Source organism: Nicotiana tabacum, chromosome 17, assembly GCF_000715075.1.
Source record: "Nicotiana tabacum cultivar K326 chromosome 17, ASM71507v2, whole genome shotgun sequence".
NCBI lineage: Eukaryota > Viridiplantae > Streptophyta > Magnoliopsida > Solanales > Solanaceae > Nicotiana > Nicotiana tabacum.
The window spans coordinates 45,608,656-45,680,744 of NC_134096.1; the positions used below are offsets into that span (position 1 = coordinate 45,608,656).

General features: G+C 39.9%; 1 protein-coding gene and 1 pseudogene across 1 annotated transcript; one reads left to right on the forward strand and one right to left on the reverse strand.

The window, feature by feature from the left end:
• Nucleotides 1-2,870: 2,870 nt before the first annotated feature.
• LOC142171535 (FACT complex subunit SPT16-like) lies at nucleotides 2,871-4,181 on the forward strand. The gene is made up of 2 exons (XM_075234243.1): nucleotides 2,871-3,858; nucleotides 3,961-4,181. Exons 1-2 carry the CDS (start codon nucleotides 2,979-2,981, stop codon nucleotides 4,056-4,058), a joined length of 978 nt encoding a protein of 325 aa, XP_075090344.1. The 5' UTR covers nucleotides 2,871-2,978; the 3' UTR covers nucleotides 4,059-4,181.
• A 15,815-nt stretch (nucleotides 4,182-19,996) lies between these two features.
• LOC107793775 (uncharacterized) lies at nucleotides 19,997-53,904 on the reverse strand (annotated as a pseudogene).
• Between the last annotated feature and the right edge of the window lie 18,185 nt (nucleotides 53,905-72,089).

The window sequence follows — 72,089 nt, forward strand, 5'->3', positions numbered from 1 at the left end:
TTACTGTTTCCTCGTTAAAAACCTTTCCATAAAAACCACTTCGGGAAAAAATAGATCCAAGAGTAAAAGAGTGCAACACGTACTTTCATACCTAATCCTTAGATTTGACTCTGACTGAGTACCTGCATGGGTTAGTTCAAAGCATAATAAACCACAAAGAAGATTGTATTCATACCTTAGAAGTAGTACTGCTTTAAGTGTGCCACATTCTAATTGTTGAGTAGTTGTACACCATTTGTGAACTCGAGCTGGTACGAGCCTTTCTCGGTTATATCAGTGACTCTATACGGTCCTTCCCAGTTCGGACCTAATTTCCCTTTATTGGGTTCTTTGTATGCAGTGTATCTTTCCTTAGTATCAAGTTCCCGACTTGGAATTGTCAAAGGTTTGCCCTTCAGTTGTAATATCGCCCAATTCGTTGTTTTTGGGACGCTAACCGGACTAGGGCGGCTTCTCGCCTTTCGCCTACTAAATTTAAGCTCGTGGCCATGGCCTCGTCCTTTGTCGCTTCCTTAGCATATTGGAATCTTAGGCTCGGTTTTGCAACCTCTACTGGTATCAAAGCTTCTGCGCCGTAGACTAAAGAGAACGGTGTTTTACTGGTAATTGACTTCGATGTTCTTCGATATGCCCATAGGACCTCGGGCAAAATTTCTTTCCATTTTCGTTTTGAGTCGGTCAATCTCTTCTTCAGGTTCTGCAGTATAGTTTTGTTTGTTGAATCCTCTTGACCGTTCCCATTTGGGTGGTAGGGTGTTGATAAAATCTTTTTGATCTTCAAAATCTTTATTAATCTTGCCGCCAATGAACTGTCTCCTGTTGTCACATGTGATCTCGGCAGGTACCTCGAACCGGCATATTATATGATCCTAGATGAAGTCGATGACCACCTTTTCCCTAACTTTCTCGAACGCATGTGCTTCGGCCCACTTGGAGAAGTAATTAATCATAAGTAAGATATACTGGGCTTTGCCGGGTACCGACGGCAAGGGGCCGACGATGTCCATTTCCCGTTTCATGAACGACCAAGGGGAAAGGACCGGGTGAAGCATCTCACCCGGTTGGTAGATCATTGGGGAGTGCCTCTAACATTAGTTACACTTTTGAACAAAGTCTTTCGCATCCTTTTCTATCTCGTTCCAGTAATAATCGGCTCTGATCAATTTTCGAACCAAGGATTCTTCTCCCGAATGGTTTTCACAAGTACCCTCGTGTACTTCCCTCATCACGTAGTCGGTCTCCCTGGGACCCAAACACCTTGCTAACCATCCAAAAAATGATCTTCAGTTTAATTTTCCTCCGACTAAGCTAAACTTGGCAGCCTTAGTTCGTAAGGCCCTCAATTCTTTTGGATCCGGTGGCAATTTCCCTTTTCTAAAGGTAGTCTATGTATTTGTTTCTCCAATCCCAAGTCAAGCTTGTTCAGTTTACCTCGGCGTGACCTTCCTCTATCGCCGAGTTTATTAATTGCACCACCGCTCCAGAATTGAATTCATCAAAATCGACTGACAACCCTAGATTAGCCAACACATCGGCCTTGTTAGTTTGATTGTTGAACTCGTTCAATACTCGTATAGCCGCCACGATTCGGTCTAATAATCCCAGTTGTTCCACGACTCTCCATCGGATGATGTTTGCCGAGCTACCCGGATCAATTAACACACACTTTACTCGAGATTTATTAATAAGTACGGATATTACCAATGCATCATTGTGCGGTTGAATGATGTCCTCAGCGTCCTCGTTGGTGAACAAGATAGACCCTTTCGGAACGCAGTCCCGAGTGTATTTTTCCCTTGTGATAGAAACTTTAGTGCGCTTTATCATTGACCCTTGTGGGACATCTACTCCCCCAATGATCTTGTTGATCACGTGTTGAGGCTCTTCCTGCTCAAATTTGTTTGTTGGGGTCCCTATTTTTGAAATAATTTTTTGCTCGGTCACTTAGGAATTCCTGAAGATGCCCATTGTTGAATAGACGGGCCACTTCTTTCGTTAGCTGTCGACAATCTTCGGTCCCGTGACCGTGAGTATCGTGGTATTTACATATCAAGTCGTGATCCCTGTGTGCGGGATCGGACTGAAGTGGCATTGGCCATTTTGTCACCTTGACGCGGCCAATGGCCGACACTATACTCGTTGTTTGTTGATATTATTGTGATTTGTCCGTCCTAATGAGAGACTATCCAGTTCACCAATTATTTTTACTCGAAGGCAAAGTGTGACTGTGTTGCGTATATAGTAAGACGACGAATTCGAAAGTTGACGGATCAATCAGAACAAAATACTTGAGGCTTAAGAGATTTTCAAGTGATTGGTATCTGGTGGTAATACTTGAACTCTCCTCTAGCATTATTGAGACCAAAGGATCCCTTTCCAGTTATGTTGTTGCAAAGACATCTTATATTATTAAACTTTTTTATTAGGACTCACTCATCTGTTTTTCCTACCTATCTGCTTTATTATCTTTTGACTTGTGGACATCTGTTGTTAGAAGAGAGTATGAAAAACGAAGGAATTATAATAAATTTTTTTGAAGTAAGAAACGGTAACTGTGTCATCTTGGACAATAGGCGTTTGGATAATATTTGGTTGAAGAAAAAAATAGTATTTGAAGTTAAAATAAATGAATAAAAAATAGCAGATACTAGAATATCATTTATCAGTCACTCAAATTATAAAAGAAAAGAAACTTCAATTCTAATTGGCCCTAATTAGTCTTATCCTATATTTTGATAAAGGCAATTGGAAAGTTGAAACTATGACTATTTCCTTCTACTTCGAGACTAAGAAATTAGTAGCTACATGGACTATGCCATGAAATTTCCAACCATATTCATGGGAATCCACTATCTCCTACACTAATTAAATAAAGACTTGTACCTACTTGTTTTCTGTCTTCATTCTCATTTGTCAGTTCATATACTATCTCCTACACTCCTTCTCTAGCAATTCCAATTACCAATTAAAGAGAAAAGATGATCACAGAGCTGTTCCAGAAGAGGCTTAATGCCTTTTACATATATTGGATTCAACACAAGAAACAACTATGGGGAAATTCTGATGTTGTGGTCATTCACACCCCACCAAAATTAGCTAAGTTCTCCAATCCAAAATCATCCTCCTTCTTTTTATGGCTATTAGGTTATGACTTTACTGATACAACTGTAATCTTCACTCCTTATGGAATTTACTTCCTCTGCACCCATATAAACTTTTCCAAGCTCCGTGAATTTTGTTCTTGTGACACGGGGACACAGAAAATCCCAACTTCAGTTCAACTGAAAGACAAGACCGATGATGGATTCTTGATCATTGATGCTATGATACGTGACGCTAGAAATATTCGTAACGACAAGGCCTTTGTTGATATTGATAAGGAGTATCCCTTTGTGGTTGGTTACGTAGAAGGCGAGTACCCAAAATCGAAGCTTTTCTTGAATTGTATTAATAAATTAGAACCAACTAAGTATCAGGCTGCCGCTGTGAATTTTGGTGTTGATGCGATGTTTAGCGTGGTTGATAAGCAAAATGTTGGACCCTCCGCGTGTTTGGATGAGAAATTGGTGTCCATATCAGCAAATAAATCAGTGCTGCAGGAAAACAAAGCTAACGGCCAGTCACGTAAATCTGAAGAAAAGAATATATTGCCGGAGTCTTGTTCACTTATGGACAGTGATTTGGAGCATAAATTGCAATTTGATGCAGTCAATTTGTCAAGCAAACTAGAAGGAAACAAGATATTGCTTGAGAAGGAAGTTGTAGTTATGGATCATGACGATGATGGAGATTGGATGCTAATTGAAGGAAGGAAGAAGTTCAAGAAACAAACGTGGCTAATAAACTTAGCTGGAAAAGGTATTGCTATTCAGAATGTGTCCATCTTTATTGGAGTATTCTGTATTTCATATATTCTGCTGTAGGCTCTAACTTTTATCTCATTGTTTACTGTTTTATTAGGTGGATCATGGATAAAACATCAAAATCATTTGGTATTAGGGATAAAACAAAGATTAAGGCTTCCTCCCACTAATGTGCATGCGGTCTCTTCTCATTAGTTGCTAGCATCAGTTTGTGCATGACAGTGCTCTTGCTTCTTCGTCAATATTTGTAGTTTTGTTGTTGTTGTTGTACAATTTGTGATATTGAAGTTAAAAATAAACAGGAAGGAAAGAGTCCCACATTGAAGTGTGATTAGCAAAGTCATCTTATCTTTTACCGTTAATATAACTGGTAACAGGCTTGTTATATCCCATAATCGGTAATGCCTCAAGCTTACCTTTTTCTATTCCTTTTTTTTTTATGTTCTATCGTCCTTTATCAAATTTCTATTGTAACATTTTTTACCTTCAGAAAGTTAAGTTTGTTCATAGTTTCTTGTTCACCTATTTCTCAGATGTGGCTTCTCCGGTTCTCATATACTTTGATGACCTTCCATTGATATACTTCCTAACTGGGAATCAGGAAGCAACTCCCTCGCTGAAATTAGTTTTGCATTTGAAAGAAGTTGTGATTGATTATGTTAATTTTGTATTGGACGAATACTTTGGCGCGAGAATGTTTACACAAATAACCTTTACGGCTCTCGTAGTCCCACCTGACTACAAGCCAGCCTTCTTTTATCCCAGGGTTTCTAGCACGATTTTGTGCCTATGTCGAAGCTTGCCTCAAAGGCTTAGATTCTCCTGTGCTGCCCGTTTTATGCCAAGGCTTCAGCCTTGTCTGTGGCTGGATCTTGTCCTTGCGCACTCTCGAGGTTTGGCTACGGATATGCCAGTCCCTCCTCTGGCATCAAGCATAACTCTCGAGCGCACAATCCAATCCTCAAGCATGACACTTGCCTTGTGCCTTGGCACATGGCTGTGCTTTGCCGAGTAGGTCAACCTTCAATCCTTGGCCTTTGTCATGTGCGTCTTTCATAAGATGCCTATGGTTATCATATGGAATTGCCAAACATAGCCCTCTCAACATACTTCCATCCCGCATAGTGCGGCATCCTCCCATGACTGCACGTTTAGGGCAACGAACCCTTGTTTCAAGGTTGAACCTAAGCCATGTTCACAAGTCAACAGACGAGGCTCTTAAGAGTGGTGACTTGAGTGTCTAAACGGCAGAGATATTTATCCTTCCCTATGGTAGCCTCCAGGGCCTAGTCGTTCCATACATCAAGCCTCTAACACTAGTTGTGCGCCCAACGCTCACTACTAGAAATCCGCTAAAAACCGACCAAAAATTTCTGACCAACGTTGGTCGGTCAAAAAAAGCGATCAAAAACCGTCCAGCTTGGACGGAAACTAGAAAAAAAATATTTTATATATTTTTTAAAATAAATACCGACCAAAGTTGGTCGGTAATCTGGACCCAATTTTTTAAATTTTAATAATTATTTTATTATTTAAAATATTTTATAAAATTTAAGAATTTATATTTAAAATTACCGACCAACGTTGGTCGGTAATTTATTTCCTAGAAAATAACCGATCAAAGTTGGTCGATTATTAGGTCAAACATGGTCAAACTTTTGAATCACTTTTATATTTACTATCTAAATAATATAAATGTAATCCGTTAACACTTTTGTAATACAAATAATGAATACACTAACATATACTATAACATGTTATATATGTAGTTAAAGTAGTATAACAAAGCGTGTTATATATACTTTATTTTGTAATACAAATGATAAATACACTAACATATGCTATAACAAGCTATATATAGTTAAAGTATTACAATGAAGAGTGTGTGTGTGTGTGTGTGTGTGTGTGTGTGTGTGTATATAAATTATAATACTTAAAGAAAAGTGAAAGCTTACATATGCAGTCGAGGCCCGGTCCTCGACCCACCAACTTTGGTCGAGTTCTTTTAGGGATAGACTTGTGAAGATCCTAATTAGTATATATAATTTATCATCAAATATATCTATTTGTAAATTGATTCATCGACTTATAACTTACTTAGATGCATCGATGAATATTAAAAACAAAACGTTTGACCTATATCGACTAATAGTAAAAATAAAACGTCTCGACCTATATCGATTAATCTATGTCATGCATTATTAGTGATGAATGAATGAAAAATAGAAGAATTAATACTGAACATCTTTGACATGTATATATATATATATATGGATCACAAATTAAAGAAACGAAAGAAGTTATTAGTATTAAGTAAACGAGTTAAATTAATAGGTCAAACATGGTCAAACTTTTAATTTGAATCACATTAATATTTACTATCTAAATAATATAAATATAATCCGATAACACTTTTGTAATACAAATAATGAATACACTAACATATACTATAACATGCTATATATGTAGTTAAAGTAGTACAACGAAGCGTGTGTGTTATATATATAAACACACTAACATATACTATAACAAGCTATATATATAGTTAAAGTATTACAATAAAGTGTGTGTGTGTGTGTATATGTATATATATATATATATATATATATATATATATAGGTATAGCCGTATATATATAAGAACACGAAGCGTTAGGACCACGGGGTCAGGTTCTTTAATTTATGGCATAGACTTGTGAAGATCCTAATTAGTATATATAATTTATCATCAAATATATCTATTTTTAATTGATTCATCGACTTATAACTTACTTAGATGCATCGATGAATATTAAAAACAAAACGTTTGACCTATATCGACTAATAGTAAAAACAAAACGTCTCGACCTATATCGATTAATCTATGTCATGCATTATTAGTGATGAACGAATGAAAAAAGAAGTTATTAGCATCAATTACAATATAGTGTATGTGTGTGTGAGAGAGAAGTTACTCATATACTTAATTATAACTTAGAAAATTTACTTAGATAAATGCTATTATAATTTATTAAAAGTAAATAGTTAATATAATTATTTATAAAAATTATGCTTATAGTTTATAATTATTTATAATAATTTTATAATATTTTAATAAAAAAAACACAAAAAAAAAAAACAAATTAGTTTTTTTTTAAAAACAACCGACCAAAGCTGGTCGGTTTTTGGTCAAACAGTCAACACTTAATGTACCGACCAAATTTACCGACCAACTTTGGTCGATAATTCTGAAATCAGAATTAAAATACGGGATTTCCCTCATTTCTCTTACCTTTCTTCTCCAAATTTCCCCTAACTCCTCACTCAATACCTTCCCCTCTCCTTCTCTATTTCCCTCACACAAATCCCATTCCCCACCCCACGTCACCACCGCCCAGTTGCCGTCGTCGCCGCGTCGTTCTCGCTGCCACTGCCACTGCCGCGCTGCCTCCTTCTCCACCTCCTAAAAATTCAAGGTTTGAATTACAACTTATTTCTTTGTTAATTCTAGGTTTTGTTAATTAGTTATGAATTAGTTTCAATTGATTAGTGTTTCAATTGATTATTTAACAGTGTATTTTATTGAAATCTAGGGTTTAAGTCTTATTTTAATTAGTTTTATTAATTAATTAGTTTTGTTAATTAGTTATGAATTAGTTTCAATTGATGAGTATTTCAATTTTGAGTTTGTATTGTCTTGAATAGTTTATTTAGAATTGAATTATTAACTTTATATTGTCTTGAATAGTTTAGTTAGACTCTAGGGTTTAGGATTTGTTCTTGTGAATCGAACTTTTAGGGTATTGTCACGACCCAAAACTAACCCCTGTCGTGATGGCGCCTATCGTGGAACTAGGAAAGCCGACTCATTTCCAAAACAAACCGATATTTTTATTTTAAAGAAAATTTCAAGGTTATTTAACATAAACATTCATTTAAAGAGTTCAAATCAAAGAAAAATAGAAGTGCGAAAAAGAAAAGCCCGACATCGGGGTGTCACTAGTCATGAGCATATACTATAATCTGTCTAACAATATCAAGGCTAACTCAGCCCAGAAGAGTAGGAGTTGCGATCGCCAAACAGCTACCTTGCTATCTCCAAAACAATCTTCAACCAGAACACTCAATAATCGCTACCGTGTCCAGCTACACCTGGATCTGCACACAAGGTGCAGGGAGTAACGTGAGTACGCCAATTCAGTGAGTAACAACAATAAATAAAGACTGAGCAGTAGTGACGAACAATAAAGCATATAACGTTCATATCAGGAAATCTCAGTAAAATACCACATGCTCTTAAAAATTAGGATTTGAATCAAACATCTCGTTTAAACCCAGTTCCAGTAAAAAAAAAATCATTTAAAGACATTTTTCCATCAGTTTTTCAAACAAAGGCTCAATGGAAAGGTGAGAAAAAATGATGAAATCATAAACAGCCCCTCGGGCAAAACATCACTCATATACAGCCCCTCGGAAAAACCTCACATTCACTCATGCCACTCGGGAATACCTCACAATCACTGTTGCCATTCGGTCATACCTCACAATCACTCTTTCCACTCGGGCATACCTCACAATCACTCATGCCTCCCAGTCACTTAGCACTCGGCACTCGCACTAAGTAGGTACCTGCGCTCACTAGGGGTGTGTACAGACTCCGGAGGGGCTCCTTCAGCCCAAGCGCTATAATCTGCACGGACAACTCACGTGCGATAATAATAAAGTATGTTGTAGGCGGGCAGCCCCGATCCACACTCATCCTCACAAATCAGGCTCTCGACCTCACTTAGTCATAAAGTATGATGCAGGCAGGCACCCCGATCCACACTCATCCTCACAAATCAAGCTTTCAGCCTCACTCAGTCATAAAGTATGATGCAGGCGGGCAACCCCGATCCACACTCATCCTCACTAATCAGGCCACTCGAGCATTTCAGTAAAACAGGGCATTCAGCCCAAAATATTTATATGCATCAAAATATAGTCATAAAACTGAGTTATGCGGTAAACAAGTATAAACATGACTGAGTATAGATTTTCAATCGAAAACAGTGAGAGGATGATAAGAAACAGCCCCTAAGGGTCCAAACAGCATTGGCGCAAGGCCCAAACATGGCATTCAGCCCAATTTACAGAAATTCTTTCTAAAACATATAAGTATCAAATGGTTTCAACAAAATATGCAACTTTACAGTTGCTACGGGATGGACCAAGTCACAAATCCCCAACAATGCATGCTCACACGCCCATCACCTAGCATGTGTGTCACTTCAAAATAGTAGAATGATACGAAATTCGGGGTTTTATACCCTCAAGACTATATTTACAATCGTTACTTACCTCAAAACGTGAAACTTTTTACTCTGCTATGCCTTTGCCTCGTAAATCGGCCTCTAAATGCCTCGAATCTAGTCGCAAATAATTTGTTTCAGTCAATAAAATTTATTGGAATTAATTCCACAAGATAATAATGATTTTTCCATAAAAATTCGAAAATTAGCTCAAAAATCGCCCGTGGAGCCCACATATCGGAACTCAAAAAAAGTTACAAAATCCGAAAGCCCATTCAACCACGAGTCTACCCATACCAATTTTACCAAAATCCGACCTCAACTCGACCCTTAAATCTACAAATCTTATTTCCAAATTTCTTAGTTCCAATCTCCAATTTACACCTCAAAATCATGTAATCTAGTCGGATTATTCGATGATAATTCAATATTATGGAGTAGAAATGATCACAAGGGACTTACCTCAAGTTTTTCTTGAAAATATATCAAAAATCGCCTCTTCTCAAGCTCCAATTTGTCAAAAATGGCAAATGGGACGAAGTCCCTATTTTTATAATTCTGCCCAGACATCCTCGGTTCTGCCTCGATCTTGGCCTTCGATCGAGGTCCTCGATCCTGGTCCTCGGTCCTGGCCCTCGATCCTGGTTCTCGATCCTGGCCCTCGATTATGTCTTCGATTCGGCCTTCGACCGTAACCCTCAACCCTGGGCTCGATCATGTCTTCGATCGTGGCCCTCGACTCTAGGCTCGATCATGGCTTCGATCGTGGCCCTCGACCCTGAGCTCGATCATGCCTTCGATCATGGCCCTCGACTCTGGGCTCGATCATAGCTTCGATTGTGGCCCTCGACCCTGAGCTCAATCTGGGCTTACATCTAGGCTCGATTTCTGGGCAGAAGCAATTTGCAATAGAAGGAAATTGCAGCAGCTGTTCTAGTTCAATATTTTTATCCGTTAACCATCTGAAACTCACCCGAGGCCCTCGGGACCTCAACCAAATATACCAACAAGTCCTAAAACATCATACGAACTTAGTCAAATCCTCAAATCACCTCAAACGACGCTAAAATCATGAATTACACCCCAATTCAAGCCTAATGGACTTTGAAATTTCTAATTTCTACAAACAACTCCGGAACCTATCAAATTACGTCCGATTAACCTCAAATTTTGCACACAAGTCCTAAATGTATAACAGAGGTATTCCAATTTTCAGAATCGGATTCCGACCCCGATATCAAAAAGTCAACCTCTGGTCAAACTTCTCAATAATAAAACTTTCGGCATTTCAAGCCTAATTCCTCTACGGACTTCCAAATAATATTCCGGACACGCTCCTAAGCCCAAAATCACCATACAGAGCTATTGGAATCATCAAAATTTAAATTCAAGGTCGTTTACACATAAATCCATATCCGGTCCACTTTTCTAACTCAAATTTTCAATTATGAGACTAAGTGTCTCATTTCACTCCTAGTTCCTTCCGGACTCGAACCCACTAACCCGATATAACATAATATAGCTGAATAACACAAAAAGAAGTATGAATGGGGAAAATGGGGTTATAAATCTCGAAACGACCGACCGGGTCGTTACATCCTCCCCCTCGCAAATCGGCCTCCGAATGCCTCGAATCTAGTCACAAATAATTTTTTCAGTCAATAAAATTCATTGGAATTAATTCCACCTCCACAGGATGACCTCTCCATTGCATCTTTACTGAAGTTTTATCCTTTGACCTCAACCTTCGAACCTGCCAATCAAAAATAGCCACCGGCTCTACATCATAAGTCATATCACCCTCCAACTGAACTGTGCTGAAATCCAAAACATGGGACGGATCTCCAATATACTTCCGTAGCATGGAAACATGCCCCTCTTCTCAAACCTCATAACACCCTTCACGGGCAAGGCAAGGCAAGCTTATAAGCCACCTCTCCTATCCTCTGAAGCACCTCTAAAGGCCCAAAGAACCGGGGGCTCAACTTGCCCCTCTTCTCAAACCTCATAACACCCTTCACGGGTGATACCTTCAGCAAAACCTTCTCCCCAACCATAAAAGACACATCACGGACCTTCCTATCCGTGTAGCTCTTCTGCCTGGACTGCGCCGTGCGAAGCCGCTCCTGAATCAATTTCACCTTATCTAATGCGTCCTCGACCAAGTTTGTACCTAAGAGCCTAGCCTCACCCGGCTCAAACTATCCAACTGGAGATCTACACCTCCTCCCATACAAAGCCTCGTACGGAGCCATCTGAATACTCTACTGATAACTGTTATTATATGCAAACTCCGCGAATGGCAGAAACTGGTCCCATGAACCCCCAAAATTAATGACATAAGCACTCAACATGTCCTCTAATATCTGAATAGTGCGCTCGGACTGCCCGTCCGTCTGAGGGTGAAAAGTTGTGCTGAACTCAACCTGAGTACCCAACTCTTGCTGCATGGCCCTACAAAACTGCGATGTGAACTGAGTACCCTTATCTGAAATGATGGAAACTGGGACACCATGCAGGCGAACGATCTCTCGGATGTAAATTTCAGCCAACCGCTCTGAAGAGTAAGTAGTACCAAATGGAATTAAGTGCGCGGACTTGGTCAGCCGATCCACAATAACCCAAATAACGTCAAACTTCCTCGAAGTCCGTGGGAGTCCAACTACAAAGTTCATAGTGATCCGCTCCCACTTCCACTCTGGGATCTCTAACCTCTAAAGCAAGCCACCCGGTCTCTGATACTCATACTTAACCTGCTGACAGTTTAGACACCGAGCAGTAAACCCAACTATATCCTTCTTCATCCGCCTCCACCAATAGCGTTGCCTCAAATCCTGGTACATCTTCGCGGCACCCAGATGGATGGAATACCGCGAGCTGTGGGCCTCCTCAAGAATCAGCTCTCGAAGCCCATCTATATTAGGCACACATATCCGGCCCTGCATTCTCAGCACCCCGTCATCACCAATAGTCACATCCCTAGCATCACCTCTCCGAACCCTGTACTAATGAACGAGCAAGTGAGGGTCATCATACTGACGCTCCCTGATACGGTCATAAAGAGAAGACCTGGAGACCACACAAGCCAATACCAGACTAGGCTCCGAAATATCCAATCTGACAAGCTAGCCTGCTAAGGTCTGAACATCTAATGCCAAAGATCTCTCTGCTGTTGGAAGATATACTAAACTCCCCAAACTCTCTTCCCGGCGACTCAAAGCATCAGACACCACATTGGCCTTCCCCGGATGGTACAAAATAGTGATATCATAGTCCTTAAGAAGCTCCAACCATCTCCGCTGATGCAAATTAAGATCCTTCTGCTTTAACAGATACTGCAGACTCCGGTGATTAATATAGATCTCAAAATGAACCCCATATAAATAATGACGCCAAATCTTCAAGGCGTGAACAATGGCTGCTAACTCAAGATCATGGATAGGATAGTTCTTATTATGGGTCTTAAACTGGCGCGAGGCATAGACAATCACCCTACCCTCCTGCATCAAAACACAACCAATGCCTATCCTCGAGGCATCACAATACACGGTGTAAGAACCTGAAGCTGATGGCAGAACTAACACTGGAGCTATGGTCAAAGCAGTCTTGAGCTTCTGAAAGATCTCCTCACATTCATCCGACCACCTGAATAGAGCAAAATTTTGGGTCAATTTGGTCAAGGGCGATGCAATAGATGAATATCCCTCCACAAAGCGACAGTAGTAACCCGCCAAACCAAGAAAGCTCCTAATCTCCGTGGCTGAGGATGGTCTGGGCCAACTCTACACCGCCTCTATCTTCTTCGGATCCACCTGAATACCCTCAATGGACACCACGTGCCCCAAGAATGCTATTGAACTGAGCCAAACCTCATATTTAGAGAACTTTGCATAAAGTTTCTCCTCCCTCAATCTCTGCAATACAACCCTCAAATGTTGAGCGTGCTCTTCTTGGCTACGAGAGTACACCAGGATGTCGTCAATGAATACAATGACGAATGAGTCCAAATAGGGCTGGAATACACTGTTCATCAGATGCATGAACGCTATTGGGGTATTGGTCAGCCCAAAAGACATCACCAAGAACTCAAAATGGCCATATCGGGTTCTGAAAGCTGTCTTGAGAATATCTGAATCCCGAATCTTCAGCTGGTGATAACCGGACCTCAAATCAATCTTGGAGAACACCCTCGCTCCCTGAAGCTGTTCGAATAAATCATCAATATGAGGAAAAGGATACTTGTTCTTGACTGTGACCTTGTTCAACTGCCTGTAATCAATATACATTCTCATGGAACCATCCTTATTTTTCACAAATAGAACCGGTGCACCCTAAGGTGACACACTAGGCCGAATAAACCACTTATCAAGGAGTTCCTGAAGTTGTTCTTTCAATTCCTTCAACTCCGCCGGTGCCATACGATACGGTGGAATAGAAATAGGCTGAGTGCCCGGCACCAAAGTCAATATCCCTATCAGGCGGCATGCCCGGTAGGTCTGCAGGAAACACATCCGAAAAATCACGTACCACCGGAACAGAATAAATGACAGGAGTCTCTGCACTAACATCCCTCACAAAATCCAAATAAGATAGGCAACCCTTCTCAATCATGCACTGAGCCTTCAAATATGAAATCACCCTACTTGGTACATAATCTACAGAACCGCTCCACTCAACCCTCGGAATTCTCGGCATAGCGAACATCACCATCTTAGCATGACAATCTAGAACATCATGACATGGAGATAACCAATCCATACCCAATATCACATCAAAGTCAACCATACTGAGCAATAATAAATCTACTCGGGTTTCCAGACCCCCAATAGTCATCGTACATGACCGATATACGCGGTCCACAATAATAGTATCACCCACAGGAGTAAATACATATACAGATGAAACTAAGGACTCACGGGACATATCTAGAAAATTGGCGAAATATGAGAAAACATATGAATACGTGGAACCAGGGTCAAATAATACTGAGGCATCTCTATGGCAAACTGAGACAATACCTGTAATCACAACATCTGAAGCAATAGCATCTGGTCTGGCAGGGAGAGCATAGAAACGGGCCTGACCACCCCCTGATCTGCCTCCCCCTCTAGGGCGACCCCTAGCTGACTGACCTCCACCCCGAGCTGACTGGGCAGGTGGTGAGGTAGCTGGTGCTGTAGTCGGAGGTTGACTTCTCTGCTGAGATAGACCTCCATGATGACGAGGACACTGCCTCCACATATGCCCAAGCTCCCCACACTCAAAACAACTACCTGGTGCTGGCGGCGGAAACTTAAGGGAACCCCTAGCACCGGGATGACTAGAAGAAGAACCTGGCATGAAAAAGCCCTGAACGGTGGGCACGGGACGAACTCTGAACTGGAAGTGCACTAAGTGATGAGTGGCCCTGATGAAAACTGTGAGAACCATGGCCAGATGATGCACCCCGAGGAAATGGCCGAGCTGACTGAGCCTGTCTGAAATGACGACCTCTACCGTGCTGGAACTGACCCCTAAAAGGAGCACCACTGAATCCACCCTGACCACGAGACATCTTGGCCTCTCGCTCAACCCTCTCCTGATCGCGAACCATCTCAATCTGCCGAGCAATGTCGATAACCTCATCAAAGGTAGCACCTGAAACCCGTTCCCTGGTCATGAGCAACTGTAGCTGATAAGTGAGGCCATCAATAAACCTCATGATCCTCTCTCTGTCCGTAAGAACAAACCAGATAGCATGACGGGCCAACTCGAAGAACCGCATCTCATACTGCATCACAGATATATCACCCTGGCGGAGCCACTCAAACTGTCTATGCAGCTCCTCTCTGTGGGATCGAGGCACGAACTTCTCCAATAAGTCTCCCACCATCTGAATGCAGCCCCAGAAAACTGAAATGTAGTGAATGAGACCCCACAAATCTCCAAATACCAGCAGTATGGAGTATCCTCTGACTCCTGTCCAAAACGTCCTGAGCATCCTCTCTCTCTATGACACTGAAAGGTGGTGGTTGAAGTCTCCCAAACCTCTCCAACCTACGTTGATCATCCTCAGGCATAGCAGGAACCACATAATCCTGAGCAACATCAACCGGTTGGGCTGGTGGTGCCTCTGGTGTCTGAAGTCCCTGAATAACCTGCTTGGGTGTGCGAGCAACGGGAGTTTGAGTGCCTCCCCTGGCCTGAGAAGTGGATGCGGCCATTGAAATAGAGACCGTCTGAGCAAGGCCAGTACACACTGTCAGAATCTGAGCTAGGGCCTCTAGAAGGCCTGGAATCACAATAGGCACAGGTGGTGCCTGAGCTGGTGCATCAACAACTAGAACTTGGTACTGATCTGGGATAACCGGTGGATCTGTAGGTACTACCCCAACTGTTGTACGGGCTGCACCTCTGCCCCTACTATGACCTCTGCTGTGGCCTCGACCTCTCGCGGCCATGGCTGGTGGTACTGGTGGCTGGCCCTCCTGACCGGTAGTACGAGTCCTCACCATCTGTGAGAGAATGAAACAACAGATGTTTAATTACTAGAATCAACAAATTCGCACGACAAGAATCCAAGAATGTGAAGTTTCCTAAAGGTTCTGCAGCCTCCTGAAGATAAGCACAGACGTCTCTGTACCGATCCGCAAGACTCTACTAAACCCGCTCATGACTCGTGAGACCTATGTAACTTAGGCTCTGATACCAATCTGTCACGACCCAAAACTAACCCCTGTCGTGATGGCGCCTATCGTGGAACTAGGCAAGACGACTCATTTCTAAAACAAATCGATATTTACATTTTAAAGAAAATTTCAAGGTTATTTAACATAAACCTTCATTTAAAGAGTTCAAATCAAAGAAAAATAGAAGTGCGGAAAAGAAAAGCCCGACATCGGGGTGTCACTAGTCATGAGCATATACTACAATCTGTCTAACAATATCAAGGCTAACTCAGCCCGGAAAATAGCTAAATACAACTAGAGGAAGATAAGAGGGAGAAGAGTAGGGGCTGCGATCGCCAAACAGCTACCTTGCTATCTCCAAGAAAATCTGCAACCAGAACACTCAATAACCGCTACCGTGTCCAGCTACACCTGGATCTGCACACAAGGTGCAGGGAGTAACGTGAGTACGCCAACTCAGTAAGTAACAACAATAAATAAAGACTGAGCAGTAGTGACGAGCAATAAAGCATATAACGTTCATATCAGGAAATCTCAGTAAAATACCACATGCTAAATCAGGATTGGAATCAAACATCTCGTTTAAACCCAGTTCCAGTAAAAACAAAATCATTTAAAGACATTTTTTCGACAATTTTTCAAACAAAGGCTCAATGCAAAGGTGAGCAAAAATGATGAAATCATAAACAGCCCCTCGTACAAAACATCACTCATATACAACCCCTTAGGCAAACCTCACAGTCACTCGTGCCACCCGGGCATACCTCACAATCACTTTTGCCACTCAGGCATACCTCAAAATCACTTGGCATACCTCACAATCACTCATGCCTCCCAGTCACTCAGCACTCAACACTTGCACTCAGCACTCGGCACTAGCATGTCACCTAGCATGTGCGTCACTTCAAAATAGTAGAATGATACGAAATCCGGGGTTTCATACCCTCAGGACTAGATTTACAATCGTTACTTACCTCAAAACGTGAAACGTTTTACTCTGCTATGCCTTTGCCTCGCAAATCGGTCTCCGAATGCCTCGAATCTAGCCATAAATAATTTATTTCAGTCAATAAAATTTATTGGAATTAATTCCACAAGATAATAATGATTTTTCCATAAAAATCCGAATATTAGCTCAAAAATCGCCCGTGGGGCCCACGTCCCGGAACTCAACAAAAGTTACAAAATCCGAAATCCCATTCAACCACGAGTCTACCCATACCAATTTTACCAAAATCCGACCTCAACTCGACCCTCAAATCTAAAAATCTTATTTCCAAATTTCTAAGTTCCAATCTCCAATTTACACCTCAAAATCATGTAATCTAGTCGGATCATTCGATAATAATTCAATATTATGGAGTAGAAATGATCACAAGGGACTTACCTCAAGTTTTTCTTGAAAATATATCAAAAATCGCCTCTCCTCAAGCTTCAATTTGTCAAAAATGGCAAATGGGACGAAGTCCCTGTTTTTATAATTCTGCCCAGACATCCTCGGTTCTGCCTCGATCTTGGCCTTCGATCGAGCTCCTCGATCCTGATTCTCGATCCTGGCCCTCGATTATGTCTTCGGCTCGGCCTTCGACAGTAACCCTCGACCCTGGGCTCGATCATGCCTTCGATCGTGGCCCTCGACTCTAGGCTCGATCATGGTTTCGATCGTGGCCCTCAACCCTGAGCTCGATCATGCCTTCGATCGTGGACCTCGAATATGGGCTCGATCATAGCTTCGATCATGGCCCTCGACCCTGAGCTCGATCTAGGCTTACATCTGGGCTCGATTTCTAGGCAGAAGCATTTTCCAATAGAAGGAAATTGCAGCAGATGTTCTAGTTCAATATTTTTATCCGTTAACTATCCGAAACTCTCCCGAGGCCCTCGGGACCTCAATCAAATATACCAACAAGTCCTAAAATATCATACGAACTTAGTCGAATCCTCAAATCACCTCAAACAATGCTAAAACCATGAATTACACCTCAATTCAAGCCTAATGAACTTTGAAATTTCTAATTTCTACAAATAACTCCGGAACCTATCAAATCACGTCCGATTGACCTCAAATTTTGCACACAAGTCCTAAATGATATTACAGAGTTATTCTAATTTTCATAATCGGATTCTGACACCGATATCAAAAAGTCAACCCCCCGGTTAAACTTCTCATAAATAAAACTTTCGGCATTTCAAGCCTAATTCCTCTACGGACTTCCAAATAATATTCTGGACACGCTCCTAAGCCCAAAATCACCATACAGAGATATTGGAATCATCCAAATTCAAATCCGAGGTCTTTTACACATAGGTCCATATCCGGTCCGCTTTTATAACTCAATTTTTTAATTATCAGACTAAGTGTCTCATTTTACTCCGAGTTCCTTCCAGACTCGAACCCACTAACCCGATATAACATAATATAGCTGAATAACACAAAAAGAAGTAGGAATGGGAAAAATAAGGTTATAACTCTTGAAACGACCGGCCGGGTCGTTACAGGTTTGGGTTGAATTTTTAGGATATAAATTGAACTTTTAGTTTATGTTTAAACTCGTAGGATATGAATTGAACTTTTAGTTTCTAGGATTTGTTCTTGTGAATTGAACTTTTAGGATATGTATTAAACGTTTTTGATATGAATTTAACTTGTAGGATATAAATTGAACCTTTAGGGTATGGGTTGAATTTTTAGGATATAAATTGAACTTTTAGTTTATGTTTAAACTCGTAGGATAAGAATTGAACTTTTAGTTTTTAGGATTTGTTCTTGTGAATTAAACTTTTAGGATATGAATTGAACTTTTTGGATATGAATTGAACTTGTATGATATAAATTGGACCTTTTGGATATGAATTGAACTTTTAGGATATAAATTGAACTTTTAGGATATAAATTGAACCTTTTGGATATGAATTGAACTTTTTAGGATATAAATTGAACTTTTAGTTTATAATTAATTATATTTAATATAATTTAATTTTTGGTGTAATTAGGAAAAATAATTATTTTTAATTAACTAAAAAGATTTAATTAATTTATAATTGTAGAATAAATTAATTTATTCTTGTTTTATTTGTATAGATGGAACATCGTACGTGGATGTACAATAGGAAATTATCCTAATCGGCGAGGATTGTGGGAGGATTTTGTAGAAGGGGTTGATGACTTTATTAGACATGCAATGTCACTTCCACCATACCAAAGTGAAAGAGTAATTAGGTGCCCTTGTGTCAGGTGCAATTGTATGAAGTTTAAAAAACCAAAGGAAGTTAAGCTTCATCTTTTAGGAAGGGGTTTATAGAGAATTACTTTGTGTGGACTAATTATGGAGAGATCGATGGTAGCCATGGGATATTTTATAACATAGTTGTTGGTGAAAGTAGTAGGTCGGTGGTGAATACAAATCTTGATTCTCGAATTCAGGATATGGTTGCAGATGCTTTTGGGATGTACTTCGGGGGTGAGCCCAATGAAAATGTTGAACAAACTCCTAATAATGATGCAAAACATTTTTATGAACAGTTAGAGGAAGCTAGTCGTCCACTACGTGAAGAAAGTCCGCACTCTGAGCTGTCTGTTACAGTTAGATTATTATGCATCAAATCTGATTGGAATATTTCTCAAGCAACCATGGACTCTTTTATTGACCTTATGAGTGAACTAGTTGAACCTAATATCAACTTACCTGGTGATTTCTATAAGGAAAAGAGATTGGTTTCTAAGTTAGGACTTTCGTCAATGAGAATTGATTGTTGTGAAGATGGTTGCATGTTATATTATAAAGATGATGCAACTTTAGACAGTTGTAAATTTTGCGAAAAGCCTCGTTTCAAGAGGCTTTCCAGCGAGAATATGGTCAATGTCAAGGCGATGCATTATTTACCTCTTATAGCTAGGTTAAAGAGGTTATATGCGTCGATGAGTTCTGCTCCTCATATGAGATGTCACTTTGAAAATAGAAGACCACCTGGTGTTATGTGTCATCCTTCAGATGGAGAAGCTTGGAAGCATTTTGATAGGACATATCCAGATTTTGCTAGTGAACCAAGGAATATTTGGTTAGGTCTATGTGCGGATGGCTTCACGCCTTTTTCTATATCTGCGACACCATATTCATGTTGGCCTGTCTTTCTTACACCTTATAATCTACCACCTGAGTTGTGTATGACTAGTCCATATATATTCTTAAATTGTATTATCCCCAGTCCACGTAATCCGAAAAGTTTGATTGATGTATATTTGCAACCTTTGATTGATGAGCTAAAACAGTTGTGATATGATGGTGTTGAAGCATATGACATATCAACCAAGCAGAATTTCAATTTGCATGCTAATTTAATTTGGACTATTAACGATTTTCCTACATATGGAATGTTGTCTGGGAAGCTAGCTTGTCCTTACTACATGGAAAATGGTAAAGCATTCACTTTGAAACATGGCCGAAAGCAATCATGGTTTGATTGTCACCGTCAATTCTTGCCTGATGATCATGAGTTTAGAAGGATGAAAAATGCATTCAAAAAGAATAAAGTGGAATATGATTCCCCACCTCCGATACTTTCAGGTGAGGACATTTGGGAGAGGGTCCAGAACTTCAGTAAAGTTACTAAGGCTCCACCTTATAGATTCTTCGGATATTGTGTTACTCATAATTGGATGAAACAGAGTATAGTTTCGGAGTTGCCTTATTGGAAGGATAATCTTCTCCGACACAACCTTGATGTCATGCAAATTGAGAAGAATTATTTTTGATAATTTGTTCAACACAATGATGGATATTAAAGGTAAGACAAAAGATAACCCGAAGGCTAGAATGGACTTACAAGAACATTGCAGGCGACCTGAATTATACTTGCAGACAACAAACAATGGTAATATGTTCAATCCCAAAGCAAGTTACACATTCACTTTGGAGGAAAGACGACAAATTTGTGATTTGGTTACGAAATTGAAGATGCCTGAGGTTATGCGTCGAATTTTGGAAAAAAAGTAGATATGGAGGTAGGGAAGTTGAGCCATTTGAAAAGTCATGACTATCATGTTTTCATGGAGACCTTAATGCCTATTGCATTTTGTGGTTTGCCTGAAAGAATCTAGAAACCCATCACAGAGATTAGTTTGTTTTTCAAAGACTTGTGTTCTATCACATTAAGAGAATAAAACCTACTTCGGATGGATCAGAACATTCGTGTAACTTCTAGTAAGATGAAAAAAATATTTCAATGTGGTTTCTTTGATGTGATGGAACACCTTCCAATCCACCTTCGAAGCACGACTTGGAGGGCCTGTTTAATGCAGATGGATGTATCCCTTTGAGAGGTAATATTATAAGTTTGATGTAATATTCTATTTTATTTGAATGTTCTTGGCTAACATGACATTATGTAGGATAATTGACAAATGCAAATAATTTGTTAAGCAGAGAAATAGTATTGAAGGATCTATATGCGAAGCAAAGGAAACTGCACATTTTTGTTCTTATTATTTTGAGAGTAACGTGCCATGTTCTAGGAATAGGCACACTTTCGAATGTGTGAACGATCCATTATATCCACCATTGTCTATGTTCAATCAACCAGGCCGGTGTTCTAAGGATGTTAAAAAGAGAAGTTTGAGTGATATGGAGTACAAGTCAGCTACACTTCATGTGTTGCTAAGTTATCCCGAAGTTGTACCATTTCTCAAGTAATTATTGATTTATTAGTTATCAAAATGTAAAATTTACTGTGATTACATATTGATGCAACTACTAAAAATATTTTATGTGTCACAGTCACTTCGTGGGTCAATTTGGCCATGATGCTGTATATACGAGATTTGATACGTTGTTCAAACAGTTTGTAATTTTATCCGGATAATGTTCTTCTGATGTTCCCACTATAAAAATTGATTCATAAGTTGTGCTAACTTATGAATTTTTTTAACACTATATAGGTAAATAATCCAAATAATGGTGTAAATCAATTTTTGAAAGATATATCTTGGGGACCTGGGCTTCATGTCACAACAATGTCTAAGTACGTAGTGAATGGTTATAAGTTTCATACAGAGGATTGCTCTAAATATAAAAATAGCAACAATAGCGGGGTGTGGGTTCAAGGTGGTGATGGCAACCATGTTGGAGATATTGATTATTATGGTGTAGTCAAAGAAATATTACAACTAGAATATACAGGTTGGCCATATAAGAAATTGATACTCTTTAGATGCAAGTGGTTTGACCCAAATCCAACAAGAGGTACAAGAGTACATCACCAATACAACATAATTGAGGTTAATCATACGAGGGAGTATGATCGCTATAATCCTTTCATAATTGCACATAACGTTAGGCAAGTGTATTATGCTCCTTATCCATTGCGGCGGAATAAGTCCAATTGGTGAGTTGTAATAAAAACTAAGCCTGTAGGTAGGGTGGAAGTCGAGAATATGTTAGATATTGCATATCAAAATGATATCTCTAGTGTTCACCAAATAGTGGACAATCAGTTAGAAAATGATTTGGAACATCCTGAATGCATATTGGAAGAAATTGATATAAATGAAGTAACAATTATAGAAAATGAGGACGAAGAATCAACTGATGAAGCTCAAACAAGTGAGGACGAATAATTCTCGGACGAGGAACAATACGTCGATGAGGATTAAAAAGTTGGTTTTTTAAAAGCACTCTCATTTTATAGCTAGTTTCTTATATGTTTCAATCTAAATGTGTATTATATTATGCAGATGGCATGCAAGGATCAAGGTAACAATGACCCTACTAGTTCTCGGGGTCGAGAAAAGGGTAGGAAGGGAAAGAGGGGGTAGATAATAATAGTCCCTCTTGTCCACCCTTTTCAGAGATGCCTATGTCTTATCCTCCACCACACGGCTATACTGAGCTGCCACAATATCACGAGCCGTACACCTTCATCCAGACACCAGGTCTTCCATCACAGGGCCATAGGACTATACGTCCGACATACAGTCTAGCTGCCTCACAACCATCTGCATCGCAGCCATCTACATCACATCCATGTGGATCACATCCCTACATATCACAGCCACATGGATCGCATCCATCCATGTCACAGCCACTCGGGTCACAGCCACTCGAGTCACAGCCATCGGTATCACATCCACTTGGGTCGTATCCAGCTATGTCGCAGTCACAGGGATCGCAACCATCTTCATCATCGACTCCATCTATTGCAGGCCTTCGCCTGCGAGGCATTAGCTCTAACCTGCTTACACCGTCTACACATGCCTCCGATACACATTCAGATGATGATAATAATATAGTGCATTATGATGGATATGGCAGGATCATCATAGTCCCTAAGGGTGATGGGTAAGTGTTATTTGTTATTTTTGCATCTATTGTTTTTAACATTTTTACTAAGATATTAATGTGTTTTTATTATTAAATTGCAGGTTCAGGCCAGGTAATAGACTACGAAGATAATCACCAATACCATCAGAAAGCTTTATGATGGCCCTTATACGACTTGGACTGATTTCCCATTCTCGCTGAAGGAGCAAATTTTCAATCAATTTAAGGTATAAATATTCTTTTAAGCAGTTTAATAATTTATATTTATGATTTTTCCATCTAATATTTAATTTTTGAAGTACAAAGCAAGTGTGTATAGGAAGAACGCTATAGCGCGGAAGTGGCTGCAAATTTTTATCATAAAGCTCGCAAGAGATTGGCGAATGATTTCTCGGATGCTAGAAAGAAAAACAAGAGGCCTGGCTGGTTACTTAAAAATTTGTGGAATGATTTGCAAAGGCAATGGCTTACTGAGGAATTCTTAGAGAAGAGCGAAAAGGGAAAGAAATCTCGCGCATCCGAGAAGGGAGGCTCCTTGCACACTGGAGGTGAGATCAACCTAGGCACAATAAAAAGAAGATTGGTACGTAATTGCTTAAATTATTTTACTTTTCTAAGTATATCTATTATGTTTATTAACTAAATTAATTTATTTTCAGGAAAAGAAGTATGGGCGTCCAATGAGCCATGATGAGCTATTCAAGGAGACGCATATTGTAAAGAAGAAGAAAGAGGGGGATCAAGATAGGTGGGTCGAGGACCGGGCCTCAACTGCATATGTAAGCTTTAAATTTTCTTTAAGTATTATAATTTAGTTTTATAAGAATTTTGAAATACTGATTTAATTTAAAATAATATAGGGTCGCTACCAAAGTAACGTGGAGGAATTCATTCGTAGTCATCCAGCTAGTGAATCGGGCGAGCCAACCCAACCTTCGGACGAGGATGCTCAAAGAATATGGTTGGAGTCTGTTGGCGGTCCAAAATGGGGGACGGTATACGGGCTTCCTACTAAAAAACTTCCATCGCTATAAGTGTGAAATGCAAGGAATAGGGACTTCCTCGCAAGGCGAGCAACTTAATAAGGAGAGCCTCTCCTCTATGCGGGAGACAGTGACAAAGCTCACATCCGAGCTAGAAGCGGCCAAGGAAAGAGAAAGGCTTAGAGATGCTCAATTCCTTGGCATGCAAGCTCAGATCAGAACTCTCCTATCTACTAGAGCTTTTCCGTTTCCCCGGTCTCGTGAGTCATCGCTAGAGGGTCGACCTCCACATGATCGTTCCTCCCGTCCTGCTCGTGATTATTCCTCCCGTCCTTCCCGTGGTCATTCCTCCCGTCCTTCCCGTGGTCATTCCTCCCATCCTCCACAAGACCGTTCTTTATACCATCTTGTAAATGAAAGTTCATCAAACGGTGATAATGATGTTGTAGAAAACACCCCTTGACTTTTATATACTTTGAACTAGACAAATAGAACCAGTTTTGAACTTGTTGTAATTAGTTTTAACTTGGTTTTGGATTGTTATGTTCAATTGAACTTTAATTTGTTAGTTTTAAAGTATATATTGAATGTTTGGTTGTTGTTGTGTTGTTATTGTAATTCAGTTATTAGGGGTATTGGTATGCTGGCAGGTGGTGTAGCTACCAAAACAGATATTTTATGCCAAAATTAAACCCAGAAAACCGACCAAAGTTGGTCGATTTTTAATTAAAAAAATAATAATTACAAATTACCGACCAAAGTTGGTCGGTTAATGAACATTGAATTCCCAGAATTCAACATTACCGGCCAACGTTGGTCGGTATTTTTCCTGCACTGTTGCGATTACCGACCAAAGTTGGTCGGTAATGTTTAATTTTAATTATTTTAAAAATATATATATTTTCAATTACCGACCAAAGTTAGTCGGTTTTTTAAAATTTTAATAATTAATAAAAAAATATAAATTAATTACACCGACCAACTTTGGTCGGTAAAATTAAATTAATAAAATATGTTTCCGACCAAAGTTGGTCGGTAAATAATTTAAATTGTCAGATGGTCGTTTAAAGCTACCGACCAACGTTGGTCGGTAATTTCCGACCAACTTTGGTCGGTAAGTCATTCCGACTATTAAAATATCATCCACACCCAAATGGTCGCGTTTTGGTCAGTAATTGGCCATAAACAACCAACTTTGGTCGGTTTGTTTGGTCAGTTTTTAACGATTTTCTAGTAGTGGCTAGCCATGAGGCGTGGCGCAGTCCATAGAGTTACCCGAACTCGTATGGATACCTTGGACACTCCTTAGAGATGCCTAGACAGGCCCTTGAGGTTCCCCCAAGGTTACTCACTTGGTGCGGCTCAATTGCAGTACGCACGGAGGAGGTTGGCTGAGCGTTCAACACTGCCCCCTTATATATGCTTAAAAAGAAAAAACCCATGTTTCCCAATTTAACATGTTTTGGCGAGAGAATCATCTTTTTCTCTACTCCAACCTCCGAATGAGGCGCCTTTTGTTCTCAATAATTTCTCTTGACTTCCTTCACACTTATAAAGTTTTGTCTCATTCCCATATCCGAGGAAAGAGATATAGCATTCGCTAGATTCAGTTAATTACGACAATGCCACTAAAATTGGCTAAGTCAAGCCCATAGTAGGTAAACAAACTCCAAATGGCGCCTAATTTGGTAAGAATATATAAGGACATACTAGGAACAAGGCCTGCAACCAAAATCCCTAGATTTCACTCATAGCTCGAAAATTTGCGGTGCTGACACTCATGGCACGCACGTGGTCGTCGCCCATAGGCTAGACCCTTGGGCTCCTTCCATGTCCTTGCTATATTTCTTTGGCACTCTCAGGACATGCAATACAACATATCTAGATGGCTGTTGCCTCCCGCAAAGTCCCTTTGCCTGATACTCCTTCTTGAAACCCAACGTCAGTACGTGCCGGCCGCATGGCTGACACTCGCACGGCCTGCTCGAGGCGCGCAGCATTACAGGTGCCAAGAGTCAATAAAGTTAGCCTGTAACAGATCACATGCCCGCGAAACATGTCCATGATCTTGATGACACAGTTGGAGAATGGGTTATTAAATGCTTAATTGCTACAAGTGTTATGAGCTCCAAGAAGAGAATTATTTGGGGCAGGAGCTCAATCTAGTAACTTACATTTTACCTTGAAAGAGGAACTGGAAGAGAAAATGAAAGAAATAACTTTCTGATTTTCACATAAAGTACAACAACAAAGCTAAGAAGAGCTTCAGAACTAAGTAGAAGAAATAAAAAAAATAGATAAGGACAATGCAGCCCTATTACTACTTTGAGACACTACCAGAAATAGCACTTTCAATTCAAATTCCAACTTTGCCAATCCTCAAGTAAACTGGGAAAACTACAGTTTTCTGGCTTTCATCCCCAGCACTATTGAATTTGTCAACAGCATCACCAGTCAAGATCTCAACACTCTTCTCTTTTGCGGTTTGATAAGGTGACAATGACTTCAAGTATGTGAAATAAGAATCCAAATCTATGGCTCTCTCAATCTTGAACTGGAACGGTCCACTGTGACCACAACCATCCACAGGCTCAAATGGGAAATCAACGGTTTTGTACTTTTCATCCACCAACTTTCTTGGAGATTCCCAGTAAGGTCCTGCATCATTATAGTAAAATTGATCAAAACTGCATCCACTGAGCTGTTTACTTGTGGCGTAGTGTAGGACCAGGTGGCGATTACTCCATTTGGTTTCTTGAGCACCCATTTCACTTGTTGGTAGAAAGTTGGGAGATCAAACCAATGCTTTGCTCCTATTTTGCTTTCGACTTCATCCATTGACATCTTGGGAGAGGTACAAACGTATCGAGCATTAGGTAACCTGGTTGCATATTGCAGCTGCTTAGGACTTGTGTCTGTGGCAACTACTCTCTTGTACAGCTTAGCCAACTGAAGAAATTAAACAATAATTTTGGAGAAATTAGAACAACACCAAATGTTTGGAGCAAAAAAAAAAAAAAGATGCTACGACACAAGGGAAATGCTTGTTTTTAACTCGTTCTTCTGTCTGTTACAACGCTTAGCAATTTATCAATAGAACATTTATGTTTAGATATGACAGTATGAGAGAATTGTAGATGCAAACGCTCATCGTGTGTGATTACAGTCTTAATATATATAATGTAACAGAAATATATTAAAACTAGTTTCTTGTCGCGTGCGTTACAAGGGTATGTTAAGCTATAATTTTATAAAATAAATATTAATATTATGAAAATAAAGATTTAAGTAAAATATTTCTCAAAAAATCTTCATCAAAATATTTATTTTCCGTACAAAACTTACCCAAATTAGCAAGATTGGACATTTTAAAATTGAGAATATTAAAATTCTGTGAAAAGTAGTCAAGAACTAATATCTAATAAATCAAAAGTACTAAGCAACATCACACACATCGAAAATATTTGACTTATCAAAGTGTAAGAGGTCGTTTGGTAGGGTGCATAAGATAATGTTGAATAGAGTGTATTAGTAATGATGATATTAGTTATGCTGACATATTTCTTATCTATTGTTTGGTTTGATATATTAAAGTATTGCACAATTTCTAAAAGAATCGTTTGTTTACAAAAATGCCCTCAAAACCAATCCATCACTCTATCTTTTTAAAAGAAATATATGTTGGGAAATATTTTTATATGAAAAAGTTAAAAAAAATATTTGATCTGTCTACCTATATTGTAGTATAGAACTAAATATTTATTTATAAAAAAGGAAATATGCTAAGTATTTATTTATTTATTAGGGACATAATTTTATTTCTCACCATTTGGATTATTTTAAACTTGCATTAATATAATAGCATATTTTAATCAAGCATAAATTGTGAAGGACAATTTTGTCTTTAACTAAGCTAATGTATGCATTAAAACCCATTGCATTCCTAATATCATGGTTTTCTATGCATTAGTTATGCATAGGATAATACCAAATAGGGTGTATAACTAATGGTTGCATAATTAATGCATAGGTTCAAAAAATGTACCAAACAAAGTATTATTAATACACAAAGCTAATGCATGCATTATTTTATGTAATGCATCCTGCCAAAAGAGCCCTAAGAGTACACAATCATCTTTTGAAAGGTAGATGGATCAATAGAGTTAGATCATTCCTTTTAAGTTATGGCAAAAATAGAATTGGCTCCATAGGCCAATACTCTTATTTCTTTTCTATATATTTATCCAGTAATGAAGCAGACTATTCGCTAGAGGTATTCTTTTCAAAAAAAATGGATGATAATTAGCGTAGACTTAATCCAGGAATTTAAGTCTCATTATGAATGTATAATTAGCATAGCAACTACCATATATGCTACATGAAAACTTTAGTGCCATAAAAAAAATACGAAAAATAAAAGTTCATTTGTAGTTTTCATTAACCTTGCGTGCACTTCTAGTTCTTCAAAATAATATAAGACATTAAGTCTAGTATGAACTTTTAATCCTAAGCCAAGTACATCCACACTTTAAATATTCCAAGTGCCATTTTCTTGTGTAACATCTTTCTTAACATTTGTAGAAATAAGATTTCAGTCATCACCTTGAAGTTGACCTCTTCCTGCGGAAGGTTTTGATGCCAAAACGCATTACATTGTGCCGGCTGCCGGGAAAGTTTTATGTCCACCTCACGAAATGGTTGCAAAAGGCTTGCTTCTCACTCAGCATTTTTTTTTTAAAAATTTGCAAAAAGTCCTACAATAAACCACGAGAGATGAACATAAATCCATAGTAGTGGACCACTGATTCTAAATATGGAGTATGGTTGGTGTCTCTGTTTCCATTCATGTACTGCCAAGTATAAACTGTCATCTCTTTGCAAAACATCTCAATATTCCTACATATTAGTTTGTGTCACAATATAAAATCTGTAGTAAAAGTGAGGATCTGCGGTACTCCATTAAGTTGAGAGAAAATATTGGCATGGTGCTTGTGCGGTTGCGTACAATATTTCCCTATAGTATGATAGAAGCAAAAAAAATACTCTTTCTTATATTAATAACTAATTAGAATGGTCACAATTTCAACTGCAGCGCGAAAGTTTGAGTACCACTGGCCGCACGATCATTGCTTCCAATGTGAGCCTTTTCCTTTACCCCCCGCAATCTATTGATATTCTTTGATTTCTTCCTTTATTGGTTTAAAATTTTCCTCTAGATGCTCTGCTCTCGATTGATCAAAGGATCATAGAGTATATGGTTTAACTGAGTATTGATAAATCAATCTGCATACTATGGCACAATAATATTATTCCATATTATGCTAGACATCAACCTACAATAATCTTCCCCCTTTTTCAACCCGGTGTCAGTATGCTATGCCAAATTCACGCTGCAAAGTTTCTAATTGGCTATTGATTGAAAGATAAATTGAATCATGAAGGAAACTAAAAGAGAAATTCAAGAGGAACCAGATTTATGGTTACGTGAATTTCCTAAGCAAACAACTTTAAAGTTAGCAAGATTTCCTTTCTGAACTTACTATTGCGACCAAACACACTCACGCAAGTATACGTGATCGTCAAGTAATAGAGTAGTGAATAAAGTATCGTTCCCACGAAAACTTATGATTAACTTTTGACTAATTCAACTCAAATAGCTTATTGATTCAAGCGATTTCTTATAAAATAGATAATTGTCTAATTTATTACCTAAAGATTATCAAGTAATGAAATACTAGAAATCAACACAACACTTAAATAATTTTAAATAATAATCAATGGGAGATAATATTTCAGGGTCACGGGTTATCTAGCAATCATGTTGCATTCTTAGCTTAACATAACTAATTGATTTATCTGGATTGTTGGTTGACATGGTTGATATTACTCATAAGAATCTGTCGAGCCCTTACTCGCCTATTCAAGCTAACTTAATACCTATATGTCTATGGAATTAAGATTAACAAAAACGCATTTACAATTTCTGTATTGCAACCGAGCAAGGCAATTAGGTATATGTCTATCCCAATTGCGAATCCTTTTCCCGATGCCCGGGTTTAAGAACTTGCTCTATTTAATTCTATATGCAATCTAGAGTTCCCACTTTCGAGTTCAACTCTAGGTTCGTAGATAGTATTTCACTGTTAGCTACTCAGCAAAATAATTAAAAATAGAATTAAATAAACAACCAATATGATAAAATCAACTTCGTCAAATTAAACACCAAACATCAACATTCATGTATACCCATGACCCTAGAACAATAGGTTTCTTAGCAACTCATGTTCATACAATCATCAAAAATAATGTTTTCAAACATAAAATCAATGAATACTAGGAAAGGGATGGAAGAATTGATCAACTCCTTGCTTTCGAGTGTTTTGCGCCTCCCTCCTCTCTCTAAATCACGTCCTCCTCCAAAAATAGGTTTAGGTTGGCTTTTATATGAGTTGGGGGTGTCTAGGGGTCGAAATAACCGAGTCTTAGTCGAAAAAGGATACTTTCCGTCTTGAGCGTCCAGGGCAGCGTGGGGCGCTGGCCCTGGCGCTCAAACTTTTTGGTCTCTGTAAAGTGCGCCACAGCCAGCGCCCCACGCTGGCTGTGGCCCTCAAATTTCCCTTCTTGCGATTTTGTCCCGATTTTGCTCCAATTCGCGCCCTTTCGTTCCAAATTGCATCCGAATGATTCCTCCACATAGAAATACCAAAATTTAGCACAAATAATCATATTAAACATCTCAAATCGTCGAGACATGAATAAAATATGAGGTGATATATATCAAAATATGCATACATTAAGCCAATTATCAACACCCCACACTTAGACTCTTGTTCGTCCTCGAGCAATGAAACTATATTAGCACCCCCAAAACGTACTTAGCATTATGAAAGAGGACCTCACAATTAATTCAATCAAACAACCTACCTTTTGACTATGATCGATGTCGGCAATTAGGTATGGACACACAAATTTCACATTCTTCCCATTTTTAAATAGCCCAAGTATACTCAATGTTTTTCAACTAACTCAATCAACTCAAGCAACCTATCCACAACCACCTTACCTCAAGAGACGACTCGTTACCACTAAGTATCCTCAACTCACGCACTCACCCAACACAAGAAAGTGTACAATATCACCAATCCGTCATGAGATCAAGTGCCCTCACCACAAGCAAAAGAGTGAATATCAAAGTAGTCCTCAAATTTAAATATGTCATTGAACATAAATTAAGGACATCACACAATTGAACAACATTCACTCACTCTCACAAAGAATTTCTGTGCATCCCGTGGTCATACCATAAGCTTGCCCATAATGTACATCTCTACTAATCTAAGCTAGCTAAATCTAGGATCAATTAGGACTTTAAGGTTGTAATGTAGGCTAAGGGACGGGTAGGATACATTTAGGAATAGTGACTAACCCTCCTAAGCACTTTAATACACTACACTCACAATTCAAGCACAATATCTTCTCAACCCATTCACTTGTCATACACCATAACTAACATGACACTCTTTTCCATCAAGCACCTCTATGGTTTCACTAGCACGAGTGAGAAGGATAAGGAGGTGTGTCTTTCTACATTAGTTGAACTTTTGCTTGCTCTTTCTGGCAAAATTTTTTTTTTCACACACTCCGTACATTGAAGTTCATAAGCTAGTGACCTTTATTCACAATTTTAGTGCACCTTAAGGGCCCTTCCATGGTTCCACTCGAAATCCACTTCCTAATCTCTCACCTTACTTCTTTTAGCAACTAAGTGCCTTAGGAGGTAAAGGTTCAACAATCTCAAATTAAGAACAACTAGGAGTACTGCTTGTAATGTGGTTGCCAAGGAAACGGTCTATAGGCTCAAAGGGGTTAGCAATGGGACAATTTTATTTGTCAGTGACAAGCACCTTTATGGTCAAGCAAGAAACGCCTATGTCATATCCTAGACTAGCACAACTTAATGATTTCGCGTTGATTAACACACGGGGCAAGTTCTAGACTACACATGGCAGCACAGAATATCAACAATCCTTACACACACATGGCACTTGACTCACTCAAGATGGTTCTATGTGACTCAAGTCAAGCAAGCATATCAAGTTGAGGATTTTTAAGCAACAATGCACTAGTGGCATACAAGTCACTCAACTGAGAAAAAGGCGTCAAAGAGTAGGCTACTTAATCTACTTGGGAATTACAATTCAATTCATATATGCCGGACGACAGAGCGCATGTTCTAACTTAACTTGCTAACACAAAACATGTCAACAGGTACCTCAGAGCAATCTCAGTTTTCTCCCTTATCTTACTCCTAAAAAAAATAAAACAAAATACCCGGTTCGAGCTACACCCTTGGAAAAGAACCGGCGTCCAAAGAAAAACCAAGGGATACTACCTAACTATCAAAAATAAAATAAAAGAAAATATTTTTGGTATTTTTAATCAGACTTTAATCCCTCAAGAAAATTGTCCAACAGATCCATCGTCGGGAAAAGTCCCAATTTTTTTTTTTAATCTAGCTAATTAGACTATGTTAGTCTTAAACTAAGCTAAAAGGTGATAAAAGAGAAGAAAAAAATAATAATAACACTAAAAATTATATACAATTCAAGGAATATTCCCTCCACCCCACACTTAAATAATGCATAGTCCCCGATGCTTAATAAATTCAAAAATAAGGTAAGGTGGAAAGCAAGAACTCCCTGTTAGTCGGAGTCTACCTCATCAGGATGCCAACCAGCTGCGGCAATGGGCTCATTATCATCTCCAAAGGGTACCAAAGCCATTGGTCCCATAACTTCATCATCATCCACATCCTCATTATCAGATTCTTCGTCAGTGTTTTCATCCTCAGATGGATGAACGGGACTGCCTGGTGCTATGCCCAACATCTCCTTGGAAGAACTGGAGAGATCACTTCGAAATTGCGTGCGCTCCTCATCTGACACCCCATGCTTGCTCATAATAACATTGTGGGATTTTTAAAGATACCTGTTGAAATTTTCGTCCCTCTCATTCTTAGTAGCTTGGGTGAGCTTGGATGTGGATTCTAGCATGGATGTGATGTCTAACAATGTTGTGGGTGCCTCCACTACCTCATCATAGCCAGGTTACTCTGGTACCTCACGAGAGAGCATGTATTGTGTTAAGGTGTTGCCAAAAAAAACCTTTTTATCCTTCCTCCAAAACGGGTGCGGGTCATCTCCCCAAGCATGAGCTCACCCACATTTATGGGGCGCCCGGTCATTAAGAAGTAGATCACGCACACTCGAGCTCGAGTGCACTCAGTATTATGTTCAACGGGCATTAATCTAGCTTGCACAAAGTTTTGCCAAACCTTGGCCATTTTGTTACAGTCGAAACAGAGCATTTCAAGGTGAATATTTCCCTTAGTTCGCGTCCATTTTGCATTAGAAACAACGCCACAAAGTGTGTGACGTATTGCTTGGTAGCTTAGACTTTTGACGAACTTTCGAAGCCTTCGTGGGTTAGGACTATCAACTCCCAAAAATTGACACAAGGCTTCCCTATCCATTGGAATTTCCTTTCCTCTGACCCATGACATGTCATTTTTCTCGTTCCAGTTGGCATATAACTCTCTTACCATGCTGAGATTTGCCGGGTCCGAACATTCGAGGAGCTTATCCATCTTCTTTTCAATCAATGTAGCAAGTACATCTGGGAAGTTTCATTCTAAATCCTTCACATTTATCCCCATTTCAGACACATATCTCCCATATGGAACAAAAGTATCATGCCATTTGATGGCGTCATCCCGAACAAGTTCCACTCGAGGCCGTGGTGGCATCGTAGACCCGCTAGCCTGTTGCTTTCCCTTGGCTTGTCGGGAGAAGCTCTCGCCTTGCTTGCGTTTCTTTGGAGGGGGAGCAGTAGTGGAGGACTTTCCCACCCCTTTTCCTTTAGCGACATCGTCACGAGCCATAGTAACCTACACATGATAAACACAAAGATGAGAATGAATCAAAAGATGTTGCCTAAGGTCATCGTGAGAGGCAAGATGACCCCACACTTAAAACCTAAGGCTATGTATAAGCGAATCATAATATTGATTCAATGTGCACCAATGTGTCATCACAAGGCTATAGGTACTTAGACTTCCCTATGCCATAAAATTCAATTAGTCTAACATGGCCGTTACTTAACTATAGTGCAAGCATAACAACGCTAAAGTCTACATTACTACACTATTTTAGTACACTAACTACAACTTACAAAAGTTTACAACAAGAGACAATACCCCCACAACACCCCACACTTCACCCAAACTCATATACAACTACACTCAGCTACTTAGACTTTACCGGTGTTCAAATTTACTCTCTTAAGCATTTTAACAAACACCTTGTGGGCATCAATTGTGCTCTTCTATTTCAACAATGGTGGGAGAAGGTGGGCCTCCCAAATTAACATGAAGTAGAGGGAATTATAGTTTACTACTTCAAACACAACTGCTCAACCAAAGTTTTGCACCAATTTCGTGTATAATCATTCCACCCACAATAACATCGAAATATGTTTAAGAAACCTAGGGTGTTGGAGGATTGGGGAAGAAAGAAGACTACAACTACTCTAAGAACTTCCAAAATACAAGAAAAGAGATAACAAGAAGAACATACCTTAGAGTCTTGAGATGGAATTGAGCAAGAAATATTGAAGAATATTAGAATTTGAGAGAAAAGGGGAAGAGGAAGAAGAAGTGTTCATGTGTTTTTTTGTTTTGAAGAGAATGGGGTTTTTGGGTTGGGTTGTCTTAATTTAGGTGGGGGAATGGGTTTGGGTAATTGGGTATGGGTTGGGTTGTGAGTGTATATGGGTAATTGGGTAGGGTATTTTTAATTAAATAAAGAAAACAAAAAATAAAAACAAAAATTACTCACCTGGACCGCCAGCCCAGCGCCCCACGCTGGGGCTAGCGCTGAAGCATCGCGAATAATGTAAAGTGCGCCCCAGGCAGTGTGGGGCGCTGGCCTGGGCGCTCAATAATTTTAATTTTTTTTTAACAATCCCGACTATCCGAGCACTCAATATATACATTACACACATTCCACACCATTTCAACGTACAAAGAAAAAATTATGCCCTACAAAAGGAAAAACACTATGCTTCGAAAGCGATAAAAATTGGGTTGCCTCCCAACAAGCGCCTAATTTAACATCGCGGCACGACTCAACACATGTTTAAGCATCTGCTAAGTCCACTGAGGTCTTGTGACGTGCAATGTCACCACCCCAATAATGTTTTATTCTCTGGCCATTTACCAAGAAGGTACCACTTGAGCTCGTATCACGCAGTTCCACCGCTCCGTGAGGCCTCACACTTACCACAACAAAAGGACCTGCCCAACGAGACTTAAGCTTTCCAGGGAATAGCTTCAACCTTGAATTGAACAAGAGAACTTCTTGACCCGGCTCAAACTCTCGATGTTGAATGTGCTTGTCATGCCACCTCTTCGTCTTTTCTTTATATAATTTGGCATTTTCATATGCGTGCAATCGAAATTCATCAAGCTCGTTGAGTTGTAGCAACCTATTTTCACTAGCTGAATCCATATCCATATTTAGCTTTTTGATCGCCCAATAAGCTTTATGTTCAAGCTCGATGGGCAAGTGGCATGCCTTCCCATAAACCAACCTGTACGGAGAAGTACCTATGGGAGTTTTGTATGCAGTTCGATATGCCCATAATGCATCATCCAGCTTCCCTGCCCAATCTTTTCTATTTCCACTTACTGTTTTCTCCAGAATCTGCTTTACTTCTCTGTTTGAAACTTCTACTTGACCACTCGTTTGGGGATGATAGGAAGTGGAAACTTTGTGCTTAACTCCATACTTTGTAAGAACATTATTCAACAATTTGTTATAAAAGTGAGTTCCTCCGTCGCTTATTAACACTCTTGGAGTCCCAAAGCGCGTGAAGATATGATTCTTTACAAAGCTTACCACTACCTTTGCATCATTAGTAGGAAGAGCAATGGCCTCCACCCACTTAGAAACATAGTCGACCGCCACCAAGATATACCTGTGACCATTAGAATATAGGAATGGTCCCATGAAATCAATCCCCCAAACATCAAACAGCTCTATTGCCAGAATATTTTGCAAAGGCATTTCGTGCTTCCTCGTGATAGTTCCGGTTCTTTGGCATCTGTCACACTTTTTAACAAAGGCATGTGCATCCTTAAATACTTTTGGCCAATAGAAACCTGATTGTAGCACTTTTTGAGCGATTCTTTCCCCACCGTGATGACCTCTATATGGCGAAGCATGGCAGTCATGCAATATTGCATTCATATCTTCCTCAGGACCACACCTTCGCACCAACTGATCTACGCATTGCCTATATAAGAATGGCTCATCCCACATGTAGAGCCTCACATCATATAAGAATCTTCTTCTATTATCAGGTGTTAATTCTAGTGGTGTCACCCCACTTGCAATAAAATTCACATAATCTACATACCATGGGGCTTCACCTGAGGTGACTGCTAATAACTACTCATCAGGGAATGTTTCTTTGATTGACCCTCCTTCAGCTACATGGTTCCGACTTTCTAATCTGGACAAGTGATCATCCACTTGATTTTCTGTCCCTTTTTGATCTTGGATCTCTAATTCAAATTCTTGCAAGAGGAGGACCCAACGAATCAGCCTCGGCTTGGCATCTTTCTTTTCAAACAAGTATCTGATAGCTGAATGATCTGTGTAGACGATAACTTTGGTTCCCACTAGATAAGATCTGAACTTGTCAAATGCCCACACCACTGCAAGCAACTCTTTTTCAGTAACTGTATAATTCATCTGAGCTGGATTCATAGTTTTGCTCGCATAATAAATGGAATGAAATATTTTATCCCTTCTTTGCCCCAAAATAGCTCTGATTGCTATGTCACTTGCATCGCACATCAACTCATATGGCAGTCCCCAATCTGGGGCGATGATAATTGGTGCAGTTACCAACCTTCCCTTCAGCTCCTCAAATGCTTTCAGACATGCATCATCAAACTTGAAGGTGACATCTTTCTCTAGAAGCCTGCATAATGGAGAAGAAATTTTTGAAAAATCTTTAATGAATCGACGATAAAAACCTGCATGGCCCAAGAAACTGCGAATGCCTTTGACTGATGTCGGTGGGGGCAATTTTTCAATCGCCTCCACCTTTGCTTTATCCACCTGTAGACCATATTTTGACACCTTGTGCTCCAAGACTATACCTTCACGTACCATGAAATGACACTTTTCCCAGTTGAGTACTAAGTTTGTCTCTTCACACCTAGCAAGCACTTTATCAAGGTTCATTAAATAATTATAAAAAGAACACCAAAACACAGAAAAATCATCCATGAATACTTCCACAAATCTTTCAACCATGTCAGTAAAAATAGCCATCATACACCTTTGAAAAGTCGCAGGTGCATTACAAAGACCATAGGGTATTCTCTTGAACGCATACGTGCCATAGGGACACGTAAAGGTGGTTTTCTCTTGATCCTCTGGGGCTATAGAAATCTGATTATACCCCGAATAACCATCTAGGAAATAGTAGTATTCCTGGCCTGCTAACCTATCAAGCATTTGGTCAATGAAAGGGAGGGGAAAGTGGTCCTTACGGGTGGCATTGTTCAATTTTCTATAATCTATGCAAATTCTCCACCCAGTGGCAGTTCTTGTAGGAATTAAGTCATTATTTTCATTACCCACTACAGTCATCCCCCCCTTTATTTGGCACACATTGAACGGGGCTTACCCATTTGCTATCAGAGATTGGGAATACAATACCTACATCAAGCCACTTAATCACTTCTTTTCTTACCACCTCTTTCAAGATTGGATTTAGGCGGCGTTGTTGCTCTATACTTTGCTTGTGTCCGTCCACCATGAGGATTTTATGCATGCAGAAAGCTGGCCTAATGCATTTGATGTCAGAAATCATCCACCCAATTGCTCGCTTGTGCTCACGTAGCACTCTCAACAACTTTTCTTCCTGCAATTTAGACAAGTCAGAAGAAACAATAACATGTAAAGTGTCAGAACTACCCAAATAAGCATATTGAAGGTGAGAGAGTAGGGGTTTAAGCTCCAATTTTGGAGCTTCTTCAATTGACGGCTTTGGAGGAGATCCACTTAGCCTATTTAGGGGCTCAAACGGGTGTAATCGTTGCATGTAAGCACAAGAATCATCTAGAATATGCATCATCTCCTAAACCTTATCATCAATCTCCAACTTATCGAACAACATGAGTGCTTTTTCTAGATAATCGTCTAGATATATACTCGTGTCAAGAAGTTTCTCATCCACCTCCATAACAGATATAATAGAGAGCTCCTCATAGTGGCGGGGAAGTTGGATTGCTTTGTAGACATTAAAAACTGCTTCCTTGTTGTCCACCCTCATTATCATTTTTCCCTCTCACTTTAATTATTGCATCACTAGTAGCCAAGAGAGGTCGTCCCAATATGATTGGAACTTGTTCATCAGCCTCAAAATCTAGAATAATGAAGTCAGCTGGGAAGATAAATTTCCCAATTTGCAGCAATACATCTTCAATCACTCCTTCAGGGTAGGCTATGGACCTGTCAGCTAATTGCAACATCACAGTGGTTGGTCTTGGAGCTCCCAGACCCAATTGCTTAAATAAGGACAAGGGCATTAGATTTATGCTCGCCCCCAAATCACAAAGAGCACGACCCACGTCAATATTACCAATTCGCACAGGGATGGTGAAGCTTTCAGGATCCTTAAGCTTTTGAGGAAGCTTGTTTTGGACCCTTGAAGTGCACTCCTCAGTAAGTGCAACTGTCTCGAACTCAGTCAATTTCCTCTTGTGAGCCACTATATCTTTTATGTACTTAGCATATTTTGGAATTTCACGAAGTACATCCACCAATGGAATATTCAATTGAACCTGGCTCAACATAGAGAGAAATTTGTTGAACATGCGATCATCATTCTTTTTCTGCAATCTCTGGGGGAAAGGTGGTGGTGGCCTTGCAGCCTCCACTGGCTCTGAACCTATATCATTTTTCTTTGACTTGTGTATTGCCTTAGGGATCAGCTCCCTCTCAGGTATAGATTTGTCCTTTCTCTTCTTTGGCACTTCTTCTAGTTCCCTCCCGTTTCTGAGTGTAACTGCATTAACTTGAGGGTTCTTCTCTGTATCACTGGGAAGAGCGCCTGTAGGTCTAGTGTTTTGATTTGTTGCTAACTGTCCCATTTGCCTCTCAAGATTTCTGAAATCAGTCCTGAGTTGTTTATTATCAAGCAACAACTTCTTCAGCAAGTCATTCGTACTCTCTTCTTTTTGTAGGGGTGGTTTCTGAGGTTGATTGAAATTTCCTTGGGGCCTATACTGGTTCTGATTCTATTGATTTTCTCCCTATGAGAAGTTAGGATGATTCCTCCAACTTGGATTGTAAGTGTTCCCATATTGTGCATATTGATTCATCGGACCTCTGTTTTGTTGCCCCACATAGTATATAGATTCAGGATTCGTGGGATACATGGCACTCATATGACTGTCACCACATAGTTCGCAGTAAATAGACATCTGCTGTACATGTTGCATCTGTTGTGTTTGTTGCATTGTCATTCTGTTCATGTGATTTGCCAGCTTTGCAATATCTGCTCTCATGGCTGAGAAGTCATCAAGCTCAATTACCCCGACTGCCTTCTGTTTAATTGCTTTTCTTGCATCCCCATCTCCTTGCCAATTATGGTCATTAGCGGTGAAGTTATTTAGCAAGAGTTGCATTTCACTATACGGCCTTGCCATGCAACTACCCCCACAAGCTGAATCAAGATTCATCTTTGATGCCTCGTCTAGCCCATCAATAAAAGTGTGAGCCAATACCTCATCAGTATGACAATGATGTGGGCAGTGTTTGAGTAGCTTCTTGTATCTTTCCCAAGCTTGACGAAGTGTCTCGCCATCCCGTTGTTGGAACCCAAGAATTTGGATCCTCAGCGATTTTGTCTTCTTAGTAGGGAAAAACATGATTAGGAATTTCCTTGCTAAATCATCCCAAGTGTGGATTGAGTTCGCAGGCTCCTTTTGCAACCATTTCTTAGCTTCCCCCAACATTGAAAAGGGAAATAGTGTCAGCCTGACATAGTCCTTGGAAATGTTCGGATAATTGTAAGTATCCGTAATTTCCAAGATGTTCTGAATGTGCCTCTGCGGGTCTTCATGAGATAGACCCACATATTGCCCTGTGGATTGAATCAGCTGTACCATGTACTGTTTGAGTTCAAAATGCCCCGTGATATCAGTCTTTACGATAGCCTGAGTCATATTAGCAAGATTGGGCCTTGCGGCTTCTATCACCGGACGCTCCTCATTACCTGCCATCTTTATTGGCTGTGGTTGAACTAAGATGTCCAACTCTCTTTCTATTCTCGTTCTAGCTTCAACTTCCCTCCTCACTCTATGAAGTGTTCGTTCAATTTCTGGATCAAAAGGAAGGAGGTTGTTTGCACTTCTACTCCTCCGCATTCAAGAGAAGATTTTGCGTTAACACAAACAAGGCAAACTGAAAATTAAAACTTGCACTAATAAGTAATAAAAGCTTAACTCAATCAAGTAGCTAATTTTTTAGTCCCCGGCAACGGCGCAAAAATTTGTTGTGACCAAACACACTCACGCAAGTATACGTGATCGTCAAGTAATAAAGTAATGAATAAAGTATCGTTCCCACGAAGACTTATGATTAACTTTTGACTAATTCAACTCAAATAGCTTATTGATTCAAGCGATTTCTTATGAAATAGATAATTGTCTAATTTACTACCTATAGATTATCAAGTAATGAAATACTAGAAATCAGCACAACACTTAAATAATTTTAAATAAAAATAAATGGGAGATAATATTTCAGGGTCACGGGTTATCTAGCAATCATGTTGCATTCTTAGCTTAAAATAACTAATTGATTTATCTGGATTGTTGGTTGACATGGTTGATATTACTCATAAGAATCTGTCGAGCCCTTACTCGCCTATTCAAGCTAAATTAATACCTATATGTCTATGGAATTAAGATTAACAAAAACGCATTTACAATTCCTGTATTGCAACCGAGCAAGGCAATTAGGTATATATCTATCCCAATTGCGAATCCTTTCCCCGATGCCCGGGTTTAAGAACTTGCTCTATTTAATTCTATATGCAATCTAGAGTTCCCACTTTCGAGTTCAACTCTAGGTTCGTAGATAGTATTTTACTGTTAGCTACTCAGCAAAATAATTAAAAATAGAATTAAATAAACAACCAAAATGATAAAATCAACTTCGTCAAATTAAACACCAAATATCAACATTCATGTATTCCCATGACCCTAGAACAATAGGTTTCTTAGCCACTCATGTTCATACAATCATCAAAAATAATGTTTTCAAACATAAAATCAATGAATACTAGAAAAGGGATGGAAGAATTGATCAACTCCTTGCGTTCGAGTGTTTTGCGCCTCCCTCCTCTCTCTAAATCACGTCCTCCTCCAAAAATAGGTTTAGGTTGGCTTTTATATGAGTTGGGGGCGTCTAGGGGTCGAAATAACCGAGTCCTAGTCGAAAAAGGATACTTCCCGTCTTGAGCGTCCAAGGCAGCGTAGGGCGCTGGCCCTGGCGCTCAAACTTTTTGGTCTCTGTAAAGTGCGTCACAGCGAGCGCCCCACGCTGGCTGTGGCCCTCAAATTTTCCTTTTTGCTATTTTGTCCCAATTTTGCTCCAATTCGCGCCCTTTCGTCCCAAATTGCATCCGAATGATTCCTACACATAGAAATACCCAAATTTACCACAAATAATCATATTAAACATCTCAAATCGTCGAGACATGAGTAAAATGTGAGGTGATATATATCAAAATATGCCTACATTAAGTCGATTATCACTTACCCGATAAGAGAGGCCAAATGATGGAACTGTCACGAACCAAAATCCTAACTTGTCGTGATGACACCTATTTAAATACTAGGCAAGCCGACAACCTCAATAAACCACAATTTCATTTAAGTTTGAAAATATAATATTTAAATTTAATAGAAAAATCTTATTAATACCGACATAAGTCACTCCCAAAATCTGGGGTCACTGAGTACATGAGCATTTAAACGATAACAAGGTCTAACTGATAAAAACACTATATGAAAATATAGAATAGTACAAAGACTGAAAGGAAAGAGTAAGGTATGCGGACGTCAAGCAGCTACATCGATAGTCTCCAACAGATAAAGCTTCGAAAACTAGCAATCGTCGTGTTCGGAAGTACCTGGATCTGCACACGAGGTGCAGGGTGTAGTATGAGTACAACCAACTCAGCAAGTAACAATACTAAATAAAGAGCTGAAAGTAGTGACGAGCTTCGCAGCTAAGTCCAATCACAGTAATTTCCAACATAAGAAGGTAGGCATGCTTTCAAGTTCAACATTTAAAACTCAAACAGTAATTTCATATCAAATTCGATTGAAACAGAAGATAATGTCTTTGAGAAATTTCCGAAAATAGTGATATATGACAGCTGAAGTGCAAAAATAATGAAATCAATGCATCCTGTCAGAACAATAATCACTCAGTTCTCCCATTCACTCCAACCTCACAATCACTCATTCCTCTCAATCACTTAGCACCCGACACTCGGCACTCACACTCAGTAGGTACCTGCACTCACTAGGGTGTGTACAGATTCCGGAAGGGCTTCTTCAGCCCAAGCGCTATAACAAGCCAATCATGGCATAAATCAATGAAACACGTTGCGGCGTGCAGCCCGATCCCATAAATATCCTCACAATTAGGCCCTCGGCCTCACTCAGTCATCAACCTCTCTAGTCTCTCGGACTCTCAGAAATCATGATAGGCAGCCCGAACAGCAATGATATGATGCATCAATAATGAACAATAGAGACTAAGATGTAATGTGCAAGTAAAACTGTGACTGAGTGCAAAACAGCAATTTAGCAGATACTTTAACATATACACGACCTCTGTGGGTCCCTACCGTGTCAACACATATTTTAAACATGATTTATAGTTCGATTTCTCTAATACGTTGAAAAAGTACGGATATCAACAGATATTTCAACCACACAGCTCCATGGAGTTTATAAAGTCATAATTCCTATGGTGCACGCTTACGCGCCCGTCACCTAGCATGTACGTAACCTCAAACCAATCACATATCACAAAATCTGGGGTTCATACCCTCAAGACCAAATTTAGAACTGTTACTTACCTCAAACCTTGTAATTCCTTACTTTGCTATGCCTTTGCCTCGCGAATCGGTCTCCAAACGCCTCGAATCTAGTCATAATTAATTTGATTCAGTCAATATAAATTATAGGAATTAATTTCATATGAAAATACTAATTTTCCAACAAAATCCAAAATTTAACTCAAAAATTGCCCGTGGGGCCCACGTCTCGGAACTTGACAAAAGTTATAAAATATGAACGTACATTCAACCACTAGTCCAACCATACCAAATTTATCGAATTCCGACATCAACTCGACTCCCGAATCTGAAATTCTTATTTTGAAATCTCTAGGCCCAAATTCTCTAATTTCACCTCAAAAACACGTAATCTAGTCAGAATAATCGATGATAATTCAATATTATTGACTAACAATCATCACAAGTGACTTACCTCAAGATTTTCCGTGAATTCGCGCTCAAATATCGCCTCAACCCGTGTTGGAAATGTCAAAAATGACAAAAATGTCGGAAGTCCTCTGTTTTGTACATTGCCTAGTGCTTTCGCACCGGCTCCACATCATAAGTCAAAGTACCATCCAACTGCACTGTGCTGAAATCCAAAACATGAGACGGATCCCCGACATACTTCCAGAGCATCGATACATGAAACACTGGATCAACACACCTTTCATGGATGAAACCTTGAGCAGAACCTTCTCCCCAACTATGTAAGCAACATCACGGACCTTCCGGTCGGCATAACTCTTCTGTCTAGACTGCGCCATGCGAAGTCGATCCTGAATCAATTTAACCTTTTCTAAAGAATCCTGCACCAAATCAGTACCCAATAGCCTAGCCTTACCCGGCTCAAACCAACCCACCAGAGACCGACATCATCTCCCATATAAAGCTCATACGGAGCCATCTGAATGCTCGATTCGTAGCTGTTATTGTAAGCAAACTCCGTGAGTGGAAGAAACGGATCCCAAGAACCCCCAAAATCAATGACACAAGTGCGTGGCATATCCTCCATTATCTGAATAGTGCGCTCGGACTGTCTGTCAGTCTGCGGGTGAAATGTTGTACTCAACTGAACCTGTGTACCTAATTCTCGCTGCACTACTCTCCAAAATTGTGATGTATACTGCGTGCCCCGATCCGAAATGATGGACACTGGAATACCGTGTAGGAGAACAATCTCATGGATATAAATCTCAGTCAACCGCTCCGAAGAATAAGTAGTACTAACCGGAATAAAATGCGCGGACTTGGTCAACCGATCTATAATCACCCAAACAACATCAAACTTCCTCAAAGTCCATGGGAGTCCAACTACGAAGTTCATGGTGATACGCTCCTACTTCCACTTCGAAATTTCTAACCTCTGAAGCAATCCTCCTGGTCTCTGATGCTCGTATTTCACTTGTTGACAATTTAAACACCGAGCTACAAACCGAACTATATCTTTCTTCATTCGCCTCTACCAATAGTGTTGCCTCAAATCCTGATACATCTTCGCGGCACCTGGATGAATGGAGTACCGCGAACTGTGAACCTCCTGGAAAATCAACTCAAGCAAACCATCTACATTAGGCACACATAGCCTCTCCTGCATCCATAATACACCGCCATCCCCAATAGTGACTTCTTTAGCATCACCGTGTCTTTAAGGACAAGAAGATGGGGGTCATCATACTAACGTTCTCTGATACGATCATAAAGAGATGACTGAGAAACCACACAAGCCAAAACTCGATTCGACTAGGAAATATCCAATCTGACAAACTGGTTGGCCAAGGCCTAAACATCCAAGGCTAAAGGCGTCTCTAATATCGGTAAGTATGCTAAGCTGCCCAAACTCTCTGCCTTACGACTCAAGGCATCGGCCACCACATTGGCCTTTCTGGGATGATAGAGAATGGTGATATCATATTCCTTAAGCAACTCCAACCACCTCTGCTGCCGCAAATTAAGATCCTTCTTTTTATACAGATGCTGTAGACTCCTATGATCGGTATAAACCTCACAATGAACACCGTACAAATAATGCCGCCAAATCTTCAAAACATGCACAATAGTTGCTAACTCAAGGTCGTGGACCAAATAATTCTTCTCGTGTACCTTTAACTGTCTAGACGCATAGGCAATCACCCTACCGTCTTGCATCAACACTGCACCGAGACCAATACGCGATGTATCACAATACACAATATAAGACCCTAAACCTGTAGGCAACACCAATACTGGAGTTGTAGTCAAAGCTGTCTTGAGCTTCTGAAAGCTCTCTTCACACTCATCCGACCACCTGAACGGAGCACCTTTCTGGGTCAATTTAGTCAAAGGCGATGCAATAGACGAGAAACCCTCCACAACACGAAGATAATAACCGGCCAAGCCGAGAAAACTCCAAATCTCAGTAGTTGTAGATGGCCTGGGCCAACTATGAACTGCCTGTATTTTCTTCGAATCCACCTTAATCCCTTCACTGGACACTATGTTTCCCAAGAATGCCATCGAACTAAGCCAGAACTCACACTTAGAGAATTTAGCATAAAGTCTCTCCTCTTTCAGCCTCTGTAATACAATACCCAAGTGTTGTGCATGCTCTTTCTGGCTATGTGAGTACACCAGGATATTATCAATAAATACCAAATGAATCAAGATACGGCTGGAATACGCTATACACCAAGTGCATAAATGCTATTGGGGCATTGGTCAGTTCAAAAGACATCACTAGAAATTCATAGTCACCATAACAGGTCTTGAATGCCGTCTTTAGAATATCCGAATCCCAAATTTTCAACTGGTGATACCCGGATCTCAAATCAATTTGGAAAATACCCTCGCTCTCTGAAGCTGGTCAAATAAATCATTAATACGCGGCAAAGGATACTTGTTCTTGATTGTAACTTTGTTCAACTACATGTAATCGATGTACATCCGCATAGTACCATCTTTCTTTTTCACAAATAGAACCGGTGCACCCCAAGGTGAGACACTAGGCCTAATAAACCCCTTATCAAGAAGTTCCTGAAGTTTCTCTTTCAATTCTCTCAATTCAGCTGGTTCCATACGATACGGAGGAATAGAAATGGGATGAGTGCTCGGCACCAAGTCAATACCGAAATCAATATCCCTGTCGGGAGGCATACCCGACAGGTCTGCAAGAAATACATCCGAAACGTCTCACACTACCGATACTGAATCAATAGTAGGAGTATCTACATCAACATCTCTTACAAAGGCCAAATATAACAAACACCCCTTCCCAACCATACGTTGGGCCTTCAAATAAGAAATACCCTGTTGGGAATATAATCTAGAGAACCTCTCCATTCGACCTTCGGCAACCCCGGCATAGCCAACGTCACAGTTTTTGCGTGATAGTCCGGAATAGCATGACATGGAGACAACTAATCCATACCCAAGATTACATCGAAATCAACCATACTGAGCAATAAGAGATCAACTCTAGTCTCCAGTCACCACACACGATCGATATACACGGTCCACAATAATAGTATCACCCACCGGCGTAGATGTACGAACATGTGAAACTAAGGACTCACGGAGCATATCCAGATAATGAGTAAAGTACGATGATACATACGAATAAGTAGAACCAGGGTCAAATAATATAGAAGCTTCCGTGTGGCATACTGAGACAATACATGTGATCACTGCATCTGAAGCAACAATATCTGGTCTGGCGGGAAAAGCATAGAATCAGGCCTGACTACCACCTCATCAGCCTTCCCCTCTTGGGAGATCCCTAGCTGACTGAGCCCCACCCCGAGCTGGCTGGGTGGCGAAGTAACTGGTGCTAAAGTCGTAGTCTGACTCCTCTGCTGCACTGGACCTCCCGGGCGATGAGGACACTGCCTCCACATATGCCCAAACTCCCCGCACTCAAAGCAACTCCTCGGTACCGGTGGTGGTGAGGACTGAATCGGGCCCGGAGAACCAAAATAACCGCTAGAAGCACCCGGTGCAAATAAACCCTGAATTGATGGAGCACGGGACAAACTCTGGGCTGGAAGGGCAATGAGAGATGACTGACCCTGATGAGAACTGTATGAACTATGGCTGGATGATGCGCCACGGTGAACTGGACGACCTGTCTGAGCGTGTCTGTAAGGATGACCCATGTCGTGGTAATACTAACCGCCTGAAGGAACACCGTTGAAACCACTCGATCTACGAGGCCTCTTGGCCTCCCTCTCTCCTCGCTCCTAGCTAGGGACTATCTCTATATGCCGAGCAATGTTAACCACCTCGTCAAAAGTAGCACCAGATACCCATTCCCGAGTCATAAGTAAATGCAGCTGGTATGTGAGGCCATCAATGAACCTCTTAATCATCTCCCTATCAGTGGGAACAAACCAAACTGCGTGACGAGCCAACTTAGAAAATCTCATCTCGTACTGGGTCACAGACATGCCATCTTGCCGAAGCTGTAAATTGTCTATGCAGCTCCTCCCTATGAGACTGCGGTACGAACTTCTCCAAAACGAGAACAGAGAACTCCTTCCATGTAAGTGGTACTGCATTGACCGGCATGCGCCTCACAAGACTCCCACCATCTGAAGGCAGCCCCAGAAAATAGAAAAGTAGTGAACGAGACCCCACTGATCTCCAAAATACCCGATGTCCGAAGCATCCGCTGGCACTTATCCAGAAAATCTTGAGCATCCTCTGACTCAGCACCACTAAACGATAGAGGTCGAAACATCCCAAATCTCTCAAGTCCTCTCTGCTCATCATCTGCCATAACGGGGACTACCGGGGCCTAAGCAGTTGCAGCCGGCTGGGCTGGTAATGCCCCCGGTATCTGATGTCCCTGCACTACCTACTCTAGAGTACGGGCAACAGGGGTATGAGTACCTCCCCCGGCTTCCGGAATCAATAAATTCGCACGACATAATACAAGAAAGTAAAATTTTCCTAAAGGTTCAACACCCTCTCCAAGATAAGTAGAGACGTCTCCGTACCGATTCGCAAGACTTTACTAAACCTGCTCATGACTCATGAGACCTATGAAACCTAGGCTTTCATACCAAATTGTCATGACCCAAAATCCTAAACTGTCATGATGGCGCCTACCTGAATACTAGGCAAGCCGACAACCTCAATAAACCACAATTCTATTTAAGTTTGAAAATATAATATTTAAAGTTAATAGAAAAATCTCATTAATACCGACATAAGACACTCCCAAAATCCGGTGTCACTGAGTACATAAGCATCTAAATGATAACAAGGTCTAACTGATAAAAACACTGTCTGAAAATATAGAATAGTACAAAGACTAAAAGGAAAGAGAGTCAAGGTCTACGGACGTCAAGCAGCTACCTCGATAGTCTCCAATAGATAAAGCTTCGAAAACTAGCAACCGTCATGTCAGAAAGTACCTGGATTTGCACACGAGGTGCAAAGAGTAGTACGAGTACAACCAACTCAGCAAGTAACAATACTAAATAAAGAGCTGAAAGTAGTGACGAACTTCGCAGCTAAGTCCAATCACAGTAATTTTCAACATAAGAAGGTAGGCATGCTTTCAAGTTCAACATTTAAAACTCAAACATTAATTTCATATCAAATTCGATTGAAACAAAAGATAATGTCTTTCAAACATTTCCAAAAACAGTGATATATGACAGCTAAAGTGCAAAAATAATGAAATCAATGCATCATGTCAGAGCAACAGTCACTCAATCCTCCCATTAACTCCAACCTCACAATCACTCTTTCCTCGAAGTCACTCATTCCTCTCAATAACTTAGTACTCGGCACTCGCACTCAGTAGGTACCTGCACTCACTAGGGGTGTGTACAGACTCCGGAGGGGATCCTTCAGCCCAAGCACTATAACAAGCCAATTATGGCATAAATCAATGAAACATGCTGCGGCGTGCAGCCCGATCCCATAAATATCCTCACAATGAGGCATACAGCCTCACTTAGTCATCAACCTTTTCAGTCTCTCAGGCTCTCAGAAATCATGATAAGCAGCCCAAACAACAATGATATGATGCATCAATAATGAACAATAGAGACTAAGATGTAATGTGCAAGTAAAACTGTGACTGAGTGCAAAATATCAATTTAGCAAATAATTCAACATGCACACGACCTCTGTGAGTCCCTACCGTGTCAACACATATTTTAAACATGATTTGTAGTTCTATTTCTCTAATACGTAGAAAAAGTACGAATATCAACAGATTATTCAACCACACAGTTCCATGGAGTTTATCAAGTCACAATTCCTACGGTGCACGCACACGCGCCCGTCATATACCATGTACGTCACCTAAAACCAATCACATATCACAAAATCCGGGCTTCTTACCCTCAGGACCAAATTTAGAATTGCTACTTATCTCAAACCGTGTAATTCCTTACTCTGCTATGTCTTTGCCTCGCAAATCGGTCTCCAAACGCCTCGAATCTAGTCATAATTAATTCGATATAGTCAATACAAATTATAAGAATTAATTCCATATGAAAATACTAATTTTTAAACAAAATCCAAAATTTAACTCAAACATCGCTCGTGGGGCCCACGTTTCGAAACCCGACAAAGGTTATAAAATATAAACGCCCATTCAACCACGAGTCCAACCATACCAAATTTACCAAATTCCGACATCAACTCGTCCTCCAAATCTTAAATTCTTATTTTGAAATCCCTAGGCCCAAATCCTTTAATTTCACCCCAAATACACGTAATCTAGTCGGAATAATCGATGATAATTCAATATTATTGATTAACAATGATCATAAGTGACTTACCTCAAGATTTTCCGTGAATTCTCGCTCAAATATCGCCTCAACCCGTGTTGGTAATGTTAAAAATGATAAAAATATCGGAACTCCTCTGTTTTGTACACTTTCCAGTGCTTTCGCACATGCGGACAGAAGTCCGCTTCTGCGACAAGTCCAAACTGGTCCATTTCCGCTTCTGAGGTCAATCAGCCACATCTGCGACCTCGCAGGTGCGGCAAAATATTCGCACCCGCGCAACCTTCCCTGCCCTTCACTCCTGGCCGCTTCTGCGATGGTCCTTGCGTACCTGCGGTGTCGCACCTGCGATCAAATCTTCGCAGGTGCCGTTACACCAGAAGCAAAATTTTCAGATTTTCCTAAGTCCAAATTTTCAATCCGTTAACCATCCGAAACTCACCCGAGGACCCCGGGACCTCAACCAAATACTCCAACAAGTCCTAAAACATCATATGACTTAGTTGACTCTTCAAATCACATCCAACAACGCTAAAAACACGAATCACACCCCAATTCAAGCTTAAAGAATACTAACGAATTCCAATTCTATATTCAATGCCGAAACCTATCAAATCAAGTTCGATTGACCTCAAATTTTGCACACAAGTCATAAATGACATAATAGACCTATTCCAATTTCCAAAATCGGATTCTGACCCCGATATCAAAAAGTCAACTCCCTAGTCAAACTTTCAAACTTAAATTTCTATTTTAGCTATTTCAAGCATAATTTAACTACGGACTTCCAAATATACTTTTCCGGACACGCTCCTAAGTCCAAAATCAACATACTGAGCTATTGAAATCATCAAAATTCTATTTCGGGGTCGTTTACACATAAGCCAACATCCGGTCAACCTTTTCAACTTAAGTTTTTATTTTGGAGACTAAGTATCTCAATTCATTTCAAAACCTCACCGGACACGAACCAATTACCCCGGCAAGTCACACAACAACTGTAAAATATAAATTGAGCAGTAAATGGGGGAATGAAGTTATAATATATAAAACGATCGACCGGGTCGTTACAAAAAGTGTGTTGGGTACATGGGAACTCGCTGTTAACTTCCCCACCAATTGCTTTTAGTTATCCACATGAAATTATATGCATAATGAAATTTGCATGGTTCTCTTTTATATGTTCCTAAGCAGAGATGCATTCTGTCAAACAAAAAGCTGCCACCGTTTCGTGTTGCGCCTTTTCGTTTGGAATGTTGCCAACCGAAGGTTTTCTTTTTCTTTTTTCCAATTAGGGCATTTAAATGTTAGAAGGACATTTATATAATTTAACTTTTTGTTTAGAAGTTCATGCTTTTATAATAATTAGTCTTTATATGCGTGTCTTGCACGTATAATTATAGGCGTACCTAATAATTAACATAAGATATGTGAATAAACTTGTTATCAACAATATACCAATATAAATTAAACACAAGACTAGATTTTTACATCTTCATAGCAACATATACACGCTTTTGAAAGGTTCTGACATGCTTATATTAAATCTGCTCGAGACGAAGTAGTAAAATATACATCTATGCTTATTTCAAGTATCTTATAAGTTGTATATAACCATGTTATAATATAACAACATTATTCAGCTATCATCAGCCACCCAAGAGTTGGGTTCTCCACAAAAGGCACATTATCCTCCACCTCGCAATTGAAGTCTCGCACCAATCTAGTTTACTTCCACTTGCCCTTGCCCTACATAGATTTTTAAACAAAATCATACAATAAATTAATCACAGTACACAACTACACATGTTCGTTCAAAAACTATACACAAGCAAAGCATACAATAGATCTATACAATCGAATTAAAATTCATTCATCAAGACGTATAATAAACGGATGAGTACTAATGTCTTTCTAATAGAAGTAGAACTATAATTTGAGTTGGAATTTTTTTTAATTCGTGGCTGATTAGCGAAAATTCATGGAGACCCAATTTTAGTTTAATTTAAAAATCTAAAAATTAGGTAAAGTTTAATATTATAATTTTAGCCAATATAGATTATTTCTTTGAAGAATTTCAAATAACGGAGGAGTACTAATGTCTTTCAAATAGAAGTATTGCTATAACTTGAGTTTGGAAACAATTTTAATTCATGGCTGATTGGCATAAATTCATGGAGACCAATTTTTAACCGAATTCAAAAATTTTAAAATTAGGTAAAGTTAATATTACAATTTTATCCAATATGGATTATCTTTTTGAAGAAATAATTTAGCTTTTAGGGGTATAAAAGTCTGTCAATATCGCAGGGATATTTTCGTCGCTCAATATTTAGCGTAAATTATTCGTACTTTTATAATAATATAGATAGATATAGACTAGTCTCTGTACACGTGCGTTGCACGTGTGTCCCATATAAATTAGATTTTTTTAAAAACGAGATAAATAATATATCAAAGCATGTATATAATAAGTAATAAAAAATTTAAAATCGAAAAATTACAAGCTCAATTTGATGAAGGTCTTCAGTATAGTCCTGAAAATTTTCCATATCAGCTTATTATACTCGTGACTTTTTACATGATTTTTCGCTTTAATACTAATTTTACTTTATAACTCTTCCAAGAATTGACAAAAAGAAAAAAAAAATACAATTTGTTAAGTAAATATTGTCATAATAACATGACCTCAAATTAGACAACAACAACAATAATAACATGACCTCAAATTAGAGTAGACTTTAAATTGTATATATCATCTTTTTCTATTGTAGTTACTAGTTCTAATATGGAGAATTCTATATCTCAAAAAAGGAAGATACTTGTACAAGAAACTTTAATTTGAATATTACCATTTATCTATTGTGGTTACCAGTTCTAACATGGATGATGCTACCTTAGGAAAAGAAAAATTCTTGTACAATTCCATGAATTCTCGTAGGAAATAACAAAAAAGAATTAATATAAAATATAAAATGACCAACACTTTATAACCACATAGATATATATCTCGATGGGATAGTGACCAAGAGAAGAATTTAAAAACAATTTACATAAAAAAGACAAAGTGATACTTATTTGAAAATGAGCAGATAGAAGAGGAAACTGCAAACAATCCTCACGTCGTTAGTATACATATATTCTTCTGCTTCTTGTTCTCTATTAGAGAGTTTTTGATAGAATACAAGTTGTTAGATAAAGAAAAGAACCACTAAAAATATTATTTTCGAAGAGGAAGCTATCTTTCTTTGATGCATTTTATTTTACTTTACTATATATAAATGTTTAGACACCTTATTGTGTACTTTTATAAAATGCTATAAAAATATCAAAGATTGTGCAAGAAAATTATCGCAGTGGAAGATGAAAGATACAAACAACCATTATAAGTAAGAAAATTTATAATGTTGTAAAGAATGTAAAAAAGTGTAGAAAAGTTATTAATATGGAAAATGAAAGAAACAAAACATAAATGTATAATTACATTTATGAACACAATAAAATTTTAGGAGCAATATTAAATTGAAGGGCAAAATGGTCATTCAATTTTTAATGGGTATTTTGGCCTTTTAACTTTCCTTTTAGATTTTCGTACTTATAATATAATATGATGATATGGATATAGATAAGGGAATTATTTGACATTAATTACTACTCCTAACTAAATGTATTTCCTTCTTGTTTACGGTTGGGAATAAGAAGAGTGGCTTACAGATTTAGCAGCCTGGCCATTACCAGTGCCAACATCCCAAGCAAGGTTATGACAAGGTGTCTTTGTAGAAATGAAATTGAACAATTCTCCCGGGTAACTTGGCCGACCCTTAGAATACAGTAGTGCCTGCTTAATGAGCAATTCTGCCATCTTTTTGTCACTCTCACTCTTAATTTGATATGGAGAAGATCTGAAGACATTTTTCCTTTTATACATGGAGATTAGCTCTCTGCATTTGGTTGCAGGTAGCGTGGGTTAGAGCTAACTTGCACGCATAGTCGGAATTGCATTTCGGGAATTTCGGAGTTGATTCGGATGGAAAATTCTCAATTCGAAAGTTTTAAGTTGAAAAGGTTGACCAAGGTTTGAATTTTGAGTAAACGACCTCGGAATCAGGGTTTGAAGGTTCCAATAGGTTTGTATGATGATTTCGGACTTGGGTGTATGTTCGGGTTGAGTATCGGGTGGTCCAGGAGCATTTCGACGCTTATTGTGGAAAGTTGGCAATTCGAAGATTTAGAACTTCCTAAGTTTGGTTTGAAGTAGACTTTGGTGTTATCGATGTCCGTTTGGGGTTATAAGTCTTGGAATAGGTTCGTATCATGATTTATGACTTGTACGTAAAGGTTGGCGTCATTCCGGAATATTTTAGTGTAAATGAGACGCGTTCGTCGAAGTTTGAAAGTTAAAAAGAGGATTTGATCGTCGATTCATGGTTTTGATGTTGTTTAGTGTGATTTGAGGCCTCGAGTAGGTTCGTGTTAAATTTTAGGACTGGTTTGTGTAATTTGACGGGGTCCCGGGGGCCTCAGGTGTGTTTCGGATGTGTTTGGGTTGTATCGCGCTCTTATTTGATGTTTCAACGTCGTTTCTTTGGACATAAAGGGTACTATATTGAGCAAACGACCATTGATTTGTGATTGGACTGAACTAGTAGATCCATATCATAATTACAGAACAGTAGCAACAGGAATCCTCGAATTCCTAGGTCATGTGAGAGAGTTTTGCTCATTTCCGTGTCGGAAAAGATTGTTGGTTTCTAGTATGGACATTGTTCTTCGCGAACGCGAGAGAGGTCCCGCGAACGCGAAGAAGGAAATTTGGGTTGACCAGTCAACGCAAAAAATTGCTCTTCGCGAACCCGAAGGTGTGCCGCGAAGGCGAAGAACAAAAATCACATGGATAGTATTTTAAATGGGCAGACCGAGCATTTTAGTATTTTGCACATATCTTGAGTTTTAGAGCTCCATTTAAGGTGGTTTTCACGGAGTTGTTCTCGTCTCAAAAAGGGGGTAAATAAATGACCTTTGTATTGATGTTTTTCCATGATTATTTCGTTGGTTATCATTTTTATCCGTGTTTAGATTGTAGAAATTGGGGCTTTGAGCCCAAAAGTTATGAGATGGTAAATCCTTGATTTGAGAGTTAATTCATGGGCAAAATTGGATGATTTTAGGAATATAAACTATATAAGTTATGGGTAATAATTATCTTCGATAATTTTTGAAATCCGAGCATGTGGGCCAAAGGGTTGACTTTATTGAGTTTTCGAGCAGAGTTGGGAATCATTGTAAATTGTTAAATTGTAAGAATTGGAGTATATTTTGATTGTTTTTCACATTGTTTGACTAGTTTCGGAACGTTGGACTTTGAGTTGAGGTGTTAGAGAGGCGTTGCAGCCGGTTATGGAACTTCGGAGTGAGGTAAGTCTCCTGTCGAACTTTGTGAGGGGGAAACTATCCGCTAGGTGATGTAATTGTTATGTGCTATTAATTGTGGGTGCTACGTATATACAAGGCGACGAGAGTCCGTACGTAGCTAAAGCATGTTTATGTCCAGGTAGACTTAGAACTTTACCATATAATATTTGGAATATTTGAATTCATTCTGCTGGCTTAAATAATTGAAATTATAATTGAGCTTGATTTAGAAATATATACATATATATTAGACTGAGCCTTATTTTCTTAAGTTGTTGGCAAGTTATTTGAGAAACGGTAAAGGTTATGCTCACCTTATGTTCATATACTGTATCGAAGCTCGTGTCTCGTAATTCGATAATTTCTTTCCTTTCTTGTGGAGCGTGCCGAATATCTCGGCAAGATTATGTACCATACTCTTATGGGAGAAGGTCGTTCGCCTCGACAGTATAATACATGTATCTATGGTTCGTGTCGCTCGACCCTCAACAGTGTACACGCTATGATGGGAGTGGGCCGATCGCCTCGGCAGTATCATATCCTTTCTGAGATCTGGTCGCACGACCTCGTCATAATCGTGCGTTATATCGCTAGCAGTCCAAATATTCGCGAGAGTTTTCTTCCACTGATGCCTTGCATTTTATATGGGAATTTTTATCCGTTTGTTATTGGCACTTGATATTTCTGAGCTGTCGAGATAGAATACGAGATTGAGAAATTGATATTGTTAAAATAAATTAAGGAAGATTGTGTTAGTTACAGATTTACCTTACTACTATTGTTGTACTCTTATATGTTTATGATTTACCACATAGATTTATTGGACCACTAGTAAGTGTCGATGTTGACCCCTCGTCACTACTTCTCCGAGGTTAGGCTAGATACTTACTGGGTACACGTTGATTTACGTATTCATGCTGCACTTTTGCACTAAATGTGCAAGATCTGACAGGTTCATTATTGATCATCTTGGCGCGTAGGCGCAACTGTTGAGGAGACTTCATGTGAGCTCGTTCAAAGCTACGTATTGCAGTCCATAGATTCTCTATCGTACTATTTATTTTATCATGTCTTATTTACATTCTAGACAAATGTTGTATTATTATTGTACTCCTTAGTAAATGCCCATGTACTTGTGATACCGGGTTTGGGGGGTACCTACTCGGTGTTCATTATTGTAGTTCGCGTAATTATTATCATTTCACCTTGTAATTTATACCTTATACGGAAATTGGAAAATAAAATTACGGGTTTTCTACGAGTACTAGATTTTACACTACTTATTCAATGGGATTCATGATTTTAAAAATAATAAAATGAGTAACTAAGTTGATTAATCACCGTTGGCTTGCCTGACGGCTTTGATTTGTGCTACTTGTTGCAGGGGCTATGTACGCACGAACTGACGAGAGTCCGTACGTAGCTAGATTCATGTTATGTCCGGGTAGACTTAGGTGTTTGCCATGCTATTGTACTATTTGAGTTGTTCCTTGCCTATTAAATTCCTTTAGTTTACGTTACGACTTGAGACTAGACTTGCGTAAAGTGATAGACTTGCTATTGTAGAGATTTGACAGGCTTCATGATTAGCTGTGGAATAATTGTACTCCTCTTATGAATTTCTCCCGTGCTATACGTTTCCCTCGAAAGATTTTCCTTAAAATTTATATCTCACAAGTTTCTTATTCTAATGGGATTGGGCCATTCACCTCGGCAGGATTATGTACTACACTCTCATGGGAGCAGGCCGTTCGCCTCGCCAGTATAATAGATGCATCTATGGTTCGTTCCGTTCAACCCTCGGCAGTGCACATAGTATGATAGGATCGGGCTACGTCTCGACATTTCTATAAAATACTCTTACGGAATTGTGCGTAATAGTTGATAAGAAACCAGTGTATCTGCGAGTTTTCCTGATTTGGATTGTGATGACCTATCTGGGGAGGTCTATTATATATATATATATATGTGTGTGTGTGTGTGTGTGTGTGTGTGTGTGTGTATGTGTGAGGCCCATTATATATATACTCCGGTTGAGGAGGTAACTGCTAATTGAGAGCTTGAGTTTATTGTTGAGAGGAGGATTGTACCACATATTTATACTTGTTATTTTGTGTATTAACTCTGTCTCACATCTGTTTACTTCTACTGTATCGTGATTAATTGTACCACTAGTAAGTGTCGATGTCGACCCCTCGTCACTACTTCTCTGGGGTTAGGCTAGATACTTATTAGGTGCGCGTTGATTTACATACTCATGATGTACTTATTGTGCAGGTACATAGATGTCTGGTGGTTTTTTGGGCGCAAAGGCACGGCTAATGCGGGGACTTTATCTTGAACTGCATTGCATGTTACGATCCCCAGTCTGCAGAGTCTCCATCAGAGTTATTTATTTTTTCCTGTATAATTTGTATTCTAGACAGACGTTGCATTTTATTATACTTCTTAGTTGATGCTCATGCACTTGTGACACCGGATTTTTGAGGTTCCTATTGGTTGTTCATTATTGTAGTTCATGTAAATATTATCATTTTACCCTGTAAATTCTATTTTATACTGTTTAATTAATGAAAATTTTGATTTCAAAATAATAAAAATGAGTAATTAAGTTGATCAATCACCGTTGGCTTGCATTACAGTGGTGTTAGGCGCTATCACGATCTTTAGTGGATTTTGGATCGTGACACTAACGATCAAAAGTATATATATAACAGGATAAAGCCACAAACTCGTAATAACACAAAACCTAGACAACGACCAGTTATTGAAGTTATTCCAGTACGAAATAGTATTCGAAACATAGCTAAACAACATTTAAGAACTAAGTTTAGGATGAAAAATCATACCTTTGTAAGATTTTAGCCTTCAACCGCGTTTCTTTTAGCTGAAGTTAGAGAGAGAAATAGGTCGAATAGCATGTCATTTTTTGTTTCTCTTTTCTCTTTGTAAAATGAATTTGGGGAAAGATTTATAAGGTTAATGTGATATTTTAATTTAGAAGGGGGAATCCGATGGGTTATGGTCGGGGTTGTGGGATGGGTTTTTTTTAGTTTGATTATGCTGTATGTCCCATTCCATAAAAAGAAGGGCAAATATAGAAGTTTGACAAATGATAGGGACTAATATAGCCAAAAGGTATAATGGGGACAAACTTATATAATAAATCAAAGTGAAGGGGTATATCTGACCCCTTTCCGTTTTAAAAAAATACTTAACTTGAACCCAATACTTGGGACACTCCAGACGATGTCTACTCATCCTTGCTTCTTCTTCTTTTTCACAAACATTCAGGTTGCTTTAATTTTTTCCCCAGTATATCTTTTAAACATACTTCTTTCTCCTTAGAGTTCTATTAAGACTTGGGGTAAAACTTCACAATGTGCCTCGTATCCAAACAAGTATAACAAGCTCACGACTCTTATGACTATCGACCTGGATAACCACCCTGATAACTCTGAATCAGGGGTGCACTAACCAGAGTTGAAGGTGCACCGTATGCTAGCTAATCATGATGAGACCCATAAGAACCATGACTGCCCGGAGCACCGTGTGATACCTGAAACACTGATTGAATCGGCCTAGTGGGATGGCCTCTACCAAATGAACCCCTACCTCCAGACGAGGCACCACTGAAACTACCATAATGAAGAGGTCTCTTCTCAAATACCGCCTCTCTACCCTGACCATGAATCCTCTCGATCTACCTAGAAATCTCTACAACCCGAGTAAAACAAATGTCATCCCCAGTCGCTTTGGCCATATGTAGCCCGATTCCATAAGTAAGGCCATCAGTGAATCTCTTCACCCTCTCCCTCTCAATAGGAGCAAGACAACTGCATGTTGAGAAAAATCTACGAATATAGTCTCGTATTAGGTAACAGTCATGCTACCCTAATGGAGGTGCTCAAATTGGCTGCGGTAGTCCTCTCTCAAAGTAAAAGGAATAAACCTCTACAAGAATAGCTATGAGAACTGATCCCAAGTGAGTGGAGGTGAACCTACTGGTCTGACTCGAACATACTCCTACCACTACCTCTTTGCGGAGCCATACATCTAAAATACTGTAAAGTTATCTCCATTGGACTCCACTATGCCCATGTTGCGCAACACCTCATGGAAACGTTCTATGAAATCTTGTGGGTCCTCAGAAGGTGTACCACCAAATTGAATGGGGAATAGCTTGGTAAACTTATTCAACCTCTTTAGCCCCTCGGACGTCATAGCAGGTCCCTCTATGGGCTATGTAGCAATGATAGGCTAAATCATTCCAACTGCTGGAACTGCCACAGTGTGATATCCGTGAGCCACCTGCTCTGATGTGTGAGTAGCGGGGGTCTGAGCTCCTCCTCTAGCCTGAGAGACGGCTGGTGACATAGGGAGCACACCGGCCTGGTCCACACTCTTTATAAGGCCCACGAGATGGACTAGAGCGTCCTGAAGTATCGGGGTAGCAATGAACCCCTCCGGGACCTGAGCTGGTCCAAGGGGCACAGTCTGAACATAGATCTCCTCCTCCTGCTCGATATGAGGTGCTGCAATAGGTGTTTTTGTGTACGCTCTAGGCTGATCTCTGCCTCTGCCTCTGGCCCTACCTCGGCCCTGCCCTCTACCCCAGGTAATGGCAGCAACCTGGGCTCCAGCTCCTGATCAACGGTAGATATTGTGCGTGTCCTCACCATCTTCAGAGAATAAGAATAAAATGATTCAAACTTCAGCGATAGAATAAAGGCGCACGATAGAGTAAGAAAGAAGTAAAATTTCCTAAAGCCTTATAGCCTCTAGAAGATAGTACATACGTCTCTGTATCGAATCTTTAGACTCTACTAAGCTTGCTCATTGATCTCGCTCAAATCACACCTCAGTTTGGGGTTGTAAAGCGGTCGATTGCAATAATAATATCCAACTAGGAGTCGGGATTGAATCCACATGGAGCGTAGGTGGGATTAGGTATATATTTGGACCAAAATTGCCCTTCGGAGGTTCTGCGGCCGCACAGTTCTGTGTGCGGTTCACACTTTGATGCATATCTTGACAGGAGGCACTTCTGCGGCCGCACAATTTTGAATTGTGGTCGCAGTTCTTCAGGTTCTGCGGACCGCACATTTCTGAGTGCGGCCACACTCTTGAGTTTTGCGGTCGCATAATAATAGTGTGGTCCGCACTTCTTTATGGACTTAAAGTTGGGACTCTCTGATCTACCTCTTCTGCGGCCGCAAAATTATTGTGCGGTCCGCACTTTTCAAAGAAGCTCTGACAGAAGTCCCTTCATGATCTGCGGCCGCAGACAAAATTATGCGGTCCGCACTTTACCCTTTTTGCTTGGTTTTAGTCTTGTCCAAAAATACTCCTTCTTGAGTTGAATTTCATCACTTTGGCTTATTTTCCAATACTCATGCAAGAAAGCATATTTTATCAGTTTTCGGGAATACCTGTAAGCATTTTTGAGCTAAAATGAAAGTAAAAAGGGCGCAAATAAGTAGTTAAAATCCCCACTTATCAACTCCCCCAAACTTAAGCTTTTGCTTGTCCTCAAGAAAATAAGGTAATTACCACCTCCACAAGAAAAGAGCTATTTTAGCTAGCCTAAGGTGAATCAAACACAGATCAATTGGGAACAAGAATTACCCACACACTCATGAATTATCAACAAGGCATTGTTTTGAAGGTTAAAGCACAAATAGCTCTAATATGACACTTGAGCATCAAGAGTTGACTTTACCCATCAAGGAAGTTCGCACTTTCATGTAGGTCACTGTGGATCCCAAACTCCTTCTCATATACTCTCTGTTAGCTTATCTCACTTAAGAATGTAGCACTCAATTCAATGACTTATGAAAGTTCGCTCATCACTCTCAAAAGAATGTCACAAGTACAGCTCTAAGTACCATATGCTTGCCCCACATGTAGATCGCCACTAATGTAAGCTTACTCGGCTTGAAATCACGTAGGGCTTTTTCGGCATGTAATGAAGACTTTTGTACTAAGGTGGGAAATGTTGGAATAGAATGGGTTCATCTTTCCTTAAGCACTCCATTTTCTCTTTTTGGCTCATGTTTTTGCCGACTCTTTGAGTCACTTTCTTTTTCCTTAGGGGAACTAGAGAGACTTGACATCACTCTTTCTTGGTCATGATATTCACTTTCTCCTTCTTTATTTTCTCCATGCTTTGCACTTTTGCTATTCTTTGAATCCCATTAGCTCTTCACTTTATTCACTTTCTTTTTGTGTTTTTCTTTTGTTCTTTCTTTCTTTTTCTTTGCCTTTTATTTTCTTCATTTCTTTTCACTTTTTGTACCTTGATACCACTTTCAAACTCCTTGTCTCTCCCCCAAACTTATGTTTTCACCATTTGTTTCTCATGAGTGCTAAGGAAAGCTCGGGTGCCAAGAGAGCGTCACTATCAAACTTGTAAAGACTTGTAACATGGTTATCAAATAAAAAAGGCTTTAGTATCAAATGGGTTGACTAGGGATAACATCATTGGTGGGCCATGGAAAGTTTTAAAACGGGTCAAGGAGAGCCTACAATCACTTCTCAAGCCAAGCAAAACTTAGAATTTTGCCTAGAAACACATTCGGGGAAAGTTCTAGACCATTCGCACGGGTACTTGGACTTGTAACAAAATATCTCACCTCTCACACAGCTGGATTGTTAAAGAGAATAGAGTCGAGGGCCCACAACAACCATATTCAAGATTGAAAATCGCTAATGGTTTAACTAAACCACTCGATGATTGCCTAAGTCAACACAAGAGTCACAAGGTCACTAACTTGAGCCATTTCTTTTTAAGAGCTTGTTTTTAAGCAAGTACTAAGTGAAACATGCTTGACCCTTTTATTCATTATTACTTCTGTTTTTACCTAAACATCAAAAACGGATTCAATCCCTTAAGAAGGTTGTCATTCCATCCATCGTTGAGAAGAGTCACTCGGTTCACACAAAACCTACCTTTGAAAAGAACCGTGGCATTAAGAAAACCAAAGGCTTATTAATCACTTAAACGTAAAAAGAAGCTACCAAATAAAAAAAAAAGCTATTAAAGTAAATAAGAAGCTAGACTACTAAGAAACAAAAATAAAGAAGTTGTGAAATAAACTACTGAAAGCAAGAAAAATGAATATAAAAACCAAGAATGGGGAATAGAATATATACATCAAAAGAGAGGGAGGAATATATACATAATGAAAAAGAAAATAAAGATAAAAATAGAGTATTATAGTTATTACAGGCCAATGTCATATCAAATCAACCAAAATAGACCACCCCCCTGAATAAGAATAAGCATTGTCCTCAATGCTTAACAAAAATCAAAATAAGGAAGGGTAGAGAGTAAAGAAAACTCCCTATGTGGTCTTAGTGTGCATGGAAGCATCACCACCCTCGGGATCCTCCAACTGGATCTCATTATCCTCTGCTCGGGGAGTAACGGGGTTGGTGAACAACTGACACACCTCCTCAGCAGTATAGGCAGCAAGGTCTGGCTCGTCAGACTGGCCAGTTGGTGCCTCTGTTGATGGTGATGTTGGGTCTGCAGGTACTGATGGATCTGTCTCCATCAGTAGGTCAAATGGAATATCACTAGCTGCTGCAATCTTGGTCACTTTTTTCCTCAATCTGTCCACTGATTTCTTCGAGGCCTGAGATCTCCTTATCTTCTTCACCTGTTAACCCAACTTCTCAATAGCTCCCCCATGCGCCACCATTGTATCCATAATGGTATTCTGATTGTCCAAGATCTTCTTCAATATTTCCTCCACTAATGGAGGAACCTGTGGTACTGCTAGGTTAGAAGACTGTGCTGCAAAAACACTGGATATATCAGACAACTTTGAAATAGCTGTCGGCATCCAGTTATTGAGACTCGCCAATGTCTGGGAGACTCGCAGCGCAGTGAGTGGATATGTGGATGAGGAAGGCACTGGTACTGATGTTGATGGTCTACAAGATGAAGGTGATGGCATGTCATTTGTCTCGGTGGAAGGACCGGCTGTTGTGGAAGTCATGGCAGCTGCACAAGGCATGGGAGGTGTAGAAGGCTCAGCAGCTGAATCTGTAACCACCACCAATGGCTCATCAGACTGGATAACGGTAGCAGTTGCCTTACCCTTGAACTTTGGGTTCCCCAGACCTTGCAAAGAGTACCATGATAGGGGCTTTTTGGCCCGCACCTTTGAATCAAAACTCCTCGGCTCCACCTTTGCATCCGTGAGATATATTGTGAGGGTGTTGAGATGTGGGTAGGAACTTTCACCTTTTCTGACAACCACTGACATGTTGGCCGACATGATGGCACCCACATTGATTGGGCACCCAGCCATGATAGATGCTACCAAAACTGCCCGGGGGATTGGAAGATTACTCTCATTCTGGCTCAGGTCTGCACGACTACACACAAAAGCTTGCCACCCTTTTGCTTCAAAATTGAGGGTGGCCCGTGCAATGGGAACCCCCATTGTGATCCACGGTAGTGGTGGTCCTGGAGCTACTAAGATATCCGCTAGCCAAGGGCAAGCTGCATCACCCATAGAAAGCTTCTCCAAGTACTGAACTGGCTCTACCTCATCGAACCCCAAGTAAGTGTTCAGAGTGCTTTGGTCAAATCTGACTTTCAAGTTCCTCACCTTGGTCACTTTGGTACTCTTCTTGAAGTGTGCCACATTGACATAGAACTCCCGTACCAAATGCTCCTTGGCATCCATAACACTTTGGGTGAACCACATCCACCCCTTGCGCTCCCTGAACTGTATAAGCATATTTGGATTGTATCTATCCAAATCCTTCAATAAGAACTGTCGCTCAAGTGTTAGCGATCTCCGGGGCCACCATTCTCTGAACTTTGTGAAGGCTGTCAAGCTCACAGACCTATCTTCCCATGCCTCCTTCTTTTTCAACCTCTCTAGGTTGCCCACTCTAGTGTCACCTCCTCTACCATCATCAAGAATATCATCATCATCATAAATTGCAACTGGTGCAGGGGGAGTGTGTGTAGAGGAGGGCTCTGAACCCTAGCTGCCAGCATCTGAACCCTCAGAAGAACTTGTTATGGTGGAGGGTTCATTGCAGAGTTAGTATCTCCCAGTGAATTGTGGTGGTTTGGACTGGGCCGCAGGTTGTACCTCCACTGAGTGAGCCTCGGAGGCTTCCCTAGATGGGACATAAGAGTTTGATTCTGAGGGCTCTGTGGCCCTACCTCTCCAGTGGTTTGATTCTTGGCTATTGCTTTCAGCTGTACTACGAGAGGTTGAGTACTCTTGCCTCGGCCTCGGGAGGGTTCACCCCTCCCTTTAGAAGGATCACCTCTACCTCTTGATCGAACCATTGTCTGCAATACAAAGCAACATGAGTCAGTTAAAGTCCGAAAGCAGTGTGTTAACAATTGCAGGAAAAATAGTGTGTATATGTGAAAGGTCGGTCCTCACAATATTGAGTACGACCGCAGATTGCCTTTTGCGGACCGCACAATGTTGAAGTATGGTCGCACAAATGCAATGCGAACTGCACAATTTTAAGTGCGGCCGCACAAGACCAGGCTCACACTACTGGTTCTCTAAGTTGAATCTGTGGTCGCACACATGTTTATGCGGACCACACAATTTCATGTGCGGCCGCACAATTCAAAATAATACGGCACTCAACTTAGGTTTTGCAATTTATTGCACAATTTAGACATGTTATTGGCAAATTAAACATGATATATGATTTACCCAGCCCCCAATGAGTGCATATGAGATTATCCACACAATTCTAAGCACACATGGTGAACATTTGACATTTTAGGCCTAAAAATAACTATACTACTTTAAAAAAAATTAAGAAAACTTGAAAAATCTAAACATGAATTGAACATACCAGTGATGAAGGATGCAAGGTAGAATATAGGCTGATTAAATGAGTGTGGAATGTGAAATAATTTTTTTGCACTGTGTTTGCCTTAGTCTCAAGAGTTCAGAGTGCGTAAAGTTTGAAACAGTGCTATGAGGGCCTATTTATAGGTTGACCAAATTAGGTCAAAAAATGAAGTTGAGTGCAGCCGCACATTTTTGAGTGCGGTCCGCACTCTTTACCTGAACCCTTGTGAAGATGTGCAGTACGCACAAAATTGAGTGTTACCACAGATATTTGTGCGGTCCGCACAATTTCGTGTGCGGCCGCAGAATAGCCATTTCTCTGCAATGCCAAACTTCAAAGAGTTGCATTTTGTTGGTCTCTAGTTGTGCGGCCGCAGACTCCCTTCTGTTGTGGCATGCAAGATTGTGCGGTCCGCACTCTTTCAACACTTAGCCATTTTTTCTAGCACAAAACCTGCAATGCACACTCATTCCTGCAATTCACTTCAAAACCAGTTAGCACAAACAGAACCTATCTAAAAAGAAGAAAAAGAGAAATAAAAAGAAACATGGGTTGCCTCCCAAGAAGCGCCTGATTTAACATCGCGGCACGACGCAGATTACCATCAATCAATTGAAATGAATTAATTCCATGACGTGGCCATCATCAACGTTTCCAAGATAATGCTTCACTCGGTGACCATTGACTCGAAACACTTCATCATTTTTATTCTTTAAGTATAATGTACCAAAGGTTGTCACCTTCACAACCTCAAATGGACCACTCCACTTAGACTTCAACTTTCCTGGAAACATCCGTAACCGAGAATTGAACAATAACACTAGATTACTTTCTTTGAACTCCTTGTTCCGGATGTACTTGTCATGGAAGTACTTCATCTTCTCCTTGTATAAGTAAGAACTTGTATATGTATGGTACCGGAATTCATCAAGCTCATTCAATTGTGCCAGCCTCGGGTTAGTTGCGACACTCAAGATTAAGCTTTTTCAATGCCCACATAGCCTTGTGCTCAAGTTCCACCGGAAGGTGCCAAGATTTCCCGAACACCAACCGGTATGGATACATCCTAATCGGTGTTTTGTAAGCCGTCCTATAAGCCCATAGAACATCATCAAGTTTCTTCTACCAATACACACGGTTGGCATTAACGGTCTTTGACAAAATATTCTTGATCTCCCGGTTGGAGACTTTCACTTGTCCGCTTGCTTAAGGATGATAGGTGTCGAGACTTTGTGAGTGACACCATACTTGGTGAGTAAGGTATCAAAAGATTTGTTGCAAATGTGCGATCCTCCATCACTTATAATGGCCCTTGGAGTGCCAAATCTTGTAAAGATATTCTTTTTCAAAAATGCCACGACACTTCAAGCTTCATTGTTGGGAAGAGAAACGACCTCAACCCACTTTGACACATAGTTCACAGCTACCAAAATGCATGTGTTCCCATAGGAGTTTACGAACGGTCCCATGAAATCAATCCCCCACACATCAAAATGTTAATTTCCAAGATGGTGGTGATGGGCATCTCATCTTTCTTAGAAATCCCACCAACCCTTTGACATGCATCACAACACTTGACTAGATCACTAGCGTCTTTGTAGAGGGTAGGCCAATACAATCCACAACTCAACATTTTTTCCGTCATTCTTGCTCCACCATGGTGACCACCATATTTTAAAGAGTGGCAAGCCTAAAGTATTTCCACTTGTTCTTCCTCCGGCACACATCGTCGAATCACACCATCGGTGCAAATCCGGAAGAGACATGGTTCATCCCAATAATAGTCAAGGCAATACCATTTGAGCTTCTTACTTTGGTTTGAAGAGAACTCATTCAGTACAATACGACTCACAAGATAATTAGCTAAGTCAGCGAACTACGACATCTCGGTCATTGAAATGGCTAGAAGTTGCTCATCGGCGAAGGATTCATTAATCTCAAGGCCATCATGTGGCCTCCCCTCCTCCTCAACAAGTGGTCCGCCACTTGGTTTTCACTGCCTTTGCGGTCTTTAATTTCTAGATAGAACTCTTGCAATAAAAGCACCCACCGCATTAACCTCGCATTTGAATCCTTTTTGCTCATTAGGTACAGAAGCACTGCATGATCGGTGTGGACAATTACCTTTGTACCCATCAAGTACGGGCGAAACTTCTCCATAGCAAAGACAATAGCAAAGAGCTCTTTTTCGGTTACCGTGTAATTGACTTGGGCATTGTTTATAGTCTTACTAGCATAGTAGACCGTATGGAAGATTTTATTGATACATTGTCCCAAACCTACTCCAACCACCACATCACTTGTATCACACATGATCTCAAAAGGCAAGCTCCAATCCAGTGCTGTGATAATAGAAGTAGTAGTCAATTTGAACTTTATCAATTCGAATGCCTTCATGCAATCCTTGTTGAAATAAAATTTAGCATCCTTCTCCAAAAGCTTACATAAGGGGTTCACCAATTTAGAAAAATCCTTGATGAAACGGCAATAGAACTCCGCATGACCCAAGAAGCTCCTCACTCCCTTCATGGATGTAGGGGTGGGAGCTTAGAAATCACCTCTATTTTAGCCTTGTCAACCTCAATACCATTCTTTAAAATTTTGTGGCCAAGGACAATGCCTTCCTCGACCATGAAGTGACACTTCTCCCAATTGAGCATTAAGTTTGTCTCCTCACATCTTGCCAAGACCTTATCCAAGTTTTTCAAGCAATCATTAAAGGAATTCCCAACCATAGAAAAATCATCCATGAAGACCTAAAGAAAATCCTCCACCATGTCGGTGAAGATAGCCATCATACACCGTTGAAAAGTCACTGGTGCATTGCATAACCCAAATGGCATCCGCGAGAATACGAAAGTACCATAGGGACATGTGAAAGTAGTGTTCCCTTGGTCTTCTGGAGCAATAAGAATTTGATTGTAGCCAGAATATCCATCAAGGAAATAATAGAAAGCACGGCCGGCCAACCAATCAAGCATCTGATCAAGGAAGAAAAGTGGGAAATGATCTTTCCTTGTGATTTTGTTGATCTTGAGATAGTCCATACACACTCTCCACTTGGTCACCATTCTTGTAGGAATCAACTCGGTCTTGTCATTGGTGACCACAGTCATGCCCCCTTTCTTTGGGACACATTTCACCGGAGAGGTCTACGAGCTATCGGAAATGGGGTAAATAACCCCAGCATCCAATCAATTTATGATCTCCTTCTTTACCACCTCTTGCATTGCTTTATTTAGTATTATTTGATGTTCAACATACGGTTTGAAATCCTCCTCCAAAATAATCATGTGCATGCAAAAGGCAGGGCTTATACCCCGAATATCCGCCAATGTCCATCTGATAGCTTTCTTCCTCTTTTGTAGCACCGCCAAAGTAGAGTCTACCTGCACGTTAGTTAAACAAGAGGAAAGGAAAAGCGCTAAAGTAGAACATGGGCTAAGGAATTCATACCTGGGATGTGGAAGCTATGGCTTTAACTCCAAAGTGAGAGGCTCCTCAATTGAGGGCTTTGTTGGAGGAGTCTTTCGGTTTTCAAGATCTAAGGACAATTTGCGGGCTTCATAAGTGTACGACCCCATTCATTGCAATGCATTCACACATTCCACATAGTCATCCTTCTCATCATCATCATCATGATTAAGCAATATGGCCTACAAAGTATCATCAACATTCATCATAGCACTAGCATCATCATCAATCACCTCGGTCACCAAGTCCACAAATGAACAAACATCATTGCTATTCGGTTGCCTCATAGATTTACACACATGGAAAACCACATTTTCATCACCCACCCGGAAGGTAAGCTTGCCGGCTTCCATATCAACAAGTGTCTTCCCCTTAGCAAGGAAAGGTCTACCCAAAATAATAGGCACCACATAGTCCACTTCACTATCAAGAATCACAAAGTCTGCTGGGAGGATGAACTTATTAACTCGAACCAACACATCATCAATAATACCCAATGGTCTCTTTATAGTACGATCTGCCATTTATAGCCTCATAAAAGTGGGTCTTGGTTGCCCAATCCCAACGTTTTAAAAACCGAGTAGGGCATCAAGTTGATACTCACCCCTAGATCACAAAGAGCTTTGGAAAAGTAGGCGCTTCCAATGGTGCAAGGGATTATGAAAGCGCCAGGATCTTCCAATTTAGGAGCCATTGAGTGCACAATTGCGCTCACTTGATATGTCATTTTTATAGTCTTACAATTCATCGACATCTTCTTTGTCACCAAATCCTTCATTAACTTTACATATCCAGGCATTTGCTCCAAAGCCTCAACCAATGTCACATTAATAGATAATCTCTTCATCATGTCAATGAACCTTTTTGATTTGGTTCTAACCATTTTTTTTTTTGGAAAGCCTTTGAGGGTATGGAGGAGGAGGCCTTGGCATTGGTGCCTTAGCCTTTGGCACTACTGGTTCCGGTATGTCAACAATGCGTTCCCTAGACGGGTTCACTTCTTCTTGAGTCTCCTCCACATTTTCATCAATATCAATTCTCCCTTCGTCATTTTCTTCCACCATACTATTTGGAATCTCATCTTCTTGAATCACTTGTTCATCATCCATAATTTTTCTTTGACTTAAGGTGGTTATATCCCCACCTTTTCCACTCCTTGTAGTCACGTCCATGGCATGTCCCGTGTTGTTCCCACCCTTCGGGTTCACCACCGTGTCACTTGGTAGTGCCCCCTTAGGACGATTATTTAAAGCTTACGAGATTTACCCTAATTGAACTTCCAAATTATGAATTGAAGTGTTGTGAGAGGCTAATTGAGGATCAGAGTCGGCATTCTTATCCATAATTTGTTTAAACATGTTCTCAATTCGCCCCATCTCATTATTGAAAAGCTAGGACCATGGGAAGGGTAAGGAGGCGGGTTGCTTGGTTGTTGATACATCGGGGGCCTTTGAAAACCCGACCCCCGATTCCCTTGATTATTGTTCTATCCCCCTTGGTTGTTTCCTCCCCAATATCCTTGACTATTTCCACTCCAATGGCTTTGGTTGTTTTGATTGTTCCAGTTCCCTTGATTGTTTTGACCATTCCAATTACCTTTGTTTTGACCATTCCAATTACCTTGGTTGTTTTAATTGTTCCAATTCCCTTGATTATCTTGAGATCACCATTGTTGTTGGTTCGGGCCTTGAGAGTTGTTTCTTTGCCCTTGGAAGTTGTTCGCATATTGTACTTCCTCCTCTTGTTCATTGTAATATTCATCTTGGTCAAACTCACTATATTCTTGCACATATTGTTCCACACGATTTTGCATTTGTTGACCCTTTTTTCTTCGCTTGTTCACCATCATATTTACTCCTTCCATTGCATTTACTTGCTTAGGGCCTTGAACTTGTTAAAGTTGATCTTTGGCTAATTGATTCATTGTGGTAGTCAACTCGGCAATTGCTTGCCCATGATCATGTAATTCTTTATGTAGGTGAATCATATTTGGATAACCTTGAGGAACATTTTTTCTACTTTGCCATGCCGATGAAGTATCCGTCATTTTATCTAAGATCTCACAAGCTTCGGCATATGGTGTTGTCATGAAATTTCCACAAGCAAGTTGGTTGACCACACATTGATTGGTAGTATTGATCCCCCTATAGAAAGTTTGTTGAATCATAGCCTCAGTCATGTTATTGTTCGGGCACTCTTTCACCATAGTTCAGTACCTCTCCCATATCTCATGCAAAGGCTCATTGGGTTCTTGTTTGAATGCTAGAATCTCGTCTCTAAGAGTATGCCCGGGAGAAAAGAACTTGGAAATGAATTTCTCCGTCAATTCATCCCATGTATGGATGGAATGGTTTGGCAACCTTTCTAACCAATCTAAGGCTTTCCCCCATAGTGAAAAAGGAAATAGCCTAAACCTTAAATTATCCTAGGAGACAATTGTCTGTTTACTCCTCCAGCAAGTGTCCACAAATCCTTTTAAGTGTTTGTACACATTTTGATTCGGAGCCCCGGTGAAGAATCCCCATTGCTCTAGCAATGTGAGCATAACATTTGTGATTTGAAAGTTTCCCGCCCTAATGTGGGGCGGGACTATGACACTTGCATACCCTTTATTCGATAACACCCGGTGTGGAGCCGCTCTTGGTGGAGATGGGGGTGGAAAGGGAACATTGTCTTGAGGCGGTTGGGCTCATCTATTTGCTTGAGGTTTAGGAGGAACCTCTTCAACTTGGTCATCTTCCAAGTCCACATCCCCCAAAGGCATATTTCCGAGAGGATCATTGTTGTTGAGAGCCATTGTTTCACCTACAATTGTTTCACCAAAAAGATTAGTAACACGGAAGGAAAAGAAGAAAATTCACACACAAAACCAAATATATAGCTAAATCCGTTTTTTATGCTCCCCGGCAACGGCGCCAAAAATTGATCTCGCCCAAATCACACCTCAGTTTGGGGTTGTGAAGCGGTCGATTGCAATAATAATACCCAACTAGGAGTCAGGATCAAATCCACATGGAGCGTAGATGGGATTAGGTATACATTTGGACTAAGCACGTAAAGTGTCTAAGATGCACTTTCACAAAATGTGTTTTGATTCTACTTCTAAATTATGGTACGGTTTGCAAATGTAAAGCTAGAGAATAATATTTTTTATGTCATTTTTCAAGTATGTAAAAGATCTAGGGATGTGACTTCCACCTAGGTGTTTGTCTAACGGGTTGTGGGCTTTAGGGAAGGTTTGGTAGGTCGGGGTGTAATATAACAATCAACATGCAATTACCTACTCAATACCTCTCGGTAATAGAGTGG

Bases quoted from the DNA above. Each gene is read 5' to 3' on its own strand.
- LOC142171535 (XM_075234243.1), top strand. From the start codon at position 2,979: ATGATCACAGAGCTGTTCCAGAAGAGGCTTAATGCCTTTTACATATAT. The intron at 3,859-3,960 runs GTATTGCTATTC...CTGTTTTATTAG, and splicing joins AATAAACTTAGCTGGAAAAG to GTGGATCATGGATAAAACAT.